General features: G+C 44.2%; 1 long non-coding RNA gene across 1 annotated transcript; it reads right to left on the bottom strand.

Annotated features, from left to right (window-relative positions):
• Positions 1 to 27,523: 27,523 nt before the first annotated feature.
• Positions 27,524 to 69,177, bottom strand: LOC113956284. Its single transcript, XR_003530795.1, has 4 exons — positions 69,083 to 69,177; positions 54,119 to 54,280; positions 49,652 to 49,801; positions 27,524 to 27,864 (listed from the first exon to the last, which is right to left on the bottom strand). It is a non-coding gene; the product is annotated as an uncharacterized LOC113956284 (long non-coding RNA).
• Between the last annotated feature and the right edge of the window lie 2,912 nt (positions 69,178 to 72,089).

The raw sequence follows: 72,089 nt of genomic DNA, 5'->3' as shown, positions 1-72,089 counted from the left end.
CCTTGGTAGGAATTTCCTCTTATCCCACAAAAGGACCTGAGGAGACTGAGGAAGTGAGATAATCTTGTCCCACATGGACTCCACATCTGCAGGTTTAGAGGTTTGCAGAAAAATCACAAGGAAGGGAACCTGCCCTGTGCCAATCTTTTTCCAGAAAAGCTACTTCTGCTGTGGGACTCGTTCAACAAGTCTGGTGTGGTTCTGTTCCTTTTCTATCCCTGTCTCCACCAAGAAGTTCCCCATTTCTTGGCTAAGCTTCCCAAGACAGAGGCCGAGGAGAGGAGATCAACTGTTAGAAGCAATAAAAATAAAAGCAGGGTATTAAATAAGGCATTGCTGTAGAGTAATAGGGAGGGTGGAAAGGAATGGGCTCATGCATATTACAGTCCTATAAAAGAAAGAATTCTTAAATGAGTATTATAGAGGGCTGAGTTACAGCATGAGAAAACTAGTTTAATCACCTATTGTGCAGCTGTAGTTAATTTTGTACAGATTTTACAGACATCCCAGCTATCATGCAATGCTCCATACAATCACTGTGGGTGACACTCCACTTTTATCACAAGTCCTGTTAATGATGTCATTACTTGGGCAAGTCTTCCATCAGCCTCAGTTAGATGTTTCCTTAAGTAGGACCCGAGGTCAGATAACACCTGATGAATATACATGGCAGGAGGACAAATCTGCTTCCTGACTGCACAGAAGAGAAACACATGGTATGTGGGGATACAGAAATACACACACACACATGCTTTCCACCCAGGCAACCTCGGCAGGATTAGCTCCAACCATCTTGGTAACAAACCTTTAAAGTCCCTCTGGTGAGGGGTGTCTCCTTGGGAAAGTCATATAATAGCCTAAAACTCATCAGAGTTCGAGTCATAAACTACTTCCTACAGATTGGGTTTGAAAATACGTTATTAGGAGCTGATTGATCTGACTGTGCATCCAAGCCGTGAGCGAGCGATCAGAAGACTCATTGCTTCTGATGGCCACCTGAAAATCTAACAAAGGAAGAACTGGATGGTCAAATAAGCAATTAGCAGCCAAAAAAGATGATTAGTTATCAACCAGCTCAGCTGCTGGTGTTCATCAGACACTAAAAGAGTAGCAGCAAGCTAACTGGAAAATTATCCTTAACCATTTAGCAGTTACCATGGGTAACTACGTCATGGATAGTCAAACCATGACCTCAACAAGTTGTTTCTTAAATCCTAAATCCTAATCAAGCCTGATTTATTTTCACAGTGCTTTTAAATCTTCAGGAGTCATGTGAAGTGCGTCTTACAGTATTTCACTGTGTATCCTGACATCCCACACACAAGCAGGAATGAAAAAAAAAAAAAAAAGGAGAAAAGTCATATTTAGTGTAATTTAGTGAAAAGCTGATTTTTCACTTGCCAGACAGCTCATCCCCTCAGAAATGTAACTACAGATAACCCACATCCCCAGACCACCTGTGGTAAGTTCATCAGCGCGTGGAGTTATCCAGGAGTAGGAGGAATATGCGGAGCTTCCAGTATGGCAAACACACGTGGATTCTCTTGGGACAACATGGATTCCCTCCATCTCCTCCCTCAGGGGAGAGAAGGAAGATGATTAGACCTTCTCCTGGGGTTGCAGAGCCCAGTCTATGAGGGGGATAATCCAACAGCCCCAGATTGTCTCCAGAACCTCAAAAGAAAGAAGGAGCAATAACAAATGGGAATGAGCTAATTTTCATCCAACCCAGTGAATCCACACCTGCCTGCCCTTTGCATTCACATCAATGACCTGCAGGCTGCACACTTAAAAATACCTCAGTTCCACTTAACAATATCTTAGTTCCTGCTTACTTTGGGATTGAACATCAAGATTCCACCCATTACAATGGTTATCACAACACAAGTCACCACTTCATGTCACTGCTGGGCTACGACACGTTAATTGTCTCTGAGACCCACAAAATTAAGGGCAACCAGACCCTGGAACAGGCTTGTGCATTGAAGTAACTCCTGCACTTTCCCTGACTGTAATGCCTGGTGAGAGCACTTGCCCTTGCAGCATTCCTGCACCTGCTGTCCCCAGATTTCAGTGCGTGCTGCCAAAGGAAGGCCAGCCCTGTCCCTGGGGCACCGATGGGAAATTGCAAGAGGAATCACTGATGTCACCATTTCTGATGTGGGAATCTGTTGTAAACACACTCCCTTGCAAAATGCAAACTTCTCCAGAAGAAGAGAGGAAATTCTGCTCTTTGGGAAAAAATGTCAGATGGCTTGGGATACAATAGTCAACTTTCCTCATGGCCATAGAAAAAACAGTTCCTGGTTTGACTGGAATTGTCCATATGTGTTGGTCTGTGTGTTAATGTTAAATCACTGGTTGGTTGAGTCTCTCCTGGGGACCTGGAGTAACAGTAGAAGCCACTTTGTTTCTTCCTTTGATTTTCATTGTCCTTCTTCCATGAATTACTTCACAGAGCCAGGCTTTCACTAATCTGTGGACACATCGTTGTAGCTGCTGCTTTCCACTGGTCTCTTAAGTATTAGGGAGAAACCAGGTTTAGAAGCAGTTGTAATTGAGATATTTTTGTGTACTACAGACCCAAGGCTCCTGGTTCCTGACGCCTTTTGTATATGTGACTTTTGATCTGCTGAGTAAGTACTTGTCAAATCAATCCTATTTCAGTCCCTGTGTGTGTGAAGTGCCACAATCCTGACAGTGACACAGCAATTTGCTGCAGCCACTGAGGAAAGTCTGTGTTCCTGGGTGGAATGTTCTCCCTACCAGGTGCTTCTGATGTCAAGTTTTATGTTCTTCTTCCACCCTTCCAAGGTGATCCCCTTCAGCCCATGTGGTGAGGTTCCCAAATACGTGTTAATGATGAAGAATCACAGGTCTGACAACACATATTTCTAATTTGATAAGAATTGTTGAAAATACCAATCTGTGTAACTAATTTTTACTCACTGTTCCAATTGCTGCTTCCTCTCCTGTACTTTTCCCTTGACTACACACGATATTCTGTATCTAAGAGTTATAATGATCTCAGCCTGCAAGGTCAGTACCTACAGACTCCTTTCCTGTTCTTTCAAAGTCTTCTTCAGACTTCTTCTGCCCAATGACAGAGTAAAAACGTAGTAAGATAAGGTTTGTTTGGCCTAGGAATCTTCAGGTCTTTTGGGGTTTATCTCAATGTTCACAGTACAGCTGCAAACACAGACAGAAAGCAGTTGTAAAATTTTTTAAGTTCATATTGGACAAAGGAGCAAAAATACCTGGTGAGCACATAAAAACAAGACCCATGAGATCAGCTTATTCCCCTGTGTCTTTGGGAAGCAGGGAGACATAAACCCCCTAAACTATACCATTGCTACTATACTGAGGCATTCATGTAAACATATATTAGCAGGTTAAAGTAAATCACAACAATCATGAGATATGCCCTTAATAATTAGGCAATTTCCTTAAAAGGAAATGCATTTTATTATCTCAACAAGAGTTAGAAAATTTTGAAGGAAGTTAACCTTCATGAATCCACTAAGCACGCTCCAAAAAAATCACAGTCTTTCTTATTCCCCTGGAAAAATCATACGGATAAAATTTACTTATACCCCCTAAGTGTGAAAACACCAACAGCATTATAACTAAACCTTTCTGCTCCCAGGTTCAGTCTCCTGAAATTCTCACCTACCCACTTGTGTTATCGCTTTCTAGGTGCAGAATTTACTATTAAATTTCTCATCAACAGTCACAGCTCTGATCACAACACAAACACAGAACAAACCAAATAGCATTTAAGATCTAACATGATGGGATCTGTTTATCTATCTGGCTATGGATCCATAGTTTCAAAGTAGTACACATAAAGAAGATGAGAGTTCCTACCCCCATGATCCCTCCAAAAGCATATGACCTACAGGAGTATTTTGGTGAGCAGCACAGAAGCCCTGTAGTTTTATTTGTTCAATATTACATCAAAAGCAGCGTGACCAGCAGGTCAAGGGAGGAGGTGAATCTCCCACTCTACTCCACTCTTGTGAGATCCCAACTGGAGAACTGTGTCCATCTCTGCGGTCCACAACATAAGAAGGGTGTGGAGCTGCTGGACTGAGTCCAGAGGAGGCCACGGAGATGCTCCAAGCACCGGAGCACCTCTACTATAGAGACAGGCTGGGAGAGCTGGGGGGATTCAGCCTGGACAAAAGAAGGGTCCAGGGAGACCTTGGAGCCTTCCAGTGCCTAAAGGGGCTCCAGGAGAGTTGGAGAGGGACTTGGGACAAGGGCCTGGAGGGATAGGATAATGGCTTCCCACTGCCAGAGGGCAGGGTTAGATGGAATATTGGGAAGGAATTCCTGGCTGTGAGGGTGGTGAGGCTCTGGCACAGGTTGCCCAGAGAAGCTGTGGCTGCCCCATCCCTGGAAGTGTCCAAGGCCAGGCTTGAGCAACCTGCGCTAGTGGAAGGTGTCCCTGCCCATGGCAGGAGGTGGAACAAGATGATCTTTAAGGTCCCTTCCAAACCAAACCATTCTGGGACTCTATAACCACACATGAAAAATCACCAGTACCTCTCTTCTTCCCTCTCACTCCCGCCTGCAGTTGGAGGATGAACCCTCACAGGGCTGCCACAGACACAAGCACAGGCTTAAATGCTCTGCTAAATCAGGATGAGCAGCACCACCAGACGAGCTCTGACATCCCTATGACAACCCAACAGCAAGAAGTAGAAGAAGCCTGAAGTTTGATTAATAAAAGGTTGCAATCCAAACGTGCCATTTTGAGGTCAGAACCCAACAACAAAAAAAGGCACTGAGAAGAAAAACACAACCTGAGTTACTACAGCTCCCCTGGCAAGCAAGACTCTGCCCACCTGCATCACCTCTCAGTGGCTGGGAAGCCCCATCACATGTGTGTGGTCAGATGGAGAATATAACGTTGCACTGAGAATATAAAAGCCCTGTTGAAGGACATTTTTCCAAGGATGATGTCAGTGGGTGGGGGCACTACCAGGCTCACGATAAGTTGAGTATAACCATGGCTGAAATAAAACATTTGCATATAAATTTTCACTCCCGAAATTTATTAGCAGCGGAGAGATAATGGCGTAACAATTTAATGAAGAGTCGCCGCGACATTGTGTTTGACTTAATGTGAGGCTTGTAGGCATTGTTTCTCGGAGGAAAGGCTCATTGTGTGTAGTACAGTAAAAACTGTGGTTTAAAACAAAGGGATAAAATACTTGCCTTAACACAGCAGCAGCATTGTCACTGTAAATCTGCCGTGCCACGTATTTTATTACATTTTCATAGCAGAAGAGGGAATTTACGATGCGATACTACAAGCTCCGCCAGCCTTCTTCTGTCAGTGGGGTACCTCTCTTAACTCATATCTAAAATATTTGCTGATACTGAAACGTGACTGTGAGATACAAAAACAATCTTTTACAACTCCAGAGAACATTATATTCGTCTAGCTTAGAGCAAAAAGAAGAAAAACAAATAGCTTGAGCATCTGTTTCTGCACAGAGTGGACACTGTCTGAGGGAACAAAGAGAGGGAACCACTGCCGAGCCGAGGCTGCTTTTGTGAGTGAAGCAGTAACAGAGAGATGTTATTACTGTTATTAGCACAGATAAAATTGATGCCAAGGCTTCAGTTGTGAGAAGAAGATGTGAGAGCCTCACCTCCATCATTATGTTTTGGGGGAAGATTCACCCAGTGTAGGCGTGTCGGGCTTGGATCTCCTGTAGCCAAACAGCAACAGCAATGGATCAGGGTATTACAGTCATTCCTCCTGGCTTAAACTAAGCCTCAGTATGGCTCCCCACAATCAAGGATGATCATTTGCTTTCTTTCTGGGGACCAGTTACAGGATATTTCAAATACGTTGGCCTAGAAATGTTACTTAAGCATGACAGGACCAAGTCCACTCCAAACACAAGCAAAGCCTTTTGATATACAAGTTCAGTTTGAGAACTCTAATATTAGAAAAAGGTGCAGGTGGCACTGCAAATTCACTTTGACCAAGTATTAAGCACGTTTTTGTTCCCCTTCATAGATAAAAACCTTGGTGTCAAAAAAACCTTCTTTGGGTAAAAAGAACTAAGAAGAAGAGCCACTTGGTGCACAGTTTAAGAATAAGACAACAGTAACAAAAATCTAGTAGCTTGGTTTTAAATCAAGAGGGAAATAAGAAGAAGAACTTCAAAAGCATTCGCAGGGAGGAACCATCCGCCAAGACAAAGTCATCTGTCCTTGCTTTCCCAAAAGCAGGATGATCAGAGCTGATTATGGGATTTCAAGCTCTGAATGTTTCTTTGTATTGCCCAAGAAAGGAGTGAAAATGCTTGATGATACCAAAAGGACAATAGGAAGATCCTCAGATATTACAAAGCAGGGACCAGGATTTCATGCCTTTAAAAAGCATCAGTGCCTCCATCCCACCCATGTGATGATGTGAGACACAGTCCATCCAGGGTTATGACTGGCTGTGCAGTTTTAGGTAGTGCACTGATACAACACTAAACAACAACATATGCACAGCACTTGTAATGAGATTGGACTTTTAACCTTCTGAAGCAGTGGGAAACAACGGGGCTTTTAAAAATACCAGCTCTGAGGTAAGGAGAGGGTCAGCCCAATACAATTTATAAATATAAAATCAGTTGCATAGCTGAGTTTCACTTTAAAACATAAATTATTGGAAAGAATAAGAGGAAGCCGGAGGAGGAGTGAGAAAAAAAAAGCTGGCAGGGAAAAAAGAAGTGGAGACAACAGAAGAGATGGGAGAGGAGGAGGTAGAGCCTCTCACAAACTACCCCAGTACCTTCTCTGGGCTCCAACTCACACACCACAATCAGTTACTCCGTTGGCCTGAGCAGCAAACTCTGAACACCAAAATCTGAGGGGTAGCTTGTTCTTTACTCACACACTGAAAGGAAACCAAATGTTTATTCCTTTATAAGGCCTAAGCTCTGAATGCCAGGTACTGACCCCTGTGTCTGGATTGATGGGCCAGGTGAGGCTGAAGACAGACACTCAGCTGCTATGACTGGAACTACAGTGGATCCAGCTGATTTACACCAACTTAATAAATTTGGTGAAGTCGAAGCCTGTCACAGAATCATAGAATATCTTGAGTTGGAAAAGACCCACAAGCATCATCAAGTCCAACTCCTGTCCCTGCACAGGACAACCTCAGAATCGCACAACGTGCCTGAGAGCACAGGCTCAAACAGTGGCAAAGCCAAGAAGGATTAAAGCAAAGAACTAGTGGTGGGTACAAATATTCAAGATTGTCAAATTCTGATGTCATTTTAGGTAGAAATATTGGACCAGACAGTCTCACACTGAACTCACATCTCTGCAATCTCAGCCAATGACACAGAACCATCTATTACAGGAGAGCATTTCCTTTACACATCAAACATTACAGGCCATTCAATATCATTATTTAGTTCCCTTCTGAACCACCTTCAGTCCTCCAGGAAAGGAGCAGCAGCCACAACCCTGACCTGCCTCAAGAAGAGCAGAAGAGATCACCAGTGACTCCCCAGTATAGTCATGGGAATTTGATATGTCAAGAAACATAGGAAATATATAATCTTCCTCGAAATTTGCCTTGCAAGTCTCCCCTCTGGGAGATAAAAGGGGACTAGGGGAGGAGAGTTTCCCCAGCCTTTGTGGTAACAACCTGGAACCCACCATGTGTCCTGGCTGGCAGCTCTGTCACATCAAACACATTCCCAACTTGGTGTCATCTCACAGAGTCATTTTAGGATATATGTCCTAAAATAACTTCCTTTAGGCTCAGTTCAGGATTTTACTTCACTCAGGCCCTCCACTTCCCTTTCTTGGGCCTGATCCTTAAGGACACCTTTTTGTTCTCAAACCACAGCACCTGCACCAGCCCTGTGAAAGGCAGTGTCTGCCCCCAGCAATCCTCCAAGGAATTACTCACAGCACTGTCACGGCACTCAGAGATGGCACCTCCTGTTCACAACTGCTCACAGCACTGGCAGCAGCCTGGGACTGCAGTCCCTCACCAAGCAAAATGACTCAAGGAGGATTTGGCAGGAGAAAGAACAGCAAAATCGGACCCGAGTCAAACGCGGCTCTCCAAGAAATTCCTCTTCCCTTGCAAGCGACGCGCAGACGGGAACTGCCTTCCTGTGACTTACCCCCACCCTCCCGCAAGGCACATCAGACAGGAGCCTGTCACCCAGGGATGTTTTTCAACAATACTTCATGTCCTCTCTTACTGTCTTCTTTTTAAGCCACTTCCAAACTCGGCTCCCTTTTGCTCCTCGCTCAGATCAGACTAATAAGAACATCACCTCAGGGAAAAGACTTGTACACAGACAGACTTCCTCTTCAGAGGATCAAACAGACCAGACTGTTCCTTTTCAAGTTTTATTAATCCTGGTTCATAATTTCCACCACATCATTAGTCATTTCCTATTATTGAATAGCTGGTAGCAGCAGCATCGCTCAGTAAATAGCAAGATAACTGTGCCACCTGCGACTTCTTGGCCGATACCTCCCCACAGCCACATCTGGGGAAAAGACGATGAGGTAAAATTAAAAGCCAAACCCCGTAGACTTTTTTTGATCTGTGGCTCATTTCTTTTATTCACATCATCTGCTCAGCTGGCTACATAAGCTGCTGCAGACCTTGTTTAAAAACAGCTCCAGAAGATTAACACTCGAACCAACAGTTTGGAAATGTGGTGATTTTCACTGGAATTCCCCTTCCTGAGGCACGTGGGGTCTATGGGGAGCTTGCTGGTTATCAGGGCTTAATATTTGTTTGGTTTCCTAAGCTTTTCTTAGTTTGTCAACATATTTTATGTGATTTTGACACTAAAAATGGGAAGAAAATCCAAGTGCCTTGAAGCAATCTGTTTTCTGTTCAGTTTTTCTTGCCCCTTCCCCAATAAAGTTGATTTTTCTTAATAATATCCTTCTTCTTTCTACCATCTGGCTCAGGCAACTAACTGGGAAAGAATACCCTGGTCTTTTTGGTATAGTAACTATATACCTGAATTTCTGGACTGTTCTCTTGGATACTCTTCATTTTTCCCATGCCAGAAGGGTCTCCGTGCTCAAGTTCTGGGTTGGGGCTTCCATGTGGATCACTCTGTTCTGGGGAGCAGGACACAGCTCTGTATCAGAAGTGTGTAGCTGTGATGGCCCAGAGGCAGTTGTTAGATGATCAGAAAGGGCTGTTCTCGACCCAGGTAGCAGCATTTCTCCTCTCTCCTTCTTCCCAGCATCCCAGGATATTTTCCAGCCCGCAGTTTCCCCACGTGCTCTGCAGGAGAGCCTCGCGGCGGCGCCACGCCAAGTTCACAGAAGACAATGAGCCTTTCCACCATCTCCAGGGGCAGGGGATGGAGCTCCCAGTTCCCAGGACTGTGAGAGGATTTCCTCCCTTTCACTTGTCCTCGTGAGCACAGCCTGGTACACGGAGCACAGTCACCAGGGATGGTGTATGACTCCAGCAGCCAGGAATGACTTTGGGTTTATGGCAGAGGTCTCTGCCACAGCCTTCCTGCATGACCTTAGGCAAGAAGTCACTAGCCATCAAGACTTTCTCAGTCCCTGCTGTTCTGAACACAGATATTGGTCATTAGAGGTCAGCTGAGTCCAGGTGAAAAGAGGCAATTAAATGCCTAATGACTAATGCATTTAACAGCCTTTTGGGGAGTACAGCACAGTGCCTGCAGCACTGGATCCATTTATCAGGGTGGGACCTGTCAGGACAGCACTGTCAGGCCTGCAGATTCCTTCCTCTCCACTCACTGGGACACTTTCAGGTGGAGCTTGGTAAATCCAGGATTATGTGACTTGGCTGCTCAAGGCTGTGGTAACACTGACCACAAGTGTTACCTCAGTGACTATGTCCTGGCACTCCCTTGGCAGCTTCAGGTCCTTGACTGTGACCTGCTGCCACTTGGTGCTTCAGTCTTCCTACCAGAGGCAGTAGGAGCTGGAAATGCCTGTTTGCACTCACTCTATCTGCCTACAGCATGAGAGAGCTAGATTTTGTAGTCCAAGAGGCACAGCCCACCACTTATACATTTCTTTACACATATATGTGCTTTTATCTCTTTTATTTTCCTAAATAAACATAAATATATACAGTTAATACACACATCTATATAGAATCATAGAAAGGGTTGGGTTGGAAGGGACCTTAAAGATCATCTTGTACCAACCTTCTGCCATGGGCAGGGACACCTTCCACTATTCCAGGTTGCTCCAAGACCCATCCAACCAGGCCTGGAACACTTCCAGGGATGGGGCAGCCACAGCTTCTCTGGGCAACCTGTGCCAGGGCCTCACCACCCTCTGAGTAAAGAATTTCTTCCTAACATCGACTCTAACCCCCTGTCTTTCAGTTTAAAACCATTTCCTCTTGTCCTCTCACTACCTGCCCATATAAAAAGTCCATCTCCCTAATTTTTATGGATTTTTTATGTTTTTATATGCTATACATATTATATAAAATATAATATGTAAAAAAGACTAAAAACTCACTTCCCACAACCAGCTTTCAACTCCCCTGGCTGATTGGGTGAACACTCCATAATTATCTGTTCTTTTTCCTCCTTTAACACCCAGAGCACAGGAATTGCTTAGGTTCTGCTCTGCCTGACATGCCCAACAAACACCCACCTTGTCAAACCCTCATTATCTAAATCCCAGGATCACCTTTACCTTTGCTGCTCCTCCCTGTCTCACTCAAACTCCCATGCCCTCCCTCAGTTTGGATAGTACATACCTTCCCCCAGGTTACTCCTCCTCTCAGCTCTCCTGGCTCCTCATAGCTGGGGAAGCAGAATAAGGGCGAGGTGGCCTCAGCTCACCTTCACCTCATCTAACTCCTTGGATACCATCACAGGCTCTTCACTGTCACACAGGCAAGAGACTTAACTCCCTACTCCCTTCCCAGTGAATATGAGCTGATCCTCCTCTCTTCTAGGAGTGCTGAAAAGCCCTAATTAGTGTTCCTAAAAACCTCGGACTATAAAAGTGTAAACGCCTTGTCTTCCTAATAATAGTAATGAAATCCTGGAATCACTAACTTGACAATAATTGCTATATGGGTATAATAAATTGCTTCTGCCACCTCAAAATGAATTTTCATTAATTGGGGCTTTTGTTCTCACAGTCACCAAGCTATTTTTTTGGCCCTCCTGGTGAAATTCCTGCAGTAATGACGGGGGAAGGATGTAATGGAGAATGATGGGCATCTTTATAAACAAAAGGGGTCACATGAGCCCTAGATCAGAGAAATGGGATCTGGTACAGTAATATCTCAATGTCTCAGCTAAGACAGGCAAAAGCCTGTTGATCTTGATATTCTGTACAGATGACAGTCTTTATCTTCAGATCCTATAATCCTGAGAGTTGGCCAAAAGGAGAAATCATTTCCACTCACATGTAATGAATGAGAAATCAGGGCAGTGAGCGACTGATCAAAACTGAGGACTCTGAGGGAAGACTGGAAACTGAGCCAGGTTTCCCGGATCAGGTCTTGAACTACAAGCCCCGTTTTTTTTCCCCAATTCCCAAGGCAACCTCTGCCTTTGTCAGGACCCCAGTCACAAAGCTGCTGTGTAACTGCTCTGTTACACTGAGCACCGCTGAGCTCCCGTGCACAGCACCAGGATCCAAGGACTTGGCTCCTACCGTGGCCGTTTCAGGATCAAACCCTGACATCCCCATGCTGACAGCTCAGCATTTCATGTTCCTTTTCGCATATGAACAACACGCCTTAATTCCAGGAAAGATCAGGCTCTGTAAAACGAACAGGGGGAAGGGAAAGGTTTATAATGGGCCATAATTATTCAGCAGTGCACTGAAGAGCTGCCTGGCATGGCCTGTCCTTGCAGACAGCACTTCCTCCTCTAATAGCCCTCCTGATAGCTGGAGCTGTCTTGGCTTTTATCAGTCGGGCAGCCTCGCACTCTGCTCGGACCCAGATGATCAAGTGGCCTTCACAGCTGCCACCACTTCCTATTAAAAGACTACAAGAGGCCTGTGAGATTAAGGAAGGATAAAAACAAGTACTTATCATTTGGGAAGTAATGTCGCTGGTTATCTAAAGCAACGTAATTATATCGCGAGCTTTATCTGTGAGTGGCTTTTTCCTTCCAGGAGGTAGGAACAGAAAAACTTTTCACTTCATAATGAATCCTATTGAAACTCCATTTTGCCCTTGGCAAAAGGCCATTATCCAGCAGAAACATGTAATCATCCTAAAAATGCATAATGGCATGGAAAACGGACAAGTAGTTTCTTGAAATATTGTTTGTAAAAGGCCTAATTTATAATGGGGATTGTTTGTGTTAGGGCCTTTTGGCATGTATGGTTAACAAGAACTTGCTGTTCTACTGCCAGTTCGTTTAATCAAGAGGGCCTTGTGTCGGCCCCGTCGATATGGCCTAGGAAACAATGGGAGCTTTTTCCCCGAAACCGCCCCATTGCGATGGAGAGAGTGCCCTGCTATTTAATCTGGAGTTGTTGTCCCTCTTGATAGACACCACTGCTGTCAGTGCACCCCATCCAAACACACACACTGTCAGATCTGCTGCACTGTTCTGCTGATGGAAAAAGAAGAATATTAGGAATGATCTGGCAGCGCCACTAATTGAGGGCAATCATGCGACTGTGGCCTCTTTGTAACGATGGGACTGTAGGGACAGCGCCTTCCCTACGGAAACGTAGCAGCTCACGCACAACTAGGAGTGAAACCTCTTGGTCTGCAGCTCACACACAATTAGGAGTGAAACCTCTTGGTCTGCCACTCCTCTGTGCTCAAGAGTTGGATCACGTGCAGGAGAAAACATTCCCCAAAAGGAAATGAGAAAGGCTGTGGTAAATACACCTCACCAACTCAGGAATCAGAGTTGGAGTACTCTTTGATCACATTTTGCATCCACAAAATGGGGGTAGAAATGGCCTCATTGTATCTGGCTATACTTTTGTCACATATATTAACAAATAGGTAGATGCTCCAGGCGTCCTGTGGTGCACAGAAAGGTCTCTCTGATTTGTGACCTCTGCAGATGCACCATATGTGTTTGTATTCCCTCCAAACATCTCTTTTCTGTCAGGAGAAGCTTGTGTTCAAGTTCTACAAACCTTCTGTGGCAGATCCAGCACCCAGCACAGATACTGGGCGTGGCAGCCTTATTCCAAAGCAGGAGTAAACCTATAAGTAACAGGCTGAAATATTCCTGCCCGAGCCTCGTGTGTAGCCATTCACACTGAAAGCAAATTCCACGAGTTAGAGGAATCTCAACATTTGTTTTGTACCAGTTTTGTCCAGTACCTGAAGAGGCTCCAAGAGAGCTGGAGAGGGGCTCTGGACAAGGGCCTGGAGTGACAGGACAAGGGGAAATGGCTTCCCACTGCCAGGGATATTGGGAAGAAATTCTTGACTATGAGGTGGTGAGGCCCTGGCACGGGTTGCCAGAGAAGCTATTGCTTCCCCATCCCTGGAATTGTTCAAGACAGGTTGGATGGAGCTCTGAGCAACCTGGTCTAGTGGAACCCTCCAAGGCAGGGGGGTTAGAATGAGATGGTATTTAAGGTCTCTTCCAACCCAAACCATACTCTGATCCTGTGTCAAATTATCCATGAGCCACGTGGTGGGGATGCCTGGCTGCTCATAGCATGAAATATGTGCTCCTGGGCTGAAGCTCAGAGCAGGACATGTCCAGCACTGGGTGACACAAGGCCACCCACCCAACAGAGAAATGCTGAAGAATCAGGCTGCTGTGTGGGGAATTCCCTTGGAGGCAGGGCAGCAGCACAGCCTTGCTTACATCTTCTGCTCAGCATTTCTGGTCAGAGCAACATGCAGATCCAGGGGCTGCCTGGAGGTGGAAAGCAGGGGACAGATCCAAGGGACAGATCTGCAGGGCAAAAGGCATCACCACAGAGAGGGAAAGACGTGCTGGGGAACAAGTGCAGAGGCTGCTTGGCAGCAGAGTGGAATCAGATACAGCTCACACCTGAATGCCGAGGAGCACATTGTGGAGGAAAAGGAGGAATTGTGGATTTCAAGATTCATAGTGCCAAGATCTAGACCTGAAAAGCTGCATCTTGTCACACAAATATATTTACTGTACATATGGCAGTTGTGCCCCAAGGTCTCGGGCACAGATCAGACCTGTTGCGCCTGGCAGTGCACACACATTTATTTTAAGACAGTCTTTGCTACCAAGGGCTTAGAATGGACACAGAATGGTATTTTTAACAAAAGCACAATAACTGCCACAACTAAAATGAAAACAAAGCTATAATTTGGACAGCTTGACAGTGTGTGAAGGCCTTCTGTAGAGAAAGGTAACTCACAGGATTTTTCACATTTGAGGCATTCTGTTGAATCCATGGGTATCTCCCTAACATATAGAAAAAAAGAACCCTTCTTTATTTGCTCCAAAGCTGTGTTTGTACAGCAACTGCTGAAGAAAGACCTTCTTCCTTCCACAACCAAATAAAATGATCCCTTTGGTTATTTATAGTCCTCATGGCCCAAAGACATCACTTGGCTCTCTACCACAAGCCCAGCCATGTGTTACTATATTAAAAAATGTGAAAATGTAATTATGGGGTACTCAAGCCAGTGTCTGCAGACAAAACCTGCCAGGAGGAAGAGACAGGAAACGTGTGCCCTTCGGAGCTGCACGCGGCCTTCCCACCTCAGGACTCCACCAGGTCTGAAAGAGGAGGGATGGGAGGCTGGCTCTGCAGCACAGCAAAGTCACATCTGCCTTTCAGCAGAAACCAGCCTGCTGTAAACTGCAAGTGCAATCCTGACCAAAAGGAAAAAAAAAATCAGATTCCCTCCCTGCCAACTCTGAGAGCCGCATCATTTACGCTTGGTCACACTGAGAGCCACCCTGTCTGCCCACAGAGGGGAAGAGGGAGTAGGGTAGGATGCAGCAGGACTTACCTCCCCTGCACAAGCCTCTTGCATCTGTCTGGGAGCTTTGCCCTCTGTGGTGAAGCAATTTCTTATGCATTCAAATGAAGAGCAGAGCACAGAGACTGAGTTATTTCTCCCCTCACGTTCTCTTCCAGGTAAGGGGCTGGTGCTCCGAGGACAAAACACTGATCTTGATGTCTTAGCTCTCGTGCATCTCCCCTTCCTAGTTCCCAGCTCTCTTCTCTCCAGCTGCTCATTACTGTCCCTGAACTGGCAGCTCCTACCCACAGCAGGACAGCGGAAGGAAAACCTGTCACCCTTCATGATTTAATCCAGCTGGTCCCCACAGGGCTGAAAGCTCCAAGATCTCCACATAGGCTCTGCTCTTCTCCTGAGCTGGGCACCATACCCAGGCACAAATTCTGGCCAAGGTGATTGTTCACAAGGGTTGGTAGGTTTAGGACCCAGAGATCCCCATTCTCCTGCCACCTGTATAGGCATCTCCTCATGGCAGTGGAGGGGGAGCTGCTGTGAGATGCTCTGGAGCAGGCAAAGCTCCCACCTGATGTGCCTGTAAGTCTGTCCATGAGTGGATCACCTTTAACTTTAATATGTGACTCCAGGTTCACACAGGGGTGGGGTGGAAAGAGTTTCCCAGGAGTTAAGCTGAGACAAATCCAGGCACAGCACCACTTTCTCCAAGACCCCAGGACACCCACACAAGTGGCTGGTGAAGAGTGAAGGAATGAAAAAAGAAAAAGCACTTTTCCTCAGGGCACATGAGCTCTCACAGGAAACTTTAGAGAAACTCTGGGGGAGGGATAAGTCACTTGGATGATGAATCGCCCACCAGCCCTCCAGAGTAATTTCCAATCAAACTGTCTTTAGGAGGCTTCCCTTGGAGCAGAGCACAAAATCCTCTTCTAAATACACACAGTCTCAAGGTGAAGAAGTTGGATGTATAACCTCAGAGTATATATGTGTGTGTATATATATATTTGTGTGTATGTAGGACCTGTGTTAACAAAATGCTCATAGCCACTTGTTCACCTGCTCCTTCCTTCCGATGTCAGTCTCCTGTTTTAGCCAAACCAAAGTCCAGTTTGTCCCTCACCACCGAACATTCATTGACAAAAAGGTGTTTATTTCCTGTCAGAAAGGAAGGTAGAAGTTCTCCCAACCCAGCACTGCCAAGGCAGCCACTGAGGGGCTGATAAGGGAGAGTTTTCCCCATTTTCAGTGGAAAACAATCCAGCTTTCCATACTGTCCAACCAAAGCCAAGCTCCCCTCTGCAATGCTCACTTCGTAAACCTCCTGCCAGGTTCATTCCTTTGGGAGTTGGCAATAAATCTGCAAGTTTCAACATTTTGCACAGTCTGATTCTGTGATTAATAAGATTAAAGCCTTGCCAGTGGAAGATGAAGCACCAGGATGTCCCCGTACCCTCACACCACTCGTACCCAAACTGCTGCCTTGTCCATTCATGCTGCTTGTTTTAGGCTCTCTCAGACCCTGACACCCTTCCACGCATCCGGGTTGACAGTGCCTCGGTTCTGCCGTGTTTCCCCCAAATTTCCTGCTCTGGCCAGTGCCGGTGGGACCTTTCCAACGCAGTATCGGCAGTGCCACCTTCTGGCCTGCGACACGAATCCCAGCCACCAGTCGGGTCCTGCTGCAGGAAGGCTGGACAACCTTCCCGGCCCCTCAGAGGGTATAGCTCGCATGGCCACATGCCAAATTCCACCGGGAGGTGGTCCCCAAGGAATGCCAGCTGGACCGTTCCAGTTTCCAGACCAAGGAGCCAGGAGCACTTGGGTCCTTACGCTGTGCCCAACACCAGCAAAGTGACATGAGCCACTTCTCCCTGTGCCATAACCAGGTGCCACACTTTCCTCCAGCTCCACATAGTTTGGGAATCCTCACACTGTTTTCCCCACACAGGAAGATGTATAATAAAGGAGTAACTGCCAATTCTCTGCACTGTTTTTATAGAATCCCAGAATGGTTTGGGTTGGAAGGGATCTTAAAGCCCATCTTAATCCAACCCCCTGCCGTGGGCAGGGACACCTTCCACTAGACCAGGTTGCTCCAAGCCCTGTCCAGTCTGGCCTGGAACATTTCCAGGCTTGGGGCAGCCACAGCTTCTCTGGGCAACCTGTGCCAGGGCCTCACCACCCTCACACCCAGGAATTTCTTCCTAATATCCCATCTAAATCACCCCTCTTTTAGTTTAAAATGGTGCTCTCTTGTTCTATCACTATCCGCCCATGTAAAAAGTCACTATCCATCTTTACATTTTTTGGCCTGCTGTCCCAGGATTTAGAAATAGGATGTATTTCTTGCTCCAAGTATCCACGTGTGAGCTATACCCCAGTTCCCTGTGTCCTGAAAGGAACAGCCACTCTGCAAACAGCAGCAACTCTAAGTTCATTTTAAATGCTTATGGCTCTCACCTGGCTCTGCAGGTACTTCACACCTTCTGCCTATTGACAGGTGCGTTCCTATCCAGGAGAACCTCAGATCCATGCCCTGAGGTGCAGCACCATCAGCCACAGGAGGGGGAAAATGTGTTTTGAAGGAGCACGTCTGCAAGTTGTTCACCGGACTTGAGTATTTATGCTCTACAACATTATTTACAGCCACACTAAAAAATGAAGTGCTTCGTGGAGCTTCTCTGTGGGTTTTGGCCACATGGAACAAATGTGATTTCCTGATGCTTGTATCACCCTGGCAGCGTTTCAGCAATTCCAGTGCATCTCTCTAAAGAAAGACTTAATGCTCGTTTATTATAGGCCCCATTACACCGCTGGCAGTGGCTGAAGGGGACTTGATTTTGGCAGAAATGTCATTTACACCCACCTTATGTCCTTTTTACGGCATCCTGATCTGGTATAAAAGAGAGACAGTGTATTGTACAGCTCCAGCTTGCATCCTGGAAGCCAGAAGTTTTCCACTGACCCTGGCTTTGGTGAGCTGGGAAGACAATTCAAAGGAACAGCCTCGTCTCTTCTAATACACTTATTTTTCCCTGTCTTCCATCTATCAAGCCCTTTATAAAGGTATATTAGAAAAACAGGGAAACGGGGAAAGATAATAGAGCAGAAGCAGAACTCGTGCTGGAAGGGACTGAGTTCACTCTCTGTGTGGGGGATATGTAGCTATGGCACCTGGAAGAGGCCTGGGGGATTGCAGCCTGTGCATTCCTGGTGGGACACAGCGCTGGGAATTCCTGCCTGGAGAAGGCCTGTTCAAAGATGACACACTTCTCTGTCCTCTGGTATGACATCATGAAGTGTTCAAAACCCCTGTTTGTGATTCAAACCCAAAGGGATAACATTCCTCCTGTCCTGTTGCAAGGAAGCCATGGATTTGCCACGTGCCCTTGGGAATTTCATCCCTGCCCTCTAAACAAGACAGGAATCCTTCCTTCCTCTCCATTCGCTTCTTCAGCCTGGAAGCTCTAGGAGGCAGGGGTTGCCTCCTACACACATGGACCATGCCTGGCACAGCGACTCCAATCTTCACACAGTCACAGAATCATGGAATACACTGAGTTAGAAAGGACCCACAAGGATCATCCAGTCCAACTCCTGGCCCTTCACGGGACACCTCAACAATCCCACCCTGTCCCTGAGAGCGTTGTCCAAACACTCCTTGAGCTCTGGCAGCCTTGGGGCTGTGACCACTTCCATGGAGAGCCTGTTCAGTGCCCAACTACCCTCTGGGGGAAGAACCTTTTCCCTTTTCCTAATCCTTAATATTCCTAATGTCTTGGCTGGCCACTGCTGTAGCACACAATAATATTTGGATGAGGAGAGTTTACACATGTGGGAAGTCCCACTGGCTTCCAGGAGAAGTCTCCCAGCTTAGCCTGGGAACTTCGACTGGGAGATGTTATCATAACAAAACACAGCCTTTATCTCCCACTGGGAAATCTTCCAGCTTCCATTTTTTTTTTTTTTTTTGAACCTTACCCATCCTTTTGTAAGATACATATATATTTTAAAAAATTAAGAACTTCCCAAGCTGAACCCATTTTTCTGAATATGATTTTAAAAATCATGCACAATTTTGGGGATGAATGGGCAGAATTCCAATCAAGCTATCACCACCGCAATTAAGGTGATTTTTCCATCCAAATATATCCCTGACATGGAAAGAAATTACACTATCACCGTATAAAGCTGTTTTGATAGATCAGTTCCCTCACTGAGCATATTTTATACTCATCAAAACTATTTATACATCCTCACATAACAAAGCTATTCTAGGAATTTCAAATCTGAATTATAATATTAGTCATTCTTGAAAGAACAAACACATGCAGTATCCTTAATGATGCAAAGCACAAACTCCTATGAAGGAAACTATTCCCATTTTTTCCTGCTCTCGTGCACACATGCACACACACCCACATGCCTGCACGGATCACACATCCAAAGATTCCACTAAACCTAAGTGAAGAGCAAAGGGAAGCAGATTCAGGCTATTTTTAAACATGCACGCTCTAAACACGCACCAAATCCAAACTCCTTAACATATGCTCTTAAGAGCTTTTGGAAAATCCAGCTTAAGGGAATTAGGCACTCGGATCTAATTGAATTTCAGTGCGATACGGACACCTAAGTCCTTGAAGCTCCTTTGGAAACTCCTGTCTTATCCAATCCAGGGTTCATTTTCCAGCTGAGAAATACCTTAGTAATGGTACACTTAACACTCAACAGCCATTTGACCTATTTTACTAATGTGTTTGGGAAGGAGGTTAATTAACAGTGGATAGCCATATCCTTAAGCTTAATTTTTCCAACAACCCTGCTCATAAAAGGAAAAATTGAGTACATATTAAAGGAAGCAAGCAATTAAGTTGCACAAATAGTGAGCTCATTGAACTGCAGCTGACTTCTATCATGTCAAAGAACAACTAAACACAGAAGCAATGAAAAGATTGTTGCCACGACCGCCACTGAGAACTGCCTGGCAATAAAGATGAATAACTTCCTACTTGAAGATTACTGATTAAAGCTCTTAGAAACCAAAAGGTTAGACATAGGCATATCTGGAGCAAAATATTTTAATGCATGTTTGGCAGGTTCTGTAACGTATTTACAGTGGATTCAAAGCAAAGATTTACATAACTCCGGTAAACTCTGCTTTAGGGAGCCTTTAAAATCACAGCAGTTCCAAACATCACAAGTACAGGGGCAACTGGTTCGGTGCCTTGGGGAAGGAGCTACCCCTGCTGCTTCCTAAAGACAGAGGTGGGGAAATGGAAGGCTGAGTATTCATAGGCCTGAGCTCACTGAGGGAGGGAACTGGGCTTAGATGGATAAAGCCCAGATTGCAGAATGGATAAGGTTGGAAGGGACCACTGGAGGTCACCCAGTCCAACCTCCCTGCTCCAGCAGGGTCCCCCAGTGCACGTCACCCAGGATTGTGTCCAGGGGGCTTTGGAATATCTCCAGGAGAGGAAACTCACTCCACAACATCTCTGGGCAGCCTGTTGCAGTGCTCAGTCACCTCAGTGGTGTCTAGAAAACATCAGGCCAGCCCTGGATGGACCATTTCCATCAGGCTCCATGGCAGAACTTATTATCAACCCCAAGTACAGGGCAACAGAGAGATGGGCACCCCTAGAACCTCACTGCAGAGATGGAGCTCTTAGCTGAGGAAAATTCTGCTCCCCAATCCACAGAAATACAGTTAATCGAGATCAGGAGGGATGTCCTCATTTCTCCCTTATCTATACCAACAAGATCAGCAACTTGGGAGCAAAATCCCCCAGAGCACTGTTTCACAGACTTTCCCCCCCATTTCTTACTGCGCTTCCTTGGAGTGTTTCCCCAGAAACATTGCTTGAAAACCAATTTTGGTTTTAATGCTGACATTGCACGGTGTGTCCCTGATGGAAATGCTTAGCTGGGTGTTTCTGCTTCACCTGGCCCACCACAGCTATAATAGCCAAAATCCAGTGCCCCACAAGAACCACTGGGACAGTTGCTCCACTAGTACATCAGCAAATCTCCCATTTCAGTAATTTCTAAATGAAAAAGAGGCAGACCAGCCAGTTCAGGAGAGAACTGGTTGGGAACAGTGTGTCTGTCCCAGAGCAGCTCTCCTGGGACGTGCCCATAAGGAGGAGCTTTGCAGCACAGAAATGTTCCTCCTACTCTACAACACAACTTCCAGCAGTGCCACTTAAGTTTTCAGCCCTTTAAAGTTTTCACACAGGAGTCCAGGTCATGCACTAGAAAAATCTAAATGTAATGACAGCAACTGTGCTTTTCCTTGTAACATCCCAGAGAATTCTACAGAGGCAAACTGTGGCCACCTCCTTTTCCTGCATTCCAAGACTCCCTGCACCACTGTCTGGAAGCCACTGGCCCAAACAGATGTGCACAGACAGGGGAGAGACATCAAACAAAAGGGTCAGGCTCCAGTGGTGGAATGAGGGCAATGAACTACGCAGAAATGCAGGGAAAAGGACTGGAAAGGCACTTTGGCTGGGAGCTGACAGTGAGAACGTTCAGGCAGAAGACTCAGGAAAATTTTATTCAGATAAGTTCTGATTATTTGCCGTCTGTGACTAAATATGAGGCACCTGCAAATGCAATAGAGCAAGAATCTACAAAGCAGAAAAGCTGCTTCATCCAGAGGCCAGGAGGACTGGCTTTGTGGAGCAAAGACACTTCATTTTAGGTAGACAATCTATGTGCAGTTCCCTGACAAATGACCTTAAATATGATTTTATGCTCTTAGCTCTCCCTTCAAAATATTTCTGTGCATTAAAGACATGAATTTTGAGCTCATATTTTTAAACACTGGATCCAAAAACCAGCAAGAAATCTGTGGGCTCAAACAACAATCAGCCTATTGGCTTTTAAGTGCGTGACCTTTATTTGTCTCACACACCTCCCCCTATTAACTCCTCAAAGTCAACTGGCATCTTCTCCTGAGTTAAGGAGCTTTTGGTGCAAATATATTCTTATTTCCAATCACTGCATGCTGATGGAAGCAAGACTTGCTCTTACAGCTCTTTTCAACCTGACTTGGAAATAAATAACATGGAAAAAGACCTTCATTTCCACCTACTTGCTCCTCTTGACTTGTGTCTTTTGGCCCTTGAAACTTTTCTGAATCCACTTTCCCTGCAGTGAATCACACGAGGAAGTAAAAACCTTAATTGTAACACGAAAGTTAAACAGCAAGACATGACTTCATTGGAGTGGAGATAAAAGGGCAAGGGATGGCTGGATGAGGTGAAAATCCTCATCTTAATTCACGGGACTTCTTGGGATTGATACAATACAAGCACATGTGAGTACAGGGAAGTGGGGGGCTTTAAATGTTTTTATTTTAGTGCCTTTCCTATCCCCCTCAGCTGCAACCCTGAGCTTTGGGAACACACTCACACCAAGTTACTAACACAAAGAAACAGGAATTAAGGGTCATGTTGAGCCAGAACAGGTAAGACTTGCAAATCCAAAGCACTCACTTACCTGTAGGAAGGTAACAACAAGCATTTAGCCAGCCAAGGAGTGTCTCATTAGCATGAGGGTGACAGTGAGCCTTGGGAACATGAAAGAGAGGCAAGATAAAAGGACAGTAGTGGGAAATACAGGAACTCTAATTACATTAGCAGCAGGAAAAAGAAACCCAAGTGGTTTGCAGGGACTGTGTAACTCGGGGGGTGAGCACGTGTTACACGTTCCATCTCTGTCCAACACCCACCCTGGCTCAAGCTACATGTTTTCCTGTCTCTAACTTCAGAAATACCCAATATTGGCCAACATCTTAGAAACAGCATGGCCCCTGATTGTCCCTTCTAGCCCTATGATCTATGAATCCTCCCTACATTTACGGGGAGGAAGCAGTTTTTCAGCAGTTAAGTCTTTTTCTGATAAGGCTAATTTACAGTCTCCCCCCACCAAATGCATTCAATTGTTTTTAAAAAAAAAAAAAAATTCAGCTTTGCATTTAGCATTCACATTCACTGGTCAGTGAGTACTTTGGGCAAAAGAAAGACTGGCACAAGGCATTTCCTATCTGTGGATGTTTAAAAAGGTAAATAGCTGTGGTATTTTGATCAGCTTTTTCATTTTTTTCCTCATAAATAGTTTAGCCTAAAAATTTCAAATACACCTTTTACTTGTGAGGGTTTTTTCAGTATAATTAAACCGTGTTCTTCATCTCATGTCTGCAATTTTAAATTCTATTCCTGTTTGTCAATACATTAAACTGCATTTGTCTACACAACACTTGGCTTTGTTCTTCCCAAACTAATTCCCTGGAATATACCCACTGTGACAAGGAGAGTGGGAGTAAACAAAAGGCATTCCTGCACATCACATGCACAGGGACACGCCCAGTTCTTCTGGGAAAATTCACATTATCTCAGACCTTTCCATTTCATGTGTCCTAAGTGCACGAATTGCCACTTTTGTGCAGATCAAAAAAGTCAGACTGATCAAGAGAGAAGGCAGGAAAGCCAACAAGACTAAATGAAACATAGTTCCAAAGGAGGTTTTCATGCTCCTTAAATTAAGGCTTTCAAGTCTGCTTTCATAGGCTCAGCTTTTCGTATCCTACTAGTCTGACAATGTTGTAAAATCTCCTTGGAACAGATAAAAACTCAAGAGAGAACCATAAAAATCGACATTAAAATAAATGAAAGGGAAAACCACCCTGTACTACCTTGACCAATTCTGTTGACATGAGCAGCCTTTCTGGAGACCCTGCATGATGATGGAAGCCCTGCAAAGCCAGACAAGGACGGATCTCAGCCACTTTCAACTTAACAACAGGTTATTGCTCATGCTGAAGTTGCAGCTACAGCTTCCAGCCAAGGATCAGGGGTTTAGGGCTAAGGTGCAAACTACTTCATCCATCACGACAGTACCACAATTTGATGAAATAAAGAAAGATGAAGAGAGGTCCCTCAGATGTTCAGTATCCAGCTGATGATAAAGCCTGTCCAAAGGCCGTAGGAGTGGCAGTGCTACTCTTGTGGTTATTCCTTAGGAGGTTTTTAATCAATGGCATCTGCAGAACTAACACAAGTAAATGAAAATTATTTTACGGCTGATTCCATGCTGGGATAACATGGCATGACTGGGTTCCCTGCAGAAAAGGGCTTCTGCAAGAACAGGAAGGAATTTTGCAGAGCCAGAAGAACTTCTGCTGCTGTTTTGCCTAAAATAAAACTTCAGTTTAAAGATTTGTATTTCTGCTGGAAATCTAAACTTGATCTTGTTGTTTTCCGTGTAACAGTCTTCCCACCACGGAAAAGAAGAATGAACCAACACAGTTGAGCCTCTGGGAAGAAAATCACACCCTTCTGAAAGCTGTGTCTGACTCTTTAGCACTGGAAAAATCAGTGGCAAAAGTTCTGCTCATGGAGCAAGCCCATTATCCAGCTATTTCAGGGAGAATCTGTAACAGCAGAAGAAATTTTTTAAAGATGGAATTTAAACTATTTTTATATAATCATCCACCAAATCAACATTCCTGGCAAACAAAGGCCCCCAATACTACCTTCCTCACCAACTGAGTGAAGAGAGATTCCATGTGCTGGTGCTTCTCACCTCCAGGAAAACGGAACGGGAAGAATCTGCTTGTCACACCAGGGGTTGAGGAGGGGGTGGGTAAAAGTCAAATTCATGTCATTACTGAAAAGTAACTTTTTGGTATAGGCATTATCCCTGGGCTCATTATGAGGAGCTATGAACTCAGTTTGACCACTGTGTTGGCGGGAGTTTCTGCAGGAGTGGGGGGAATTGAAGGGGGAAAAGGATATTAAATATACAGGATTATGATAATAAACAATAAGGTTATTTTAATGCCATTCTAGTGTGGTTTTTCAAGCAATTTTAAAATTCATATGAAAAAATACATGCACATGAGGAATTTAGGGTTAGATTTCTCCTCTCTCCCCTCCCTGCCTGCAGCTGCTCCGTTTCTCCTGGCCTGCCCTGTCTGCAGAGCGACGTGGAGTTGTGAGTAGTTTATCTTCAGAGCTGTTTTGCTGGTTTGTTTGTGTTTAGCTGAAGCCCTGATCCTCTCTGGTTAGCGTCTTTCACTGGTAATTACAGGCAGTGTACCGTGAAAAGGTTAGTTTGGTCAGTGGAGCAGAGGGCTGGGCGGGGGGAGAGGGTTAGGAGAGTTTATCAACTGATCAGAGATGCCTTGTTGGCGCTCATCCTTTGTAAACAATAAGAAATGTCAGCGTGGCTGGTTGCTGTCACTGCTGACAGTATAAAGAGCAGAGAGTGTAGCATTCTTTTGGGAAGCTGGTTTACTGGGAGAGGAAACAAGGCTATGGGATGAAGGCACTTGGTGGATATCCGAGTACCTTGGGAAAAGAGAGGAGTTTGGGCTTCTCACTCAGCGACCTAATGAAAACTAGATAAATAGTCCTGCATTTAATATATAGTTTCCACCGATTCATGCTCCTTTTGTTAGGAACAATTCCAGTCTGTATTGGAAAGAGACAGTTAAATATAAAGAAATCATTTCACATTGACAAGCAAGTTTCAGATTAAGAAGCCAGAGGAAGTTTATGAAAGAAAAGAGAGCTGCCTTCGGATAGGTAAATTTCCATTCCCTGACCTCGCATTCCTTCAACTTTGCAACAAAAAAAGGGGAAAAAAAAATTTGATGCCTGAACAAATAGTCAAATGGTGATTGGGAAAACTAAATAAGCATCTGTGTTATGAAATGCTGGGATACAAACAGCCACAAGTAAACCAGAAACTTTGAAAGGTCTGTGAAAGAACTGCAGCAGAAATAGGAGCAACATGAAACAATTTACAAACACAAAGCTATACCTGCAGGCAAACGTTTATCTAAAGGAACAGAATGTTCTGCTATTTGGAATCTCATAGGAGAATGCATCCTGTAAAAACACAGATACTTTTCCAAGATTTAACTGGATCAGTAAAGCCAACCCACCGTGTTATGCAGCATTTCTAATATGTGGCCGATGTTCCTAAACTAAAATAAAACCCAACGTAAAATAAAGGCAGATTTCCTCCAAGAAAACAAATCACACGTGTTGAATTGTAATAAACAACATACTGTCAAAACAGTGTTATTTAAAACAACTGACAACACTTCCACATTCGCTGCTGCTTTGACACACAAAGTACTGAATGGATTTTGAGAGTTATCAGTCTATCAGTCACCCTGGGAGATTTATTGCACTCAAGTCAAATAAAACTCACAGAACTGTTTAACTCTTGATCTTCTAGACTCTGCAGAAGGGAAAGGAGAGGGAAATTAATCTGGGAAAACAGGTAGGCTCTCTGAAGCAGAACTTTAGCTGGGGTTAAACTGTCACAAGACCCTTGCTCTCCACTCCTTTATCCATAGAAATAGTCCACAGGGATAGTCCACATCCCTTTATAGTCCACAGAGATGGCACTGCCAAAGGCATGTGCATAAAAAAATCACACCATAAATACATTCATATAACCAAGACACAGACATTTTGAGAGAGAGAGGTGGTAACACTCTCAAGATTTAGTGATTTTTAACTCCAGACATGGGATACCTGGTGCTAGAGAGACCTTCCTCTGGCAACCACAGCCCTGGCAGGTGCCCCAAACCGGGCATCAGCGTTGTTGGGTTTCACATTTCTCATGTTCCACTGTGAAAATGATGTTTGGTATCTCTAAGGGACACTGGAACAGAGCCCCAGCAGCCTGGAATTTCCCCTTTTATTCAGAAACACGGTTCTGGGTCACGACAGTAAGACTGGATTTAAATCCAGACACAGATGAGGCCTCTAAGCTTCCAGTGACACTGGTTTAGACCACTGGAGTCAGCAAGTATGTCATGAGCTTCACTGGGCACAAGATCAGGCCATACCTCTCATACCTAAAACTGCTTTATTTCCTGGGAAATCCTATAGCCAGTGAAATCAGCAGGAGTTTCACCTAAAAACTTAACAACTCATTTTAGATCTTTTATTCCTCAATGATAATCTGAAAACAAAGCGAGCATTATCAGTGAGCCAGTCCTGCATAGGGGTAAGTGGAACTCTAAAATATTTCTTTTCCCTTTTTTTTTCTGCGTTCTTTTTTTAATTGCAAAGTAACAAAAGGGACTCTTGCTGTTTGGATCACTTTTCATGAAGTAAATCTACAGACCCAGTCTTAAGAAACGATTGTTCTCAAACTGCTTTCTGAACTAACAAATAGTAAAAATAAAATAAAATAAAAAAGATTTCCCTGTCAGGGGAGTTGGTCAATAAAATGCAACAGTGTTTATTACAACATTTAAAGTCTGTGATTAAGAACACCAAAAGGCCTAAACTAGAAAGAGTTTTAGCCTGTAATTTCCCTACAGTCCTGGCCTGTACTTCCTTATGAGTTAGCTCAGCAGGGCTTTTCTTCCATGTCCATCATCAGCTTGTAATTATTGCCATTCTCAAAGCTATGCCAGATGGGCTCTTTAGAAGCCGGCATGCAGCTTGTTTATGAGAGAGTGAGCTGTAATATTACTCTACACAGAGACCTATCTGGTCCCAGTCAAAGAGCCATCGTGTTCCCCCCTCCCCATCCCTCCTCGCTCTCCCTGCTTCCCTGGACAAGCCTCTCGGTTTCAGCTTCCCCCTCGGAACGGGCACGGCGTGGGGGATATACTGTAACCCAGAGGCTCAACTCCATCTCTCCCTGTTCCCTCCCTGACAAAGGTGTGTGGAAACGCCGCAGCCCAGGCCAGACGCTGACTTTGGGGACACTTCCCCTCTTTCTCCCACTTCCTTCCTCCTCTCCGAGCTTGTTTCGCCCTTTGGGCGAGGGCTGAAGTTTGGGGACTGGATCTCCCATCCCGGGGCGAGGATAAACATTCGTGGAGAGGTTGAGGTTAAGCAGTCGTGCAGGGAACGGCGAGAGGGAATAACCCCGAGTTCATCTCGTTAGAGGCGGTCAGCGTTAGATATCTGGGAAGGCCAAGACAGTGCTTCTATCAGTAGTTAATGAGGCAGGACTTGCAACAGATAGCCACTTTTAACTTACAAAAGCTTTTAGATGTCTCTGTTTACTTTGATCCATTTCAGTTCATTTGAGCCTTTTTTCTCCCCCCCCCCTTTTTTTTTTCTCCAAAGCTTCCCCCTCCCCGCAGCCACCACAGATAAACTGCCTTCCCCCTTCTCCCCCCACCCTTAACTCAAACAATAGTGTCATTTACCAACTTTTATACTTAACAAGTTTGAAGATCTTTAGTCAAGTTCTGCTACAATGGCATAAAGAAAAAAACATGGCTCTTGAGAGCACCCTCATAAAGAGAGAGGGAGGGGAATCTGGCTGCAGAGACGTAATTAAAAAATCCGACTGCCGAAAGATAAATGAAAGGAAGGGGGGGGGGGGGGGGAATAACAGGAAAGGCTGCATTTTCAGGAGAGATTTAAAGTTATTTGTTCCTGATTGGGGGAACTGCTCATTCTTTTATCCCTTGTTATTTTATCCATGTGATGCCAAAAGAACTTTCTTTGTTAAAATGTTCTCAGAACGGATAAAACTAATTTGCTGGAATGTGAAATAATCCAGAAAGTAAGAGGACTGTGCCTAATGTTCACAGACTGAGAATGGCAAATTAACCGGCCACGGTTTCCAGTCCCTGGGGCACAGGACTGGAATTTAAAGCTTCCGAAGAGAGCCCTGGTGCTAATGGATTTGCATGAAACTTGGCATGCTAATGGAGATTGTCTCTTGTAATGAGCTTTTAATTAGGTCTGCTTGGTGCTTGACCTTCTTGTAATATGGGGCCACTCCTCAGATGACAGCATTTCTAACCCACAGGTGTGGAAAAACAGAGCCTGTAAACAGACAGGATTTCCCTCCCCAGCATTTCCCAGATGTTGCCACTTCTTCCCCTCGGGTTGCTCTCCTCTTCATCAGTCATTATTCCTTCCCTCCTGTGAACATCCTTGCTTCCTCGATTATTATTTTGAAGGAGATTTTAAGTCAGTTGTTTTCGTTTCCTTGTCTGTTTAAAGATAATATTCTCTCCCAAATGGAAAACAAAACAAAACCAGCCACAGGAAGCTGATGTTGTAAGTACACACGGGCAGCCACAGCATGGCACAAGGATGGCTCATGGATTCTAAGAGTTCTCCAGATTCCCACTGTCCTTCCAGAAAACAAATGTGGGGGAAAGCCTTTCTTTGCTAAACAGGCGGCCGAAACAGCCATTTCTAGACAGACACATGAGCCCAATTACCGAGGCTGCGCCGCCCTCAAATAGCCCTGAGCACAAGTGTATGTATTTTTGTGTTTTCATATCCCACCAGAAAGGGTTTCTTACCCCTCGCTGCGGCTCTCTGAGTCACCACTCCTGCCTTTCATGCTCACAGGGTGCCCTTCAAACGCTGCCAAGATGTGGTAACGTGCTGGAAGGCAGCGCCTTTTGGGAACTGTGTGAATCACTTCTCACAGCATCAAGCTCTCACAGTGGAGGCTACCAGCAACCACGCTTTCCCAAATGCTCCAAATGCTCTCCCAGACCTTACAAATCTGGGTGTGAACCATCTGAATACGTCGCTAAAGGACAAGGGATGCCAGTAAATAAACATAAATCCTTCTCTCGCAGCGGCCTCTGCCTGTTCCCCTGTTTAGGAACGCAACCAGCAGGCAACCTCAGAGGATACATATTCATGGATTCATAGAGTGTGAGGCCAGAAGAAACCATTAGATCATCCAGTGTGATTTCCTATATATCACAGGTCATTAACTTTCACTGGGTTACCCCTGTGCTGAACCCAATAATTCGTGTTTGACCGAGTGTCGCTTGCTGCTGCCTGACACAAACCTTCCACAAAGGCGGCGAGTCTTCGTGTGACGACTTCAATAGATGGACAATCTATCAGGCCTTTCGCTACAATCTTTGGGTTCTTTAATTATTAAACACCCCTCTCATTAAAAAAGGTCCCATTTTCAGTTCAAATACATCTCGCTTCCAGCCAGCAGGTTTCTCCAATAAATTTCTCCAGTGGCATTTCTCCAATAAAATAAAAAGCACTACAAGTATTTTACATCTGTGAAGGTATTTGCACTTTGAGATAATTAACTATCAACCTTACTTTGACAAGATAATCTAACTGAAATTAGGACATCCTTGCTTAATTTATACCTGCTGGGAGAGATTCAGAGCTACCTGCCAGCAATGAAAGTGAAAAGGCTCTGAGGAACAAAATCTGGAGGAAGGTTATTAAAGTCACTTCAGATACCTCCACAGGAGATATCCACCTCTGAGCTTGCCAGGGAAACAAATGAAATAGATAATTTAGGGAACATACAGCCTGAGTTGGTTTAGGCAACTATGTTTAGAAGAGACTGAAACACCATAGTTCTCTTCAGTCTTTATTTTGGGAGTTAGACAAGTAGCTGAGGTGTAAAGAACTTGTGTTAACATCTGCACGTGGCCTCAGTGTTACTATTAACATCCAAGTAAAAATTATATCTCTTCATAACAATCTAATTCATACCAAACTGAATAAAAGCTCTTTTCCTCTTTAACCTTACACACAAAGGTAGAAAAACCTGAAGTGCCTCTCTAAACACCCTGGTTCTATCCAAAATAACTCTTAAAACCTTATTACTGCCACAACATGAAGCTTCCCTTCTTTCCTGAAGCGAAGGCTTCAGATGGAAAATCTGAAATTGAGTATTATAATTTAAGCAGAATTCAGATGCTCCTCTTGGCAAATGCTTCGGATGAAGATAAAGGACAAGCATAAGACAAGTTTGTCTTTGTGGAGTGAGTCATGGGAAGATCAGCTGTCAAGGCCTACAACTCATTCGGTTCTTCTCACAGATGTTTTTACAATTAAGAGAAGTGACTTGAGTGTCACGTGGGAAAAAGAATATTCCCTCAGGATTCATCCATTAACTGTGTCAGCAGTACCCCAAACCCCACATCAGAGCATGTTCCCTGCCTGTTGACAATACAATAAAGAATGACTATTTACCATATGGTAATTATAGTTCAAGATGTGTCGTCCACACGGATTCTACTTTGGCTTCTCATGTATCCATACAGGAGGTTGAGGTCTCTTGGATAGCAGTGCCTGTGGAAACATCTTTATGGGTGGATTTGTATTTCTTGTGTCTTCAGGTGAGCTACCACAACCACAAAATACTTGGTGAATGCCCCAGGGCAGTGAAAAGGTCAAAGAGGAAAATCCATAGTTGAATCCTAGTGAGATATCCTTATGGATGACTCGAGGCACTTTCTGTAAAGCGAATGAACAAGCAGATGAAAGACAGTGTCTTACCCCCAGCTCTGTAATGAGGTATTGGGGAGGAGTGTTGAAAAGCCATGGAAAGCTGTTGAGATATTCAAAACCCAGGAGGGGATGGTAAATCTTCTTTTTTTTTTGCAGGTGAAAAAACAGTAGGAATGAAGAAAAAAAAACACAACATGTCCTGATTGTAAATTCCAAGGCCATCTCCTCTGGATGTGTAAGTTACAGTAGAACCTACAGAGGTGAGATCCAGGAACAAGCTGTGGAGAGATTTTGTGCCTATCACATTGCTAAGAGTTCATGTACAAGCAAGGAACTGTTTCTTCTTTTCCCAGTTATTATTAATCCCAAATATACTCCTCTGCATACCCTCAAGTGGCTATAAAATGTTCTTCTCAAGTCTGTTGCAGCTTGGATGCTTGATATGACACATATGAATGTATTAAAATTGACAAATGATGCAAATTGGAATTTTCTACCAGAATTTTCCTCCCCAGATGGTCTAAGTCCTCCTGGTGAAGAAGCAGGAATGCTTCTTGGAAGTCTGACAGGTAACATCCACTCTAGATACACAGGGAAGACAAAATCAAGATTCCCAGTCCTGAAAAGGTGTGATGGGTCCTATTTTCCAATAAACCACATTGGACAGGAACTAAACTGCATAATCCAGTTAAATAAAGTGATGGTGTCTCATATATCCAGTTTATTAAAGTTGCTCCTGGTCTCTCATGTTTCACACTTCCAGCAAAAATAAGTGATGTAGTTACCACTTGAACACTTAAGGTGGAAATCTGTTAATTTGTTGGACAGGAATTCAGGATGAGTCTTAATAAAATGTCTTCTTGTGAAAAAAAACCAAGATGAAAGAGATCTACCATTAGTGATTTTCCCTCTACTCTTCCCTGTTATTACTTAGGAGAAAGCAGAATTGCTGGACAGTTGAAAAAGAGAACAGAAGGGTAACAAGTAAAAAAAAGGTCTCGTGAGCATAGTCAGAATTCAAGAAAAGCTCAGAAGAAAACAATTTGCAGGTAAGTAAGTCCTCTTGAAGCCTTTTATTGACCTTTTTAACAGGGGTGTGAAAATGTTGAGCATTCCTCAATTCTCCAAAGGCTCACTACCATTTCAGCAGGTACCCTCAAACGTTTTGAATCTGCCTTCTAGATGGAAACAGCAGATGACAACAGGCCTGGAGAGAAAATTGCATTTATTTATCTTCAAGGTACACTGTTCCAATCTTTCCAGCTAAGGAGGATATTTTATGCACTTCAAGAACAGGCTGACTTTGCCTCAATGAAATTAGCAACTTCCTGGATAAATTGTGGAATGGAAACAGTGCAAATGGGGATACAAAGTGCAACCATGCTATGGTGACATCACATCCTCAGTGAAAAGAACCAGCATTTGGTGGATCATCACTTTTTGCAGCTCAGAAAACCAATACTGTTTTGGCTAAAAAAGACTCCTCGAATCTTCTTAGCGTGTTCTTCTGCCAGCATTCTGAATTAGGAGGAGCTGGAGGGAATGTGGATAGCATTTCCAGCCTCCACAGGGAGAAGTTTCCAGCCTCCACTGGTGAAAGAGGCCAGGATACAATCAGCTAAAAGTTTAGTCCCTAAACAGAAGTTATATTTTCTGTTACCTCCAATTGCAAATACAGGTGCATCTATGAACTCTTTTTTCAAGATTATTGACCATATTGTCTAATTTCTCAGGGGCCACATCCTTTGAACTTCTTTATGTGGTGATCTCACAGAGACCCTCTGCACTAGAAAGGTGACAAACTTAAGAGATTGTGCTGACTTGAGTTTAAGGTCTAATTTGAATTTAAGGTCTAACTGAATTGAAACTGCCTTCTTACCCCTGAGATTAGACCTCACTGTCCTCAAATACAAGACTATGTGTGAGTTTGAATGTCCAGTGGATGTTTGTCTGTACAGCACATATGGGTGAGAGCTTGAGAAGTGTCATACTGGGTCAGAGCAAGCACCAGTATCCTTTTGCCAGTAGTGATACTAAGGAGACATCCAGGAAAGAGGAAGAACAGGACAATCATTTATGATACTTGGCTTGAACACTGTTCAGCTCCAACTGTGCTCAGCCTGGTGGATCTCATGGTTCTTCCATTTAGAAACACCCTTAAAACTGTTTGCATCCATCTACACATCCTCTGACAAGGAGCTCCAGGGATGCCCCACCCTTCTCTTCTGTCTGGTTTGAACAGGACTCCCAGTAGCTGAATTTAGATCCCATTGCCCTCCAGCTCTCAGACTGATCCACAAACAATTGATCCCCATGGATACCCTCTGCACCAGCCAGTCTTGACAGCTTTTCCAGGCTGACAAATCTGACAAATCCCAACCACCATCCTAGTCATTAGCAGCCCTGTTCTTCTTCTCTGAAGGTTCCTGAGGGAACGGCTGGAGCTGTGCCAGGGGATGGTTAGGTCGGATAAGAGGAAAAGGTTCTTCCCCCAGAGGGTGGCTGGCACTGACCAGGCTCCCCAGGGCAGTGGGCACGGCCCCAAGGCTGCCAGAGCTCAAGGAGTGTTTGAACAACGCTCTCAGGGACAGGGTGGGATTGTTGGGGTGTCCTGTGCAGGGCCAGGGGTTGGACTCAGTGATCCTTGTGGGTCCCTTCTAACTCAGGATATTCTATGATTCTGTGATTTCAAGATGAACAAGTGGGCAATAAATTGATTTATAGAACAGATCTTCTCTTTTCACGTGCACTCCCTTCCTAGTAATTCCTAAAATATGATTTGGGGTTTTTTGAGTGCTATCAACCATTGAACTGACATTTTCATAGAAGTATCCAAGAAAACTAGTGACCACTGCATCTTCCTCCTGCATGGCACCAGTGAGCTGAAAGCTCCTCACCTTACACACGAAGCTCAGTCTCCCAGTGTGCACCCATTCACAGGTAGGTCTGTTGAATTTCAGCCTCTGTTTTGTTGACCAATCACTCACTTTTGCCAAGCTCTTTTACATTCTTTCCCTATCCATCAGCAGCTTTATTCCCCTGACTAAATCCTGCCTCACCACCAGATTTTCTCACTGTTTTTTCTCACCTCCCCTGACCACTTATGAGTGCATTGAACAGCACAGGCCCCAGCTCAGGAATCCACTTCCCTCACTGCCAGAACTGATCATTTATTTCTCTGTCTCCTTCTGTTTTAAGTTGGTTACTTATCCATGCAAGGAGCTTCTCTCCTATCTCATGGATGCTGAGTTTCATTAAAAGCCTTCTGTGGGGAATTTTATGTATAGTCTTTTGGAATTCCCAAGAGGATTATATCCATCAGAGCACTCTTATTCACTTGTTCATTGATCCCTCCAAAGAACTCCAAGATATTTCTAAGATGAGACTTCCATTCACAGGTACCATGATGACTTTTCCCAAGTGAGTCATATTTATGCACATGTCCACTATTTTATACCAATTTGTCCATATAAACACCTTTATTACACTTCTGTAATTCTCTGGATCCTGGATAAAGCCTTTTGAAGAACTGGTCTTACATTTGACTCTCCCTACGCTGGAAAAGACTGGGAAAGCTGGAAGCTGTAAGGCTCACACAAGTGACCCATGGAGCAGCTGTTCAGAGACTATCTTGTCTTTATAGCCCACAGAAATGCTCAGAGCTCAGCCAAACTGCTCAGCTCAGGCACCAGAGGTCTTAATTGCCATGATTGCTATTGCTCTCTGCATGGTAACTTTATTTACAAGCTCTGCAAATATCCAAAACCGTAAACCCACTGCCCTACCCAGACACTGCCAGTTTACACCCCAAATTATTTCCACTTTGCAAAAGCAGACAATGAGGGCTTTGTTTGAGAAAAAACACAAGTAAACCAACAAATAAACAAGACAAAGATAGACCCTGGGGACAAACAGTTCAGCCTGGGGCATTTACAGTGTGGTTTCTGTTATCAAGCCCAAGTGATCCCGGTGAGCAGGGCAGGGAATCTTTCTGCAGCCACCTCAGCGAGGGAGGCCACCACCCCAACACCCTCCTGTTCCTCATCATTTCCCAGCCCAGGTGCTCAGAACAGTGTTCCTGAATGATGTGGCTTCTCCTCAAAAATTAGGGTTTTTTCTAGCATTTTTTACCCCTCCTGCTTTCCCTTTCATTCCCCTCCTTGTGACTGCGGTTCCAACACCCTCATGTTCCTTCCACATCTGCCAAATGTTTTCCAGTAACTGCATCTTCCTGCCTCACCTTGTCCATACCTTTACCCCTTTCATCCCCAAACCTAAACTACCTCATCCATTTACTTTAGTGCTTCCCAATTAGTTCATCTCCTCAGGGTAGAGACCCCTTTCCCTTGGGCTCCCAGTATTTTAATGGTTGACTCTTAATATTAATTCACTTTCTTTTATGTGCATTAGTGATGAAGGGTCAGACTATAATCACTATTTTACACATGACACTTAATCAGAGAGAATCTAAGTTACTTACTGAGGCTCACAGAGACAATCTGTCACAGCAGAAATCTGACCCCATGGCTCCCAGGTCCAAAGGAAATGCTGTTATGATGGACCAGGTGGTGATCCCACTGTGGAAGTGGTGGTGGCACGTGACAGAAAGAAACGAATTATTCTAGATTCATATTCCTCACCCTGGTCCATGTTCTGTAGTGGTCATATCCCAGGTCTCTTTAAGCAGTTAAAGCAGGAAAAATGGAGTGGTTGCAGCCTCATCCTGAGATAAACCACTATCAGAACTCTGCAGCTCAGCCAAAGGAAGGCATCCAAAAAAACTACGTTTGCCAGCTGAGCAGGGCAGGGATTTTGTGTAAAAGGAGCCTCAGCAGTGGGTAAGCCCGGCAGCCCTGGCAGCACCAGCCTGTTTGTGCTAATGATGACAGCTGCACAGAACTGGGAAAGTTTGGAACTTTGAGTGTTTCCAACTCATCTAGTTGCCCTTTTCGGGAGTGCTGTCCAACTGGAATGGCCCGAGGCCTTGTCTCACCCCTCCCTGGAAATGGAAAGGCAGCTGGTATATTCCACACTGTACCAACGGCCTATAAAAATTTATGTTATCCAGCTGGCCAGGAACAGGAGGAGTTTCTAGTGCTAGAACCATGCTCAGGGACTGGTGGGCTTCCCCAGTGCCTGTGGAGTGAAAGGAAGATGGGTCTCAGCCTCAGGACTCCATTCCTGCTCATGGGTCCCATGCCTGCGGACCCCTTGTCGTGCAAGCATTCCCAGACAGATCAGGGAACAAAGGGTCAGACTTCCTTAGATTACTCACATGAACCAAACAAGTGGGATTTGGCCTGAATACAGGAATCAGTCAGTTATCCACTGCTAAAATATAGTGGATAATTGAAGATGAAAGGCAGCTGTAAACAAACAGCAGACCAGAATATTACACTCTGCAGCAGCACTAGGGCTGAGCAGCGCATGGAAAAGTACATTCCTATCCATATGAAATGGCAGGATAAACTTGGATAAACAGGACGTCATTATCAAATTATGGGTCAGATAAAGTGTCCTCTGCCACACAGACGAGAGCAAATGTTGTCACCCACAGAGCAGGCGATGCCAGGAACTGGCCCCTCCTGCCTGGACAGAGAGGTAGAGATGAAAGTCAGGGAGGAAGGGAAAGGGGAAAGAGCTGTGAAGAGTGAGGTTTGCTGCTCCTGCTGCTGGGGGAGAAGGAGGGGACAGCAAGATTGCTGCTGCTGCTGGGAAAGGCCACCTCCTCCAAGCACCCCAACTTCTTCACCTGACATGCACTGAGCAGGTGGCAAGGACAAGGGGTCTGCCAGCTCCAAAACACCTTTGCCTACAACTGCAACCTGCCCTGGTCCAATTCAGTTTTCAGATGAAACGATTGAATATGCCAAGGAACACATCCTGCCCTTGGTTCTTCATTTCACCAACAGAGAGCCAGAGCCACCTCTCCATTTGCCCACTCCCACAGTGGATGTCTGAAATACCTCCTGACACCCCATGATGACATCCTTGTGCTATCCCATGGCACAGAGCATCTGCTAAAATCCACCATCCTGCCACATGTGCAGGATCTCCCAGCTGAGCAGCTCCAAAGACCAGCCCTGTCAGGTCCTGCACAGCCCTGGCTGCAGCCCAGCTGATCCCAACAGGAAAAGAGAAGTGTCAGTCTCACTTACTGCAAATGACACAGCCACAGGGTGAGACTGAGCTTTGGCTCAAAGCCTTCAGTATGGTCATTCCTGCACCACCCCCAAGGAACTGGGAGAATAAAGTATGACCCCTTCCCTGCTCAGCAGCTGTTGCAGAGTGGGGGGACACACAGCAGTCCTGTGGCCAGAACATCTTGCTTTCCCCCCATTCCAGCTCAGCTCCACTGGCTGGTAAAGTGTGGGAGAAATGATAATAGCCTGGGTTTCTTCCTGACCTTCTTCACCACTTCCCTGCCCATCTTTGCACCGTCTCTCCTGCCCCTCATGTCTGGGGGAAGTGGGGAGCCAGAGGCTCCCATGCTGGGTGGGAACCTTGCACGTCCTCGTGCAGCTGCACTATGGCTGGTCCAGTTGAGCACATACTACAGAGATGATTCAGGCACAGTAAACTCACCACAATCTGTGACTTTTCCTTTTTTAAACACGATCATTCCGTTTCCAAGAACGGGCCAATAGCTTTTATAAGCCCTACAAATATTCACCTTTAAAAATATGCTCCTTCTTTCTGGAGAAATTACTTTTATGTCTATTTTTAAAGTACAAAGGAGTTGTGGTTCTCCGTGCGGTTTTACAGTTTATGGTCCCACACATTTTGCAAACTGTAAAATACGGATGTTTCCCTAGTGGAAAAATTTCACTATTAAAAATTCATGGAGTTTCCTGTTTTCACATGGGGCTTCAGTATTTTCTCTTTAGAAAAAAAAAAAAATCACCCCTGTGGAAGAATCTGGTAGAGCTTAATGGCAAAGGAGCAGCTACAGATGTGGGAAGTGTCCAACAAAATGCAGCGGGAAATGATAACCTCTGTTAAGAAAGTCATGGAGTAATTCAGAAGTCCCCATTACTGTTTTCATTGACTGATTTGTACCTTCCTATAGCAGGTTATTTTTCACTACAAATTGACTGGGTTCAACCTTGTTAAATCACATTTTCCACTGAGGTGGAACAGGGTAACAGCACAGAACAGAGCTCACAGCCCAGGAGGGCTTTGGGACACCCCAGGGACAGAGGGATCACCCTGAAGGCAGCTCTGTGCCAGGATCCTGGTGTGTGCAGGATCTATGACAGTGACTTCACAGAGTGGGGCTGACAAGAGGGACCAGGACAGTCCTGGGAAAAGGATCAGCAGGACACTAAGCATAAGAAGGGCATTGCACTCCCTCCACATGCTCCATAGGGTTATAGCAGAGGGACTGAAACATCATAGAGTGATTTGGGTTGGAAGGAACCTGAAAGACTGTCTTGTTCCAACCCCTGCCATGGGCAGGGACACCTTCCACTATCCCAGGTTGCTCCAAGCTCCATCCAAACTGGCCTCAAACACTTCCAGGGATGGGGCAGCCACAGCTTCGCTGGACTACCCATTCCAGGGCCTCCCCACCCTCACAGGGAAGAATTCCTTCCCAATATCCCATCTAACCCTGCCCTCTGGCAGTGGGAAGCCATTCCCCCTTGTCCTGTCACTGTCTTACCCCTTCCTCAGGAAACCTCCCCATGTTAGTACTGGTTGGAGGAGCTTTTGAGGGGCAAAGGAAAAAAAATATGCCACAGGAGAGTAACCAAGGACCTGAGGTCTCCTAGGATGTCTGGGCGGCTGATGCAACTCGGATACCACTCATTACTCAGGGCTTAAAGTGCTTAAAGACAAACCCTCTCTCTCCTCAGCTTCTCCTTTCTATCCCTCACACCTCACTTGTGTACAAGAGTGACAATGTGACTTGTGGCAGCAGCAGGATGTCCCTCCATACACACCCTGTAGGGGAGCACTTGGTGTCAGATGAGGACTGATCCAAAAGCCCTGAGAGAGAGGAACACTGATACAGCCTGGGGTGAGAACTGGCTTCCTCCCTTCCTCCAGGAAAGCAGGATCCTGGATTACAGCAATGACAGCAGCAAGAATAATACCCAGCCTGTGTGTTCAAAGGCCTGCCCATTAGTTTTCTGGCTGTACAAATGGGCCTGTTGACAAATATTACAGCTCAACACAGACTCTGCTTCCCCTGTATCAGTAAATCACCACGGCTGCAGCAAAGCTACGAGTATTTGTCTCACAATACTTTACATACAGTCACGATCTGAGCCCTCACAGCTGCCTTTTTCACTCTATTTATTGGGATTTCAGCAATACCTGGACAAAATTACAGCCTTGCTTATCACATACTTACCACATACTGTTGTCACATAATGCTTATCACGTAACACTGTTGGTATTTTCAGTGTAGCTCAGAGGCAAAGCCCACCAGCTGCATAACAAATCTTTTTCTAGGACTTTTGGCACCTGGAACAATGTCTTCAAACCTCTACAAGACCTTGTGAAAGGGATTCTTTTGTCACAGAAAGAACGTTTTTTTTGGCCTGTCATCTCTGTCACCCCAGATGAATTTGCCAAATCAGAAAATCCAGTGCTGTCAGTGGAGATCTTCCCAGTTCAGTTCAAGACTTTCAATCTAGAATCAGTTGCTGGAACCTGCAGACAACATGAGGCTGCCTGCAGTGCCCCAAGGGACCTGGGAGCCACGCTGGAACATCTTCCTTTGCTACAGAAAAGCCCTGGAAATTTAGGTAAGGGGACATAGAAGTCCAGAGATGTGTTACAGCCACACAGCCAGGCAGTGCAGAGCCATCAGTTGAGCAATTATTTCTTATTTTTTTAAAGTATTCTCCGCATTCCCTCTGCAATCCTCTGTTTTTCCACCCTGGCTCAAAGGCTGACCAGAGCTGGGCACAGGTTGCTCTGTATATCCACAGGGTGTCATGGCCAGGCCGAGCAGGACTGTGGTGCACGAGCTGGTGACAGATTTCTCCACACCCAAGGTCTCTATGAGCTTTTCTCCTTGGGCTGAGAAACAGCACAGCTTCACATCCCAGAACTCAAACTCAATTCACTTCCTACTCCCCCTCTATATTCCTTCTTTTTTTTTTTTTCTTTTTTTCCCCCCTCTTTTTTTCTTTTTTAACTGAATGGCCATAAACTTCACCAGCAGATTCCATACGGGTTATGTTACACCACCACCTGACTCCAAATCAATTACAGTCCAAAGGGATAGAGTTGCAGAGAGTCTGTGAAGCCCAGCCCTGGGGTTTCCATGTGGGACAGAGAAACTACAGTGCTAAGAACAGAGCCTGGAGATCCAGCTGAAAGAACTGAGTGATTTCACGATGAAAGCATGGGATGGGAGGCAGGAAAGCCAGGTCTGTGTGCTCTGCTCAGAATACATGAGATCGATCTCTTTATTTCATATCTCAGCATATGGCTCCTTGCACACCAGAGTTCCCCATTTTCAAGGCTTCTCAGTGCTATCATAACCCAAATATTTCATTATAAAGGTGCAGAATGTTTTCTGGAAGCCTAAGACACTGTGAGGGTCTGAGATTCTGTTTCAGCACAGCACCAGAGATTTCCACTGCAATTCTAAGAAATATGAGCACACTAATCAGTAAGAACTACCAGAATAAACCATTTTCTTCTCTGACATCCATCATTAGGAGGGAAATCACAGATGATGAGAGTGGAAGGGACCTAATTCACTAAGTTCTGTTTCCTGCTGTTACAAGCAACCTTGTGGGATAATCCTTTTCATAAGTCACACCTGTTTGTTTGTCAGGTGTATCTCACAAGGCTGAACTTCAGGTGTAACAGAAGAAAGCAAACAGCACTTTCTCTGCAAGCAGTGCCTGTGAAGGGTACGGCCACAGAGAGGAAATTAGGCAGGTTGTGGATGCCACAGATCTCAGGAATGAGGCCCTCCACCACCTACACCAGCTGTGCTCCACACCAGTGAAACCACACAGAGCACAGAGGGCAAGTGACTTTGTGCTTATACACAGGAAAGGCTGAGCACAGGGACTGCTCATCTCTCTTTCCTCATGTCTTCCCAAGAGAGACTGGAAAAGGGGTAGAAAATACAATATTTCTTACAACCCTGGTACACACAGTGTACAAGCACAGCACCGTGTTGAAATATCAAAGGTCACTTGTTTTCCACCGGTCTCAGCAGAAGCTGGAACATTCCTAACGAAAGGAAGTTCAGCTCCTTCCCACCCAGTCCTCTTCAGCTGCTTCAGCTTAAGGTTGAACTCACCAAATCCAGAAAAATCTCTGAGACTCACAGCTCTTTATCCTTCGCTTATCTCATTGAATGGAGAAAACCAGCAATTACCAGGCACTGTTGTAAGAAAGAAATGGATACAGGGCCTGGTGAAACATCCCTGCATGTCCCAGTGGGGCACAGCCTGAAGTCTTGGCTCAGTTTTTAACTCAGCACAGCTTGGAAGGATATTAAAGAAGGGATAATGAAAGAAAGAAGCGAAGATTTCTGGATAAACCAGTGGAAGATGCTGTTGCTAAGCACCTGTTCGATAAGTTACATAAAGAAACATGACACACCACCCAAAAGCCTGAAGCCAAATTTCTCTCTGGCATAACCCTACTAAATCAATCAAATTACACATGGAATGAACTTAGTCCAACACACCTCTGCTTAGCAGCCACTCAGGGTTTGCCCTGCCCAGTTTTAGCACTGTTCCTCCACAAGAGTTGGGATGTAGACCAGGGAGTTCACCGGAAAGTCAGCCTTTGTAGATTTGGAGTTATGGGCAGGGGAGGGGGGTTGCTGTTCCTCTCTTGCCTAACCTGCCTTGAACTTCCCTGCTGCAGGAGCTCCCAGCTTAGCACATATTTTAGCGCCTTTCAGGGCATTCAAACCAACGTAGGCGCAGAAAGGGGGGAAAAAAAACCCCTTCACTCACCAGCTTTTGATACAACCTGGAAAACAAACAGCTTGGAAGAGTTCCTTTTTCCTCAGCAGCGAAAATCGTGGTAAAGCACCATCTTGATAGTTCCCAAAGAGATTCATTTACAAAGATCAGTATAGGGGAGGCTTGTTTGGTCTCCCGAGATGTATCTCATCCTCTGACAATTCACTGAGACCTTTGCTGTATCTCGCTATATGTGTATAATTATCTGCTCTGATACCTGAGCTTCTATGCAACGGTCTTACTCCAAGTAATCCAAACTATCCCCAAGGCATGGCACACACAGAATGGTCAGGGGAGAGAGGGGAGGAGGGGCAGCGGACTTCCCTCGTTTGCCGCTGGAAATCGGCATTTTAGGGCCTTGTAGTCATTTCCTTGCTAGTGTGAGGAAACTTTTTGTACATTTATATAAAATAGGAGGCCAGAAGTGCACACCCCCATCTTACTTCCTAATATATTATGTTCTCCCCTGCCGAGTCCTGGGACTTAGTCTGGATTTGGTAACTGAAGTAATATAAATGTTAGCTAAGAAGTATTCCAGCAATATGGTTCCAATTTAACCTTGTTTTGAAGTCTAAAGAACTAATATGTCTCAGAGATTCTTCACTGGATGTTTAGCTCTAATGTAATTTGTGCAGGAGTGCACACTGTTCTCTAGAAGCCCTTCTGTGACACTCCAGAAAACAGGTTCCTCCCCAAGCAGGATAGAATCACAGAATCATGGAATGGTTTGGGTTAGAAGGGATCTTCAAGATCATCTAATTCCAACGCCCCCGGGGTTGGGAATCTTCCACTAGACCAGGTTGCTCAGAGCCCTGAGTCCTAGAGGATGCAGAGCAACCACGAGCTCTCTTGCCTCTTGTGGATTTTGGGGATTAGCTTAGGGAATGTTGTCCTATTTGCCAGGCCTTGTGGATAAATGAAGGCTGCGTGTCGCCGCTGGTTTCACTCCCCTTTTCCTCTTGTTTTTCGGGGGCAAAACAAGCCACCTCTGAAGGAAGCCATGCTCTGCAAGCTGTTTGCACTTTACTTCAATAACATGCTTCTTGCAACGCTGCCTTTATTTGTGTAGACATGCATTCTCAAGGTTTGCCTGCCCCCTTTTCCTCCCTCACACCCCTACGGAGCCCCTGCCTGAATCCAAGTAATGAGCTAACCCATGGAACTCATTGCCCTTTATCTTGCTGGGGAACGTGCACCTTTTGAACTGCCATCTGCAGATTGTGTTGATGCACTGACTTGTTAACTGTGCCATACTGTGAAGGAAATGGCATGATTTAGATCAAGTGCTCTGGACGGCTGTTCATAAGAAACACTTGAGCCAAGCTGTTACTGCTCAGGATGTGCCCTGGGGAGAGGGGTTTCGTTTCGGGTCATGCTCTTGCCTTGTATGAGGGCAGGCGCAAAGTACTGAAATCACAGTCCTTCCCTGAAGCTGAGGGGAGGGGGGAGGAGAAACATTATGAAACCATAGAAGCGAAGCTGCCAAATTAACTTCTCACCCTTTCAATCACACTCCAGAGGATAAAAGCCTAACATTTCTGCCTCAGAAACAGGCTCAGTTTACACCAAACAAGTTATTTCTCTAATTTATCAGACTTGCCAGCTATCATTCTAATTATTGGAAACCTCAGAGTTTTTATGAAGTCAGATGTACGGCGTTATTTGCATGCTTGTAACGTATCACCAGCTAAATAGGTCTTGGGAAAAGAAAGGCTTTTTGGAAAGGGATCTGCAGGTTTCCTCGCACAGTCAGGGGTTTAAGAACACTATCACTGGGAAAAAAAAATGGTTCTGGATTTAATTTTCTTCAAAAAAAAAAAAAAAATGCTACTTCCAACATAATGTAGCATAGCTCAACACGAGAGGAGGAGGCTGTGACAGAAAGCTCATCAAAAGGCTCCCGTTGACTTTCACTGGCTTTGGATCAGCCCTTAATTCTTCATCTTCCCTCGTACAGCAGCATAATCATGGAAACAACCTAACCTAACACCAGCAGCCAGGTCAGGCAGAGGAGGAGGCAGCCAGAGCCATGTAGACAGGCTGCTCGCCCAGCCGTTCCCAACACAAACACTGATTTGTCCATTCTATGTAAATGGATGATTAGAGTCATTCTCTAAGACAAATTTACTTTTCTGCACACTCTAAATCTGTTTAGTCACTTTAAAGGTGTCAATTATTGGAGCATGCTAAGACTATGAATTTCTTAGTAATAGCTTTAATAACATTTTGAAATGAAAAGCAGATACCTTGAAGTTGGCTTACTTTGAAAAGACATATGAGCAGATCTGGTTTTAATTTATGTCCTATTCTACATCTGGAATCCCTTATAATTAAAACTAAAAGCTGGACTACTACTTCCACCTGTCAAATGATGAAAAGATGAATGCACTAATAGCTTACTAAATGGCCCAACATGATCGAGTTTACTTTCCCGTTCCATACAGTAAAAAAGGGGTTTGGACAGGGGGCTAAAGGTCTTTGGTCATTACTAGTAACACACTTTCAGTGTTAACCTACCTACCCCAACACCACCACTGGTGTCTTTTAGCACTGAGAGCTCTAAACTGCACTTTGCATTTTGATTAGATGTGTGTAACCAGCTCTGCTGCTCCGGCCTTTCAAGTGTTCCCGATCCACAGGTGGATTTTCTCCCCTATAACTGTTTTCAGCCACCCCGCATTTTTCTTCCTCTCATTTTATTCTCTCGTTAACTACTTTAATCCATCAAGTTTTCCATGTGTATTTCTGAGGCACTCTCATCCTAAATGACAGCTTTGCCACTGATGTGAGCAGTTCAGGCCATGTGGCAACTTGGACTCTATTTTTACGTCTTCTGCCATCCCTTTATGATCCCATCCCCTCCCATTCCTGTTGATCCACCTGTCTCATCTTAATGCACTGTCTGGCTCAAGACAATTTCCCTGCAAGCATTTGTACAGAACCAAACAAAACTGGACCCTCAAAAGGTAAGTAGGGCCTTGAGGTACAGACACAATACAAATAAAAGGGCAGCTGTTTGATTAACAGCCTAAAACACAATAAAAATATTTTCCTACAGAAATACTGAACAATTTTTCCCTAATGTGCTGATACATCTCCCATGGGTATTTATAGATGCACAGACAGATTAGAAACATTTTAAGGGAACCTATGAGATTCCAGCTCTCCTGTGTGAGCCCACAACCTCTGGAACACATCTCCCATGGAGTCAGGCTGGGAGAGCTGCAGATGTTCAGCCTGGAGAAGAGAAGGCTCTGAGGAGAACTTAGAGCCCCTTCCAGGGCCCAAAGGGGCTCCCAGAGGGCTGGAGAGGGACTTGGGACAAGGGCCCGAGGTGACAGGACAATGGGAATGGCTTCCCACTGACAGAGGGCAGGGTTAGATGGGATACTGGGAAGAAATTCTTGGCTGTGAGGGTGGTGAGGCCCTGGCACAGGTTGCCCAGAGAAGCTGTGGCTGCCCTTGGATCCTTGGAAGTGTCCAAGGCCAGGTTGGACAGGTTTTGGAGCAACGTGGGCTAGTGGAAGGTGTCCCTGCCCATGGCAGGGGTTGGAACTTGATGATCTTTAAAGTTCCCTCCAATCCAAATTATTCTAGGAGTCTCTGATTCTTTTGGCCCTTCAGAGCCATTCTTTCCAGCATAAGTTTGATCATTTATCTTTAAAGATGTTGAAAAGAACCCCCACACCCAAAAAACACCAGAGGGGTGAATCCATTTGCGATGCTATACCATGGAATTGTGGAATGGTTGGGGTTGGAAAGTACCTTGAAGACCATCTCATTCCAACCTCCTCCATGGGCAGAGACACCTTCCACTATCCCAGGTTGCTCCAAGCCCCATCCAACCTGGCCTGGAACACTTCCAGGAATCCAGGGGCAGCCACAGCTTCTCTGGGCAACCTGTTCAGGGCCTCACCACCCTCACAATAAGGAATTCCTTCCCAATGTCCCATCTAACCCTGCCTTCTGTCAGTTTGAAGACATTCCCTCTTGCACTGTCACTCCATGCCCTTGTCAAAAGTCCCTCTTCAGCTCTCCTGTGCATATCCATTTTTTTTTTAAATAAAAGTAGGACCAAAGGAGTTTGTTTCAAAAGGAAAACTTTGGTTCTGTCCTCACGGAATCCTTGGAGCAGCCAGCCAGCTGTGTGGGCCAGCTCTGAAGATTAATTGTCTCATTGCCTGCTCTTGTTTCCTCTGTTCATAGCAATATGAAAATGTCCAACCTGGAAAACAGGATTTTACTCTGTTTTCTAAATAGCTTGGAATAATCCAAAAATGTGAAGGTGTCCAGCCTCGATAAAGCAGTCTAATTAACACTGTTGTTGTTGGTATCCTCACAGCTATTGCTACTTCCAGTGAATAAACTCCCCCCCTCCAGTAGTTCCCACAGTTCTGAATGTCGCTGAATAAATTATTTTCATACTGCTTGTGTTCCTCAAAGGAAAATTAAAGTCTTGTCTCCTGAGTCGCTAGACAGCTGCCCAAACGCCTCCTTGGCATGAAAATGCCAAGAGACAGGAATATTCCAGCAAAATGCTTTAGCTCAGACAGGGAGCTATGGAAAAAGCTGTCCCAAATATTACAAATGCGCAGCACTCGGCCTCTTACGTCAATGCAAAGAGTAATGTTTCGGCTGCCCCAGCAAGTAGGAAATGATGCAGGTATTAAACATTATTACGAGAACAGAGACACATTAGTTACTGCTTATGCAGTGGGACTGTGAATGGAGCTTTTTGTTGGGAAGGATTTTCATGGGGAAAGTTAATACACTTTGTCCAGACCATGAGATGGTACAAATCAGAGTAGTTCCATCTAAATCAATGGATCAGTGTTGATTTACAGCAGCTGAGGATCAACCCCCTCTTTCCTTGGCCTGCTGAGGATTGTATAACATGCACTGCCTAGAAACGCCGATGACAAATTTGAAACTGTGTAGGGATACGCTGAACCTAAAGCCTGATTCAAACCCAAACTGGCTGCTCTCCTTCTAAATCACTGAGAGCTGCTGTCTTAAACACGACTGTCAAAGGAGCATTTTCAAACATGGATCAGGATCTGGTGGCTGCACCCTCCGGTCGGTGCCACGCACGCCGCATTCCACACAAACTCCAGCCCGCTAGTGCCGATTCATAAATGATGTGTTGGTTTAATCTATTTTTCACAGGGGGTGTTTCAGAGCAGGAAAATTAGAAACAGGTAGAAGGGACTATTATTACTGTCTCATAGTGTGCTCTTGTACATGAGGATTGGATTAAGATAACATCTGGTCCATATTTCTTGAACTATTTCCCTTTTATCACAAGAAAATCGGCAACCCATCTCACAACTGCTCCTAATTTAGATCTAAATATCACTGATGAAACATTGTACAACATGCTGTTATCTATTAAAATGATTTCCCTGAAGGAACAGTGGATACTTTTATATTTTCCAGTGAAGCCAACCATATTCCCCCTTAGCACTAACTAGTTACCTTATAATCATATACTCAGATGGTAAAAGCAAAATCACTTTGGAAAAAAACAAATGAGTCCCCACCAAACCTTCAGCTGGTGTGAGTTAATGCCTGTTCACTGATTTCAGGTCCCTTTACACTGTCCTCCTCGTGATAATGGTTTTGGTTCACACGTGGTCCAGACCTGCAAGGTGCTGAGGATCTTCTGCACTCCTTGGTTTTAAGAGGAACTGGTTAAATCATAGAATTACAGAACCATGGGATGGTTTGGGTTGGAAGGGACCTTAAAGATCATACAGTTTCAACCCCTCTGCTGTGGTTAGAGATGCCACTCACTTGATCAGGGTGCTCAGGGCCCCATCCAACCTGGCCTTGAGCACTTCCAGGAATGGGGCAGCCACAACCAAAGACAAGTCCAGGCTCAAATACATAATTTAGCAGAGTTTTTAAGGGTCTGCTTTTACACACATTTACAGAGGAATAATGAACAGCCCTGAGGTTTATCTGGAGAAGCAGAAAGGCAGAGCACAGCACACTGTCATCCCTCCCATTTGGTTCAAACAGAGAAATTGTCCGTGGAATGCAGTAATCTTTTTTTCAGCACTTTGCAAAGTTCAAGTCCCCAGAAAGCAGCCTATTGAGTTCAGCAAATAAAAACTTCTGTTTTCTTCACGAGTCTACAATTCATTTTCATGCACAGTAAATCAGAAAAGGGGGGGGGGGGGGGAAAAAAGCATTTTACAATCTCAAACTATTTTGCATACCTTCGGCGCACATCAGTTTTCCCCATTTCCATCGTATCATTACCACTTAAAACAGGGGAATTAGATAAGCATTCATTCCCTGGATTAACTGCTTTAATTTAAAAGTAATTTCTACCATCTGGAATTACTATTAAACGTTGTTTGGAGGAGGGGGGGGGGGAAAAAAAGGAATCTGAAACTGTAGAAAAGATCATCACAATTTCTTTCAAAGAATAACCAATCTGAAGGAGGGAGAAGCATACAAGGAATGTGATTGATTGTCCACCGGTTAACTTGGATATTTTGGAGGGAATTCGGAGAATAAAAAGTCTCTATGAGTTATCAGTGGTCAGACTGGAGCCATTCAGTTTTCACCTGCTTGTGTTTGTTGTCTGGCAACCAGTCAAGGGTGCTATTAGCAGAATTAAGCTCCACAAGGAAAGATTACCCTGTAGGAGGTAAGATAAAGCCTGGAAAGTGTGGCTTGTTATCAGTATCACAATAAGGACCAGGTCAGAAAGGAATCAGTGTGGGTTTCATTTCAAACAGGTAATCTCTGCTGAAATAATAGAGTAATTGTTGCTTTGAAATCTTTCTGTGCTGCAGCACACTGCAGCTCAATTTGATACAGATTCTGGATTTAATGGAGAACTCCAACAAGCCTGAAACACACACACAGGGAAAGCAAAGAAAAGAACAGGGCACCAGTGGAAAATGTCTTTATCCTGTAATTCCAGGTCAATATAGTGAAACATAAAATATTATTCAGGGCAGTTTTATACCCTGATTTATGTCTGCCCTCCTTCTCAGGCTGCTTTCTATCTGTCTAAAAAGTTTTGGTCTATAAATGTGCAGTAACGTAATACAAAATATTGCAAGAGTAATAACATATGCAATTACAGCACATCTCACAAATCCTGAACACAAGCAATGAATCAAAGCTTTCCAAGGCTATTCCTTGAAATACAACTTTTTCTAGGTTCCATTCAAAGGCCTGAAAGCAGTCACTGGGATAAGCTGCAAGAGGGAGATGCACATTGCAGATGAGGGACAGCATTTTATGTTTTTCTGGCAAAATGCCCAAATGTTTGTCTTGAAAAGTAATTGTGGAGTGGGCTTCTCCTTTTTTTTTCTTTATAAAGGTAGTGCACCTTTCTCTCAGTTGTCTCCTCTGGAAATGTGCGTTAACTGTTGGGAGATGAAGCTGCAGTTTGGTTTTTTGCTCTCTGCAGAAAGTGTCAACCAGCAAAATAGTTGAACTTCTAATTTTCATAACACAAAGGATGAGCTGGTAAACACTACCAAAGTACATAGAAAATACAGGAAAGAATTATCTTATCTATAGTCTCTTACCTTAGAGCAATCTTTGTTTTCCAAGCCTTGGAGGCATTTAAAGAAGGCTCCACTGACTCTGTCAGTCTTACACATAGTACTTTTCCAGCATGGCACAAGGAGAGAAGCTGCTCAAGGCTGCAACATCTTCTTCTGGAGCCTTTCTGGGTTCTGGTTGTGAAGCAGAAAGCAACAGATTACAGTTCCATATGGAGGCAGTTCCCTGATGCTTCCTCAGTTACCACAGGGTTACCTGGATCCAGATAGGAGATAATTTACACTTCAGAGTTTTGAAAAGCTGTCCAAGGAGCCCTGAGCTTGTACAGTTTTTATATAATAAATCTGGCAAAACCATGGAAGATTCAGAAAATAATTTATGCACCAACATTTCTAGAAACTTGGGAACTCTGAGTAATTACACAAGGATCAGCACGGCATTGATTTCAAGCAAGACTGTTATAAAGAGATGCACTCTCTTCCAAAGCCAAAGGCTCACAACCCAGGTAGTTATCAATCCTCTTGATTAAATGGAGCACAAGTCTTAAATTCTTAAAATTATTTCATGATTTGACAACCAGAGAGGTTGTAGCTGCCCCATCCCTGGAAGTGTTCAAGGCCAGGTTGGACAGGGATTGGAGCAACCTGGGATAGTGGAAGGTGTCCCTGCCCATGGCAGGGGGTGGGAACAAGATGATCTTTAAGTCTCTTCCAACCCAAACCATTCTGTGATTCTATGGTTATAAATTTGGTTGGTTAGAAGTGGTGGAGCTGACAGAATAAATCCAAAAAATCCCCAGGGTACACTTCACAGAACGTCAATTTTAAAATAGTTCTTTTAAAAAGCTGATTGAGTACCCAAGTTATGGCTTGAAGACGGACAAGAAACCACTCCATATGGAAAATAAAATCCAAAAGTGCCAAGAAAATAGTATGGGAGCTCCAAAAAGCACAGCACTGGCAGTAGCACAGGGGTCTTACTATGGGCAGTGCCATCCCAGAGCTCAGAGGAAGAAGCAGCATTGCTGCTGGTAAAGACTGGAGATGGCACAAAGCTGGGTGAAGGGAAAAATAACAACAAGGATATGTCAATCCATGAATTTGATCTGGATTATTTGGTAGGTGGAGCTCATTTGTCTATTTATACACCTTGTAATACACCCAATTGCAAGGCAATGGCATCACGAGGTCAGTGATGCCTGGCTTGGCATTAAGGGCTGATTGGTTCTGCTTGGAATATATTTGCTACAATTTTGCCTTCTGAGCACTTGCATTCAAGTCACTCCAGTCAATCCAAACCTTTCCCAGTGGAAATGTTTGCACTCTATACACTGGAACACTAATTAGTTCTGAAACCAGGGAGGAGAAAGGAACCAGCCTTGAAGGAAACTCACTGTCCCAGCCTTTTAAAGTTGATTACCAGAACAATTCCTTGCTGTATCTTGTATTTTGCTAACCTCTTCCAATTACCTCTTCTGCTTCTGTGATACCTTAAGGGCAAAGAAATCGCCCCACAGACAAAAAAAAAATAAAAATATGGAAAGCTCCTCATTTGTAATAAAACATAGACTCAGATTCCCAAATGAGCTCCACAGAAGCAGCCTCCAGGCTCTCCTGACTCCACTGGAGCCACTGGGGAGCACAAGGCCTTGCCTACAGAAGGATCCTGGAAGATTTGAGCATATGAGCTGAGGGGGCTGATCCTGCTGACACTTCATACCAGGCAGAGAGCCAGGTGCACAGAGATAATCAAACCAAATCCTAATTAAGTGTCTGAATTCCCAGGGAAACCCAGGCATAGTGAGATGCCTAAATATGATTGTGGATATCAATCCAGCCTCTTATCACTGCAGAGACACTGCTGATTACCAGGGCACATGATAGTATTTCTGATTTCATTCTAATTTATCTCTTTTTCTTGAATTTGAGAGAAGTTAACTCTGAGGATGATTGCATTACTATTAAATGCATTTTCTCAAAGGAAAAAAATAATTTTTATACCTAAATATGAACCTGGGCTTGGGCAACACGGGGAGAAAATTAGCACATCACTTGAAAAGTTTTAGAGAATATATACTATAAAGCTTTATAAAAGAGCAGGAAGATCTTAACACTATTTATATAGTCTGAAGCATAATGACTTAAATGCTTTTTGCCACGTGGCCATTGAAGTTAGCTGATAAAAATACTCGGTGAATAAACCAAAATAAAAACATTCTGATCTCACCCAAAAGGTATGCTCAGCTTCTCACAGGAAATAAGAAGCCTGCACCTATTAGATCATATCTTTGCTACCCACTCAGAGCAACTGATTGATATAACAGACATGTTGAATCAAGATGTTAGATCATTCTTTTCCTTCTCTACACACTCACTCGCAGCCAACAGATTTTTCTTTCCCCCCAGAATATCTGTGATTCCTTAGATTCTTTGAGGCTATTCCCTTAATAATTGGAGGAGCTGGATGAGTAAAAAGCTCCACACAGTGCTGGGTCAGAGGGATACAGGGACTGTCTGTGCTGCTGCAATCAAACCAGCCCAGCTTGAGAAAGTATAAACACAGGGGTGGGCAGAAGAGCCAAAAGTAGGGGCCAGGAGGGAAAACAGCCTTGTCATTGTTATTTCTTCAACAGATCAGGGCCTGGTCCAGGTCCTTCTGAAGGCAGTGGCACAATTCGTATCAAGGTCAACAGAAGTGATCTTTAAAAGAGTGTTTTCTTGCCAGTCGTCCGAGTCACAGACTGGGCTCTATAGATTTCCATGGCAAAGAAAGCAATCCTTCCCCAACTCCACAGTTCTTCAGGGAAGCAGACCCTCTTCAAAAGAGCAGCATCTTCAGGAGGTGAGGTCCCCCCTAGCATAAACATTCCTCCTGTCCCCAGTCACCTTCCTTCTCTTTGTATATTAGGGTTACAGCTGGGATTCTCAGTTGTGGGACACATCTTTAAATACAGTAGCTACTCTTCTCCATTTTTCTGTTTATATGAGCTCTTGCTCTTCCTACTCATATCTGGAGATGAGTAAAGGGAATCTGCAGAACAATGACTAGAAAGGTACTTATCTTTGCAGTTTATCAGATGAAAACAGCCCCACCACACAGGGTGTGCAAGCTGTGAGGAGATGCTCACAAGTCACAAGGTGTCTTCATGTTTTGTTGGTGCATCCTCTCATTTTGAGCATCCTGGTTCTCTCCCTCGCTGTGCCCAAGCACAGCTCCAAGGAGAGGCAGCTCCAAGCTCTTTGCACCTGACTGGTGTGAGCCAAAGCCATGTGGGCAGAGAGCTGCAGCTGTTGCTGAGGTGTAACTCGGAGCACATGGATGGTTTTGAGCTCATGTTGGTAGCACAGCTGTGAAATGGGCATTTCACACCAAAAAAACCTAAAAGGTAAACCCTTACTTACATATTATTAAATTACTTGGGACACAACCAAATGGGAGTTTCAGGTCTTTCACAATACAGAATTGTTTCCTGTTGCTTGTGTTCCTTTGCATCTTAAGGGGAGAAATGAGATTTCATTGAACACCAAGTATAATGGGAATGACACATTTGAGGAAAGAAGTGCCCACATCATTAGCACCAGGAAATGTGGTAGATTAAGAATGTAGGAAGAAATTTCTTAATAGTGTAAAAGAAAGGGTTTATTAGTTTGGATTATCCCAAGGGGTGATTGTTTCTCACAAGACTGCAGCAAATTCTTTTCGTCTTTCAACTCCCACTCCACCATACCTTTGGGAAACAACTACTTTTCTTCTAGTTACTGTCTCCTACCTCTAAAAATTCTTACCCTTAAACTGAGGAGCTTGCTCTTCTCCTAAAAGCAAAGAACTGCGTAGGGATTTCTTCAGAATAAATCCTATGTTTTTTAGGACATAGTATGGATAAAAATGAATGAAATAAATAAAACAGCAGGAAGAAAGGCAATGCTGTTTTCTATGAATATTTACTGGCTGCATATTCAGCATTTATTATCAATAACATTTATCCTTGCCAGATTCCTGACATCAGGCCATGTACTGCCCTTCTTATTGCACCTTAGTGCACCAGGTGTTAAACAAATGGCACTCACCTGAGTGTGTGCTTCAATTTACAATTTAAACTGGATTTGTGTGGATGAAGAGATGGATGGATACGTGAATTGTGGGCAAAGCTGTGAGAATTCACTGTAATTCTGAAGAACTGGATGTCAAAGATATTTTTTTTTAAAGTTAGAAAAACAATATTTGATCCACAGATGATTTTTGTCCACAGAGTCACGCTCAAGCTAAAAATACTTTGCTCCAAGTATTTGTTTTCTACCACTGGCAGCGTGAAGAGCCCAGATCTACAGACTCTGGGCAGATCTTATAAACCAAACCATTCTGAGAAAACAAATCTTAAAAACAATATAAGCAATACAGCTGTTTAGCAGCTCCCCAGGGCTTCCTGGTGCTCACTGCCAGCTCTCAGCTCTCTCTGCTTTGAGCAGGGAGGGCCAGTTTCTTTAGATTACCTTATAGAGTATGTAGGTCTCTCTCTGCCCTCCATGCTGTCACCCTGGATGGCTCTGACAAGTCTCCCTCCTGCTGCCACATTCTTGTTCTCAGGAAGATCTGTTAACATTTTTGTCTCCTTTTGATCTCTGGACCTTTCTCCCGACACTTTTCACAGCCTCCTGAAAATGGGATTCTTGAAGTCAATAATTTGCTTATTGTCTCTAGTGTAAATTTAAATGTTTTTCATCTTGGAAACTATTTCCTCATGTGCGGTTTTTTCTCAGGTTTCCTAGTGGATTCAAGTGATCTGGGATTTAATAATCATTCTACCACCTGAATTGAACACTAACACCTGCCCACTGCCCAGGAACTATCAGTATTCTGGGATTTATATCTCATAACTCCTTTCCTTTATACTATTTGAGGAGTTTAAGTATATGGAGGTGCTACAGTTGACAGTGGATTTTACATATGAAGCCACACTTAAGGATGTGATAGTAAAGGGCAGGGAGTCCCACTGGGCATGGAAAGATCCCTTCCTTCAGACTCTGATGCAGGACAGAAGCCTAAACAAACCATCAAGCACAGTAAGAAAATACTTCTCAACCTATTATGTTCCCCCCCCAGCACCACCACCCCTCCAATCAGTTAAAACAGCACAGCTTTCTGTACCACAAAAGACACCCCATCCCTTTCAAACCATGGGAATGCTGCTGCCTCCCTCCACGTGAAATGCAGCCTTAAGGGATGAATTCTGTTCTCATCCTGAATAAAAATAATAATTTAAAAAAAAAGTTTCCAAAACTGCACAGCTCTCCCTTAGCCCAGAATCCCTCTTTTAAAGCCTTCTTACCAGTGTTCAGCCACAGGGGGTAGAGAATGTCTCAGCTCTGGGGACATGAGACCCCACGTGGCACCTGCTGTCACCTCCACCCCTACGTGGCATCGAGGGAAGACTGAAGAAATAAGGAAGAGATAAGATGGACTGAATCTCCAGCTGGTAAGAACAGGAACAATCAGTGTGAGAAGCTCTGGATATTCAGGCATTGTCCTCACCAAGTATCTGCAGGAGAACCAGCCAGCATGTTCCTCCACAGTTGTGTGATGGTTACCACCTGTCTCACACCATTTTTATGGTTTAACTCGTTTTAAAACAAGAAAAAACAGTGTTATTCTACCCAAAAGGCAGAATTCTGGTTCACAAGACAGGTGGTGTTGGTTTTTTTTCTTCTGACTATGGTAACACCAGACACAGAGAGCACTTTCCATGGTTCTACGTGGATTTTCTGTTCCAGAAGCCTAAGAGAGCTCCAGGCAACAACCAGGAGTTAAAACCTGGATACAGATTTTACACAGGTGGCACAACCACAGCAGAACTGCATCTTCCTTATTGCTGGCCTACATGAAAACCCACTGCTGAGATTTTTTTTTTCTCTGCAGAAAGACTGAAAAGGGGGGAAAAAATCTACAGCTCAAAGACTTGGAAAAAAATAAACTGTGATTAGAAAAACCAAAATACCAAAAGAACTGAAAATATCTGCTATTACTCATTGGACCTCTCCCTCAGAAGGAAAGAAAAATGGTCTGGTTACCTCAGACACACGTGAAATCAGCTGGTCATGGGACCTTTGAGATGTCATGAGCTATGCAGGTCAGGTGGGACCAGGTCACTGTCTCAGGCAGCACCCTCTGAAGTGCTGCAAGTGATCCTGCTGAGCCAGGAAGCTGCATCCCACTTCCTAAATCATTGCAGAGGAGATGACCCAAAATGGGATTGATGGCAGTACCTGCCAGGGATGATATCTTACATATGACATATAAAATTCAGGTACTTGACACTTCGGGTCATTAAAATGAGAATGTGTGTTTCAGGTGAAAAAGAACATTTGCAGCGTTCCAGGCAAATTCCAACACATTCAGGTAGTGCCAGTGGGACATGCACAGCTCTGGGAGCTTCACCTTCAGTTGTTTTGAGGCTCATGATAAAAAAACCCCTGCCAGAAGAACTTCCAAAGAAGCTGTACCTTCACAAGGCTTCCATTTCCAAATCCAAACACAGGCATAACATGAGGTGAGGCTCACAGGCTGTGAGTATTGTGCTGGGATCGTAGAATCAGAGAATCGTGGAATGGTTTGGGTTGGAAGGGACTGTAAAGACCATCTAGTTCCAACCTCATGTCCATGGGCAGAGACAACTTCCACTAGACCAGGTTACTGTATCCTTGGCCTTTTGGAAAGCAAGAGACAACCTTCTGAGGCAAGTTCTGATGGAAGAAAAGAATCCTTCATGTTGCAGTATTCCTTAATGTGTTCCCTGGCACTCTCCTAACCCTGGATGTGATTCACTCAGCCTGCAGGAATGTTTTTGCTCCATCTGACCAAATAGAAAGTATACTTTTCTTCCAGATTTATGAGTTGATTCAGCTTTTACTGTGCAGTCAGGCAAGCAGGAGAGGCGCTGCACCAGAGGAGAGTGATCCACATCATTGGGAAGAAGGGTGAGGAAGAGGAGTGAGAATGTCCCTGTCACCTGTCACGAGCTGTTGGACTGGCTCAGTTTTACCAAGCAAGTTCCCTCTGGTCTCTCTGAAGAGAGAGAAGATGGCTCAGTGCACTGATGACCTGAAGAACCACCCAGAGGAACCCCTCTTCCTTGGAACAGAGACCAAGTCTAGTACAACAATAATCCTGACTTAAGATTGTTCTTAAATCCTTCGCCTAATAAGGACAGAATTAAAGCATCTGCATTAGATGAGGTAAATCTGGGCCGTGGTATCTGTGCCTTGATTCATTCTTGCCAGAAGGTCAGTTTAGCTGGACCCAGAGGGAGGGCTGCTTTATACATCTCACTCCAAACAAAAATCCTGCTTTTCCCTTGAATACTTGCTTTTTTGCTTTTCTGACCAGGCACACCTGTTTTCTCTACTAACTCGAATCCTTGCAGCCACGTGTGCCCAGGGGATGGGGGGGAGTGTAATAAATAGCAGAAGCAAATAATTTCCCCAGCAAAGAGCATTCCATGCTTTCTGTATGCAAATTCTGCATAAAAATTCTACATATATGGTGCAGAGCTGCTCTGAACCGAACTCTAAAAATGTTTAATGCAAACACAGCTGTTATCAAGTGTTGTTCTTTCCAAGACTCCATTCAGTTTGATGGTTATCACTATGCCAACGGCATTCCCAGTACAAATCCCTCTTTCTGAGACTTCAAAAACTGCTTTACACACAGGAGAAGATCATTTCACCCTGAAACTCGGTTCTCTGGGTCCCTCCTAAATGTGTGATTCTCCCTTCTAACAGTACTGAGTGACCCCACATCAAGTCTAACTGATGCCTCATAACATACTGAATCATAACAAATACTGACATTTAACTAATTTAGGTTTGGAAGAATAATTTTAATGTAAGGACATATTTTATAACACCCCTGTTCAGCAAAATATTGTAGTGCCTTTGAGTACAGAGTGAAACCTCACTGGTGTCAAAAGAGATATGATATATATGTTTAAACCACAATATCTCGTAAAATTCACTGAGGTGTTTTGAATTGTCATAACATGTTATTTAAATATCAGGTTTTGAGAGCTGAGGTGGATCAGACAATTCTGAAAAATGTTACTGTATTATTTTAGTTGACTGGTTAGTTTGCTAGTTCTATTAGCTCTCAGGAAAGAGGGATTTTTTCATCCAGCTACAGAAGAGTTTTTTTAAGGATCAAAAGTCCTTTAAATCTATAATTCGACACAACTCAAGGGGACAGCACTCCTCTTCCTTCAGGGGGGTTGATCACAGGATCTAGCTGTGCATTGTGTCCTTGAGAAAACATCTAAAATAACTCAGCAGCTGGCACTTTCCAATGTCCCAGAGACAGGAAGGTCAGCACCCCAGCTGAGGACCATTTAACCCAAATCAGGACCTGACCTGTTGATTACAGAATGTGGTTTAATATTAAATGCGTGCATGTGATTTAAAAAATCAGAGCTGGAACGTTCTTACCCATTTCACCGAATGCCTACTAGGGAGTTTTATTGCTCCTTTGCACCCCTGTTCCTCCAGCCTCATGGAATCAATTCCCACGTGGGAAGCAGGGATGGCAGCTTTGTCCGGGCTGCCGCTCCTCATCCCTTTCAGATGGGTGGATCTTTCAGGATCATCCTTCCCAGCACACCAACCAGCACTGCAGAGCTAATGAGGTGGAGCAGGTCATCTGCACACAAACAGGGAACGGGAACAGACCTCCTTCCCCTCAGAAGCAAAGGCAAGCACGTGCTGCAATGTTTATTAGTTAAATACAGCATTAGCAGCATTTCAAAAAGTCACAAGAACGTGTCAGCATTGCTGTTGTAAAGCCCAACCTTACAGTGCAAACTCCATTTTTAGAGTGAATTAAACACTCCCTACATCACTTCAAACCACTCAGGACAACCTCTTGCTCCAGCTCCTCCTCTGCCCCTCATTAGCTCACCAAGCAGCAGCATCAGAGGCAAGTGGGGGGTCACTGATGAGTTGTAATTAGTGATAGTCTGTCACTGGGAAAAGCAGGGTCTCTAATTAACGCAGGGCAGTTCCTTTCCTCTCTGAATGCTTCCTTTGCTGGAGCACAAGGTGGAGCTATGGAAAGGAAAGTCCAATAAAAAGCCTGATGGATATTTGCATCTCTGTGACTGGCAGTAATTGAAATGGGTTTGGCTCCTTCTGGGCACAAACAGAGTTTTGAGACAAGCAGGAAGCAAAGGGATATGGGCCTGTCCACCAGAAACCAAGGTATCAATCCCTGACTCCTAATGGTGAACAGAGAGTGATACAACCAAACAGTGACAACTAAGGAGCCCTGGTGTGACCTGGTAGTTCTGTCACACAGTTCTGTGATGCCCCTGCCATTGGCATCACATTTGGAGGCTGTGTAAAGCCTGCCCTCAGGGTCTTCTGGGGTTTGTGTAATTGCTTTTAGGGTTCTTGAGTAGTTTGCTACTCAAGAGGTACAGGGAGGTGCTGTAGGTTCTGACTGTGATTTCCTAAGCTTGTTTGTAACTCTTTGCAAGGGGATGGTACTGAGGGAACATAAACTGTGAAAAGCAAGTGACTGGCAGTGGAATTTATGAGAATATTCCCAGAGCTGAGCTTGGAGGCTTTGCTTTGCAGTGCAGTTTCCCATCAGGAACACAGATGGACCGAGGGTCATCACCTTATACCACTGCACTGGATGTGCCAGATTTCTGTCCCTCCCTCAAAGGAGATGTGTTTTTGCCTTTATGGAGCACAAGATTTTAGTTCAGGTGGAGGAGAAAGTTTGTCCCTGAGAGAAACATAGGTAGGTTCAAATCACTCCACAGGGACTCCCACACACTGTCCCAGGGGAATCACATAAAAAGCAGAGACAAGGAAACAAAAGATGACTGAAAACATGTCACAGCAAGGAGGAAGCCCCAAATCTTTATCACTGGCTGTATTTAATTGCACCTGACATTGTAGACATATGAAGAGATTGCCTTGCAAGAATAAGCTGGAGGAACTTCAGGGGTCAAAGACACAACCCTTGCCTTGCCAAAGGCTATAGATAGTCCTGGCTGAGAACCCTGTGAAGGAAAGGGATTAAGATGATCTGCAAGAGAGAAAAGACAGACAGGAGGAAAAACAGTAGTTTTCCAGGAGTAAAGGCAACATATTGTTACAATGAACATGGAAGATTCCAAAGTTCAGGAAGGACTCACAGAAGCATTAGGGTTGGAAAAGACCTCTAAGACCTCATCAAGTCCAGCTGTACTTGTTTGAGTACAATCCACATTGACATCCATGACATTACACCAGGCACCATCCCAGAGCTTCTGACAGACTGCAGAAAAGGGCTTTTGAATTAACTTCTCAAAAAACTTTCCAAGCAAGACAAAGAACAGTAAGTGGAAGTTTAGCTCATTAAGTAAGCAGTGAAGGAGGGAAAATCTGGTTCTGTTGAGCTCTGGAAGAATTTTTACAGAGAACACGGTTTTTAGTCTCACACAGAGGGTTAACAGGCTCTGGGAAGATGGGCTGAGAATCTCTCACCAAACTGTGTAAAGGGAGGTTGAAAATGGGATAAACATGAAACTGTATAATGGGGAGGAGCAGAACTACCTACTTCAACAGAAGGGCACAATTTTAAGTCAGCTCAGCTGTATCACATAACTTTATCCTCAGATTTCCTAAAAGGGGAGGAGGAAAACCAGAATTTTAGGTGGTGTGGATTAGTCTAGAGATTTCTGCCTAAATTACAAAAGGAACCTCATGTGATTGCAACTTAACCATAACAAGAAGTTAGGGTTAAGTCAATGGTTTCACCTTCTCCAGGCTGTCTCACTGCAGCTCTGGTTTAGAGAGATTAAAACTGTTTGGACACATGCTCTGATTTAATCACACGCTGATTTTTGACAAGCTGGGAAGAAGGAATTTTCACATTTTGTTAGTGAAGAATAGCTGAGGATAAAATAATATCCTAAACTGGCACAAAGAGACCTAGAAGACAATGTCTAAAGGCCCTTTAAGGTGTGGTTTGAGGGAGACTAAGCTTAAAAACCTCTCTGTTGTAATAGCAGGAGAAGTAGTAAAAAAGAAGTGTAAGAAACCTCCTTTTCTTTCCTTCTCTCCCTGAACAAGGAACGATTATACAGTTGAAACCTGGGGATAAGTCAATTAAACTGAATGTTGAAAGCAGTGGTTACATCTCCTTCTCTAAAGAAAGGAGAAAACAGAGGGTATTTGGGGTTTTTTTGTGGACACTGACCTGTTAGGTTGTCAGAGATTGTACAGGAACACAAAGCCTGAATGCTTCCAGAGGTCTAAGTGAGCAGTAACGTGCATCCAGGTGGGAGAAAACCTGTTTTTAAGTCTCAGTCTGTAATGGATAGAGAGCAAAACTTTATTACCATGGATGGGTGACTTGGCCATTTTAACATATACTGAAACATAACAGGTAGGTTTTGCCAGCAGGATGGGAGAGTGACTTGGAAAGCAGTGAGGATTCAAGAGGTGATGGACACACACAAATCTCTCAGATGCTGTGGCAAAAAGTGGTTCATTTGATAAAAGATGTCTGTGAACAGAGATGCAACACTCTCTCTGCACACAGACATCTGTTAGAGCAGCTGCTTTATGCCCATGCTTTGAAGGAGGTTTGGATATTCCAAGTATTCAAAGAAGGGTTACAAAAATAATTCAGATATTGAAAAGGAAAGCTTATATAGTATGAGGCTTAATAAGTTCAGTCTGTTGAGCTTTAACACGTGGAGATGTGACCTGAGAACCAGGAACTTCCTGATCTAACAGAAGTATAGCAAAATCCTATGGCTGCATGGAGTGGAGACAGGTGAATTCAACTCTAAAACAAAAGCCATTTCTTTCTAATAGCCATTATTAAATATTGGAATATCTTAGTACAGACTTTGGCTGACTTTCTTCTTCTGAGCCTTTAAGCAAGACTTTAAGATACCCTTCTAATTTAGCACTTTAATGCAGCTTCCAGAAAACACTGCATGGTCTATGGAAACAGGGGTTGGAAAGAGATGATCAGTGGGGTGGTCCCTCCTGCCTGCAGAGCCCATGTACAGGTAGCAGGTACTCCTTTGATAAAATAAACAAAGACCTGCTTTAAAAGCCAGAGTGTAAACTGATCTGACTGATGTGGTCTGATGCAACAGACTCAGCTTTATTGGATTAACCAGCAAACTTTATCAGCTTCCCAAGAGTCCCATGAAAACACTGAGTGCCCACCCTTTCCAGACTGTTGCTTAAAAAAAAGGACTTGAATATAAGCAACGGCAAAAAAAGTGGATCAAGAGAGCAGGCTGTTAATCTTTCTGCACAACAGCTAAAATCCCTGGTCTGTGGATGTACATTCACAGGTATGAAGTCAACATGAATCCGTTTGTAAAACTCTGCTGCTCCCTGTGTAGAAGAACAACTGTGGAATCAGAGAATTCCAGAATGGTTTGGGTTGAGAGGGACTTTAAAGATTACCTAATTCCAACCCCTGCCATGGGCAGGGACCCTGCCAACCCCTTGAGCTAAGCAGAAAGGAGCAAAAGTAAAATGTGAATAAAACTTGCCTGTGCTACAATAACCAATCATTTACATCACTTTGAACCTGTGAATAACAGACAATTTGTAAGGAGTCAGGAGCACAACAAAAAAAGACCCTATTTGCCATGGTCTTAAACTCACTGTGCAAGAGTCCACACCTCTTCTGGGGGACTTTTCAGAGTCTGTGAGCTGAAATGTTTGGAACCCTCCAGCATCCATTTTCAGGAGGCAACAAATTCGTTTGGATGCCTTAATTTTTAACACCATTCTTGTGATTTCTTTTTTTTTAGGAGACAGATCAGTAGAAATATTCAAAGTGTCCTGAAAACTACACTTCTCTGAAGAAGCTTAAACACAAGAGAATTTTAAAAATTAAAAAAAAAAAAAAGTTACTTTTTTGTCCCAGCTACTTGTCTGTTTGTTCTTCTTTTCCTTTTCTTCCTTTGTTTTTTCTAAGACCTGTGAATAAATCAGAAATGTTGTCACATTGTATTTGACAAGCAAGTTCTCTAAGAATGAAGAATGACCCCACAAAGCAAGGTGCAAAATCCCTAACAAGTGGCTCTCCTTAGGGCTGGGCCATGTGCACTCTCAGCCATTCTCCCAGGAGGCAGGATTGAAGATTCCTGCATGCACAACACACCATGTGGGCTCCCAGCCTGAAGAACAGCTCCCGAAAGTAGATTTTGATGGGTCAAAGCCATTTTATTGAATTAGCCCTTTATTGTTTACATTAAATCCAAGTGAGCTCAGAAATACTGACTTATCCTCCTGAAAGGCTGGATTATACCGCGTGGCTCGGATGCAAAAAAAGATTAGGGCTTTTATACTAATTACTTCCAGCATGAGGAGTGCATGGACAAGAAGAGAGCTGACTTTGGAGACACTCTGCTGGGCACTTCAGAAATATTTGTCAGATTTTTTTTGGTCAGATTTGTCTTCTTTTCTTGCCAGACTGCTGCTCCATAACGGAGCTTGGAGTGCCACGCTGTCATTAAACCCTGCACAGGAGAAGTGCCATGTGTGGGACAGAGGGTGGGAACAGCCCTTTCCACTTGTTTCTGCTTGTTTTATCCACTCTCCCCATGTCACTGGTGCTGTGAAGTTCAGTGTAGCATCACTTTCTCCCACTCTGCATCTCTTGTAGCATCACTTCTTCCCATGCCACATCACTCTTGGAGAAAGTAAGAGACTCGAAAGAGATTATCTCATTATTACTAAGTGAGTTTTCACTCATTTATACTTAATCAGCCAAGTAATCCAGCAGAATGCAAAGTTTCCCAGGCTACAAAACCCGAGGTGTTTTCAGCAGTCTGAAAAATCAGAGTGGGATGTGGATGTGAATATTTTGGGAACTGGACACATCAGATCAGTGTCATTGCTGTAAATCTCCAGTGCTGCCATCAGACAGGAAGGACACATAGACACAACATGGGTAAGACTCTCTCACATGTGTGTCCTTCCCTAAATGAACCCTCTTATTTCTCACAATCAAACAGGCACCTGTCCGTGCACAACAGACATTCAGCTTTTGTGGCCGACGACGGGGAACTGTTCACAGGGAAATCAGAACTATCAGGGAATTCAGTAATTTGTATGGGCAAAACAGATGGCCCAGGAGTGCCCACAGCTTTCACTGAATGACTTTGCACGCAGTGACATCACATCTTCTCACTCCACAAATTACTCCTTAGGGCCTGGGGTCTGCTGGTATTTGTTTGAGTGATGATACTCTGTGTAGTTTGTGAGACAGAACAAACAGGAGGCTTAAATGTGCCTAAAGATTTGTGAACTGCTGATCCTACCGAAAGGACACCCTGTGTTGCTTTTACAACAGAAATACATGGATTTTTTATGGTAGTTCTTCTATCTTGAGCAAAATGTTTGTGCCCAAACCCTATGTTACAGAAATGCACAGACCTTTCCACTCACACAGCTGGGATGGGGAAGGTAAAGCTCACAAAAGGGTCTTGTTTTAAATCTTGCATTCAATAAACTGCTAGAAGAACAAAATGAAAACAAGCTATTGTGTTAATCTCCAGATTAGCCCTCATAGTCTGTCAATTTAATACTGATTAGTAAACAATGTCCATAATTAAGCTGTTGTTGGAGACACAAATGCCCCACGAGCCCGAACTAATGCGTAGTATTCAATCCTTTTACAAAGGATGGCAGATACAATTCCAGGAATGTTAATGCTGTCAAGTATCCATGATGTACATAACAAAAGAGAAGGCAGAGAGTTGAGGTAATTAAGCTCACACTAGACCTTCTCTCCAACCTGTACGTGTTTATTGACTAAATGTTATTAGGTGCAGTAAATAAAATGCCACTGAGTCGTGGGACCAAAAATGGGACGAAGTTTATGGGGCCGTCAAACCCTGGATTCCCCTGGCATCAAAGCACACACATCCCCTTTGCTAAGGCCAGTGACATTAATGTGCATGACAGGGGTCCATGGGGCCGTGGTCCCCTAATTGTTTAGGAGACCTTTTAGTCTGGTTGCAGACTGCATGTCTTGGTATTTGTGGAGCTAATTGCACTAAAATCCGCCAGCACAGTGTTTGCAGTGATGGGTTAACTCATTTATCCTCGGGATAATACTCAGCTCTTTGTCAGCCTGGTCTCCCGCGTTCACTCCCGACTGTCACCCCAGATGTGGAGGAGGAAACAGGCTTCCAGCAGTGCTGCCCAGGGAAACGCCCTGACTGCACATGTGCAAGAGCAGAAACATTGAAATGGGAAACAAAACCATTTTTCTGAGTGTTTCCATTACTGGGAACCTGTGCTGCTTTTCTCATGAGGGTCACAAAGCCCAGTGTGGAGTTTAGACCCTGATAAACTCCAACAGCTGGGACAAGCAGAGGTGTTTGGCTGGGCTCCTCTCACTTTAGCCTTCTATACTGAATCTTGTGGATCTTGGGTTGGAATGAGATGATCTTTAAGGTCCCTTCCAACCCTAACCATTCCATGATTCTATGACTCAGTTTTGAGCTAGTCCTGTGCAGCACAGCCCAGACAGGGTAATGCTCTGGGTTCCTTGTGACATCCTTTATTTCCCCTCAAGAAAAAAAATCAAGGTGGAAATATTTATAAGCAATCTTTTGGTTTGATTTCAATATTTTTGAATTGCACTAGTTATATCTGAAAAGTGACAGAACGCATACAAATATTTTTTTCCTAACACGGACTCTAATATTTACAAACTTCAGAGTGAAAGGAATTAAATATTCCTTTGGACATTTTTCCAGAGTCCTAGATTTATGGTATCTTCTTAGACTTCTTGGCTCATGTTTACAAACATGAAAATAACTAATAAAATCATAACTGTAGCAATTCAGAAGCACTTTCTGCCCAGGGATCTCAAATGTCTTGACTCACACAGTGTCACCGAGCAAGTTTCCTATGGGATGGGATGTATTGATAGCCCCATTGTACAGTTTGGACATCTGCAAATTAAATTGTTTTGCCAAAGGTCAGAAAGAGCATAAATTAGTGGTAGAACTGGGAAAAATACTCAACAGTGTCTTCCCCACTCTCCATCCCAGGCTACTCATGGAAATGCAGAACAGCACTGAGTGGCTTCCTGTTTGGACATGTGGGTTTGATTAAGGCAGGCCACAAGTTCCCAGAATTTTTGGCCAGGTGGTGACTTAGCTTTTGGGTGTTACAGAAGCACAGCACCTCTGCCCTTCCCTCCTGCCACAGTGCAAACCCCCCTGCAAACAGGGAGCAGCCCTGACTCGTCCACAGAATGGAGAGGGGAGGACATGGGATGGGAATGTGCAAGGAGAGGTGAGGGGCAGCACCAGACCACAGCACACCAATTTATTTTGGCTTAGACTGCTATGGAATCACAGGCTCAGTGGAAAATGCTCCTTCTAGAAAAAGAGCCAACCAGCCAGTATTCCCATCCCTTGAGCAGACTCATAACTAACACTACTGAGGCACAGCCTTGTCCCATATTTTAAACGCCTCTCCGACACCCAAAAAGACTTTTTTCCTTACACGAGGAGCAAGACTTGTTCTGTCTCCATAAAACCTACAGGAAAAAAAAAGCTACAGGTTTCTGCAGCAGCTCATTTGGGGTGGTTTTGTGGATGTAGGAGAGATGGCATGAAGCACGCTGGAGGCAGAAAGTGTCACTGTGACAACAAGCCTGTTGGGCAGCCAACCAGGGTCAGTGTAATGTTCTCAGAGTACCTTCAGTGTGCCTGGAAGTCACTCAGACCCTGGGGAAATGTGGCCTTGCCAAGGAGTTCAGCAGTCCCTGAACACAGGTTTCCCCAGCCTGAGCCTTTCCAGAAAGCTGCCTGTCTGCCTCACTCACCCATCCCGAGCTGTCAGAACAGGAGCAGGTGAGACAACAAAGCACAAAAACACAGCTCAAGTCTCTCTGGGTCACACGGTGGAACTTCAAAGGGAACAGAGGCAGCAGCTGACAGAGAAGGAAATTTGGGGTTGGGACTGAAGTACAGAAGTGAGAACTAGAAAGTATAAAAGTTTTTCCCATTTGACACAGGAAAGTCACACAAGAGGCTGCCAGAACTTTACTGAGCCATGCGGGAGATTAATAGAGGAATAACCTCCTTTTCCACTTACTGTCCTGCTTACACTGGGAAGGGCTGTTTAGATGAAGACTGAGTTCTGCTGAAGAAAGCACATTTGCCAAATTAACCCCATTTTGAACACATTAGCAGAAAAACAAAAGTAAGGATAAACTGTAGTCCCACTTCACATTTCAAGTGCATCCGAATGAAACAGGAACTTCTCATTGCTCAGCAGGAAAGAAATATGTGCTTGTCCCTGGACTCATAAAAGAAATGGAAGTTGACCTCATATTTCCCCTTATTGTTTTAATTGTCTCATCATACTTGATTACAATTTGCAGACAACTTGGGGGTACTTAGATGAGAGATGCAACAGAAGCACTCACGTAGAGTATTTTAGAAAAATATTTATCCCCTTTCTATATAAGAATATGGACAGGCACATGAAAATTGCTGTCTCTTTTTCCTGCCAGCCACAGCCAAGAGCTAATGATTCATATGTAAAAGCAAAAATGCCATAATGCACTTAACCAGATGTGGAAAGCTGAAAATGGAGGTGTGAGTGGATAGCTGTCCTTAGCTCCTCAGTGTTGCAGTCATCTCTTTCCTTAAGACCTGGAGTGGAAGAGCTTGAAACTTCTCCATACCAAACAAAGACAGCCCCTCTCGGTAAGAGAGTCAGCTCTTTACAAAAATAAATCGTTAGCTGCAATATCCTCTAGGCTGGCTGAAAGCTGGTTGCAAATCTGCTCTTTAACATTCACACAGAGCTCTGGTACCACCCAGTGCACCAAGAGGCAAATAATTACCTGAAGCACGACTCACCAAGACACACCCCTGAGCTCCTCAGGCCAAATCTCAGCACAAGAGCAAATTGTGCCAACAGCAGCTTTTTCCTGACTCTTCAAGCACAGGGAGCTGAAGGGAGGCTCAGGCAGAGTGGAAATGTGCAAAGTTACTTACTCTGCAAACATCCTCTCCTGGATCCAGCAATACCTGTGGAAAATGGGACAGCCTTCAGCCCTGTCAGCTTCCTAGGAAAATTGCTCATGGAAGCAATGTATATCAGGAAGAATTAGTGAAGGTCTGCTATTTATGTCCTTTAAATTAGCCCTCGTCCCTGAGCCTGACACAGGACTCACATGAGCAGCTTGCTGGGACAGCTGGGGTGGCTGTGAGGAGGCAGAGGGGCAGGTGAGCAGCTGGAGCAGGTTGGCACAAACCTCCTTCCACACCTCACCTGCTGTGCAGTGCAGGATCTGCCTCCATCAAGAGAGATCCACATGTAGGGAAGTCAAGCCTCACCGCTCTGCTACACAATTTCAACTTCACCTTGGGCAAAATGTTTGGATCCAGATCCTTCAGGGACTGTCTTTACAGAGCCTTAAGTTACTACTCAGAATTATACAATTCAATAGGTTTGTCATCTAGGTTAAAAATTTTCTGTGTTACACTTGTTACAGTGAAAAATAAGACAGCATCCCTTCCTTGCTTCTCTGGAATGTTATAGGAATAAACATAAGTCTCTGAGATGCCAGGGTAAGTATCTACAGAAAGAGACATTTGATAAAGTTAACAGAGCTTGTATTAAAATGTCTTTTGAAAAACAGAGGGTTTAGCTGAGCTCTCTGATCATACACTGTCTGTCCTCTCCACACACACCCCCACTTGCTCATTTTAGCCATAAGTGACCAGACTGAGAGTAAGAGGCTTCAGAGAAATTAAAGACACTGAATTTTTTAAAAGCAGGTACTTTTTCTCTGTTACAGGACAGAGAGTGTAGCAGTGTGTCCCACCACAGAGAAAACCCTGTGGGACAAGCTCAGCCCCCATCAGGCAGCAGGAACCCAGAGGGCAAAGAGCCTTTACCTCTGCCCAAACACAGAAAAACTTTAACCAGAAACTCCAGTAATGAGATGCACCAATAGAGAGACCACAATTTGCCAAAATTCTTGTTTAAAAATCCTTTTCACTCTTTCACCCTTTATCAGTTTGTCTCTCTTTTGTGAGCATTTTGAGGACATGGTTTATTGTTGAACATGGTGGTGGTGCTGGGTTGATTGCTGGACTTGATAATCTTAGAGGTCTTTCCCCACCTTAACAATTTGATGATTCCTCTATCTTTTCTTCTGCATTTCATACAGGGTCACCAGACTGCAGAGATTAAATCTCCCATTTTTCTTGCTCCATCGGTTCAGCAGTAACAACAAGGCCAAACCATTTGATATCTACAGTCCCACACTCCCTGTGTGGTTCCACCCACATCTGAAATTCCAGGTGCTCTCCCATCCTGGCTCACAGAGGGTTCCTACCCCGTGGCCTCTAATCTGTGAAGAGTTCCCACAGTCCTTCCCAGGGGGATGCAGAGCACACTCACCTCTGCAGCACTGCTGAGGCTTTTCTCTCCAGCTGAACTGGAACAATCAATTCCAGCAATCAAAGGCACGTGGAGTTTCTCAGCCAGGGCTGGACCAAACAACCCTGTGTAAAAGCCACCAAGAACTGTGTGAAAATCTCTCTTGCCTCTTATTCAACTCCATTTTCACTTTTTGCCTTCTTAAGCTGTTGCAAGGTCAGCTGTGATAAAATATTCTGGAGCGATCCACAATTTTGTTATTTGCTAAAGTTACTCAGAAAAAGGTCAATTGCCCTATTTCACATCATCCAGTAGTTTCCAAACAACATGTTATCTAAATACTGATTAGCTGCACTGAATCATTGGTTTTCACACTGTTAAGCCAAACCCACTTGAATAATTTTTGAATATTTTAGTTCTCCCTTTGCAAATCAAGATCCTACTTACTCCAATTCGTGTTCCATAAGCTTCCAAGGACCAACTGCTGCAGTTTGCTGTAGGTCTGATCCCATGATAAATCTCAGTTACCCATTTCTCCTGTAGTTGTAGAGGCAGAATTCCCTGTCTACTCAGATGAGGCTGTTTGTCCTTCAAATCTGATTGTTCCTCATTCCCCAAATGCAGGAACATGGGAGGTGCTCTGGAGCAGAAATAAGAAGGAAACACATCACCCCTAAATTTAGGCAGGTTAGTGAGAATTAAGAAATTGTAGGATATTTTTCTGTAAGCAGGGACCCAGGCAAAGTTTATTCTATGCCATTCTATGCCAGTTAGAGTTTGTTAAACAGCTTCAAGGGACTTTGAATCACTTCACAGATGAAATGAGCTGAAGTTTTTGTGTCAGTTCTCATTTGCCAGGCAACAATCATAACAGAGGCAGCAGTTACACCCTGGAAGGGTGGAGGAGTGGGGTTACAGGGCAGAGGATCCACAGCAACTGTCACCCATCATCTCTGCTGGTGGTTCCAACTATCAGCAACCACGAATGCCATGGAAAATCCTACTGCATTCGCTCCTGAAGGCATTCCCTAAGGGAGGAGGAAAGTAGGTTATAATTTGCTTCAGGAAAACTGGGCATTACTCCATCAAGACAGAAAAAAAAAAAAAAAAGTGATATTTTAAAAGAAGATCATGAAATCAGATGCCATCTTGTGGCCAAACCCCATGGAATTGCTACGGGAGATACAACCCCGAACACAAAACACACAATAAACACACAGACAAAAGAGAAGAAATGAGGGATTAAATGACTGGTGACAAACTATGGAGACTTTAATCTCCAGGTCTGTAGTTCTCTGTTCAGTGTTATCCTGTTTGCAGGTGTAGAACCAATTCCTCCACAGTTCTGACAGTTAAACTCCAGTAAAAGGTTTAATTAACAAAGGGGTCTTTAAGGCCCCTTCCAACACAGACCATATTGTGTTTCTATGATCTATGCATAGAAAACACTTTTTTGGCCTTTTAGGTGATTTCAGATCACCTCTCATGTCACTTATGACTGGCTGTATGAAACCACCTCACAATCAGGTAAAGCCTTTACTGTCACAATTACTATCATTCCTGTTTTGCAAACCAGAAATCACAGGATCATGGAATGGTTTGGGTTGGAAGGGACCTTAAAGCTCATCCATTTCCAATCCCCTGCCATGGGCAGGGACACCTTCCACTAGCCCAGGTTGCTCCAAGCCCCGTCCAACCTGGCCTGGAACACTCCCAGGGATGGGGCAGCCACAGCTTCTCTGGGCAACCTGTGCCAGGGCCTCACCACCCTCACAGGGAAGTATTCCTTTCCAATATCCCATCTAACCCTGCCCTGTGGCAGTGGGAAGCCATTTCCCCTTGTCCTGGCACTCCAGGCCCTAGTGCATCACCATTAAATAATTTGACCCTCCCATTGCACTGTAGGAGGACCCCAATTCCTGACTGTGCTCATCACAAATATAAAAATATAACATAATTCCAGGCACACAGTGACACTGAAGCCTCAGGGATATCTGGAAGATACACCAGAGGACCCACAGGAGACCCAGGCCTTCTCCAGAGTGACAACTGGAGCCCAGGTGGGACATCTTACAGCATGAAAATGGTGCTAGATTCCCATTTTTTAGGGAAATTACCTGTTCCTACTGCATGGAAACATACAGGATTATACATCTGAACACAAAAAATCCATTTGAGCTGGTAACAGCAGCAGTTGTGAGCAAGGGGTTAACCAGCAGCCATTAGTACAGTGAGGAAATTACCCCAACAGAAGTATAATCCACATGGTAGAAGACAAGTGTTATTCACAAGTTATTAATAAAAGAGACCAAAAAGAAGGCAATGCTGTACTGTTCTGTTAATCTCATAAGCCCAGATGTTCGTGAAATGAAAAACAGCCCAAGTACATGACCTTTCATACTGATGTAAAGGAATGTTTAAGATATGATGGGATGTTATATATCATAGGACGTTAAAAACATCACGGAGAAAATCCAGTGTGCACAGCAAAAACGCAAAGAATCGAATACTTACAAAAAGATCTACCTGATAAATGTAAAAAAAAAAAAGAAAATCAGATTATAAATTTCCATAATTGTTATTTTACACAATTTTATAGATATCATGGGGCCAAAGTACAGACGTGGCAGGAATCACTATGGCAGAGCATTGCTGGAATTTCTTGCACTTTCTCTTAGTGTGAAAGGAAATGTTCATTCTTGGGAAGGCATGTGATGCTCTGATTTTATGCATAATAAAATCTTATGCAGAAAGCACCCTACATGCAAAAGAAATATAAAAATCTGTGCACCCTATTGCAGCCTGTCCTTGGAGTCAGTTCTTGAGGTAATCAACTCATTCGGAAGCAAATTAGTTTGGGAATTAGGAGACCTGGAGACCGTAAAATAAAATTTCTCTGGATGCTGGTCACCCTTTTCTGTTCCAGCCCTGGTGAACAAAACACAAGTGAAGAGCCAGAGGTACTGTGGGGAGATCAGAAGGAAAATCTGTGTGTGCAGACAGCAAAGAATCCAGACAGGATCTCTTG

Source organism: Corapipo altera, unplaced genomic scaffold, assembly GCF_003945725.1.
Source record: "Corapipo altera isolate COAL_440 unplaced genomic scaffold, ASM394572v1 169, whole genome shotgun sequence".
NCBI lineage: Eukaryota > Metazoa > Chordata > Aves > Passeriformes > Pipridae > Corapipo > Corapipo altera.
Note: the sequence above shows the minus strand (reverse complement) of the source record. Positions and strands in the feature narration are given on the sequence as shown.